The following is a 72,089-nucleotide window of genomic DNA, read 5'->3' as shown; positions in this document are numbered from 1 at the left end:
CTAGCGGCGCCGCTTGGTACTATCGTATCTCGGTTAACAGAATCCTGACTCGTGGTCGAAATTTATTTTTATTTATTTAGTTTTTATCGAGTTGAGGCTTATTTTTTAATATGTTTACATACAAATTTTATGGGGGTTTTGTTCTTTTAAACCCCCCAAATCTTTGTGTACATTCCAATTAGAATATTTCTGCGGTACCACTAGTTAAACACAATGTTTTTAAAATTTTTTGCCTCTTTGTATTTTTTCGAGAAGGCACCTTTTATCGAGATATGGCTTCTTTTTTAATACGGTTCAAAATATAACTAAAAATGTATTTACATTTAAAAAATGATTTAAATCATACATAAATTTTCATATTATTATCAAGTCTCCATAATCGTACTTAACCGTATACAAATATATGGTGGATTTGTCAAATATCCAAAATATCTCGATAAAAACTGACTTTTCGAAAAAGTACTACAAGGCCAAAAAAGTTTTAAAAATATTGTGTTTAAGTAATGGTACTACAATAATAATTTAATTGGAACGTACACACAAGTTTGGGGGGGTTTAAAGAACTAAACCCCCATAATATTTTTATAGGGCGTCCAAATTTCACTATAATTTTTTCTTAAGATGCTACTGTTACAAGAATGCCATATGTCCATTTTCAATAAAAAATCTTTAGTAGTTTTCGATATATTGGAAAAAATCGATTTTCATTTTGTAACTTCAAAGGGTTGTAACTTTTTTTATATGCACATTTGTACTATGGTAAGTTAGGTTCAATCAAACTATTTTTGGTCCCAGAATATGTGATTAAATTTATGACCTGTATTTTCGTTACACCCTGTATAAAATAGCTATAATGTTCTTCTTTCATTTCCAATTAGTAAAATTTAATTTTATAGATTAGTTACAAAATTATAATACATTAACTCAAACGCGCGTTGCGTCGAACGCTACTATACAGTGCGCCAACGTTGGTGAGAGGGGTGACTTGAGCGTTATAAATAAAACATTACAGAAGCTGTAGATTTAACTTTAGAAAACTCTTTATATAAGGTTTTTTGTGTAAAATTTTCTGACGTATTTATTGGTCAAGCCAGTTTTTTTCTTTATGGTTTAAGTTTTATATTTTGGTTAGTATTAAAAAAAAAACAACTAATTTCGCAGTTCATTTTCTTAATAAAAAGTTAAGCACCCACTTTTGGAGTAGAACTTTTTTATAATATCGCCGATCCGGAATAAGAATGACGTAACTTAAAAAGTCAAATTTCTCAGGAGAGCAAACAAACTATTTTTAAATATTTAAAATAGGGATTAAATGAGGAGTGAACGTCCAGGAGCATTGGTATGGCATTTATTCTTACAATGATGACTTTTATTTTTATCCCTGTTAATTCGAATTTCATTACCTTAATTTAGCCCCCTCTTTTTAACCCGCCGTTACATGCGTCTTCTATTGTGACGTGGTTGCACGCGTATGAGCGTCGCCCTCACCTACATAAATTCGACTTATTTCGAGAAAGAATGAATGTCAACATGTATAAATATAAAATGGGTTGTACTCACATATTATAGAAAGACTCGTAAATAATTTTTTTTTACTAATTTAACAAAACAAAAGTAAAAATAATATAGATCAAAAGCAAGTTTTCTTAATTTTCAATTTCAGCAAGCCACTGAAGAAATTAACGTTCTTTACGCGAATTCATTTTACTAAAAATGCAAATTAAAATTAACAACTGTTCTGAAGCTATTTCTTTGTGGCATTTATGTAATTAACTATTAATATTTTGTATTTTGATAACGACGTCCGAGGTGGAATTCGAGACGTCGATAAAATTAATTTTTCAAGTTAAATTGTGGCTTATTTCCCAATTAGAATAGGTAAATTTAAAATGGGTTTTTAACCAGTGGCGCACCTAGAATTTTCCTCTGGTGGGAGGGGGGTTTGCTTGGGCACCGAAAGTTTTTTGTATTATTTGTGAAAGACAAGTTACATTTTCCTACCTTCTTTTATATATATTTCTATATGCTCTGGGTGGGATTTTAACCCCCAAACCCCCCTCGGTGTGCCACTGTTCCTAACCTAATCCAAACAATAATATTTTAATTAAAACTACCTAAATATTAAATAAACACCTAAAAGTTTCTTTGAGATAACAGAAACGTGATTTCACCGTGATTGCACGCGCAGTGAGGAATTCCCTCACTTGAAGAGGGATGTCTCTTCTTTCAACTATCACACAGCACACTGACCGCCTGAAATATTCTATAATTTTTTCATACCCTCTCATGAACCATGCTAAAGGCATTCCTGGGTGCTTAAGGTTATCGTATTAGTTTACACAATTTCATTGCTTATAAACAAATATGGTGAGGGATTCCCTCATAGCGCGTGTAATGGCGGGTTAAGCGTTTTTTACAGTTGCGTTGTTCTTCCTCTAAAAATTTTTAAATAGTTAAAATAGTGATTGAACAAAGAGTAACCGTCCGGAGCATCGCTATGGCGTTTATTCTTACAATGATGACTTTTAGTTTCATCCCTATTGGATCGAATTTCATTATCTTAATTATTGAATCCCCCCATTTTCAACCTTATCTATAGTTGCGTCATTCTTGATCTGAAGATTTTTCTGTACAACAATTTTTAAATATTTAGTATGCCGTTTATTCTTACAGAAATGGCTTTTATTTTCGTCCCTATTGGTCCGAATTTCAATATCTTAATTTCGACACCCCCATCGAACAAGGTTGTAACTCATTTTTAGCGATTTTACAGGAGAGTCAAAAAACGAAAACGTGAATTTTTAAAAATTTGTAGCGAGATGATTAGACTCTTTTACACTAATGTGATATGATATTTATAACATAAGAAGGGATTACTGTGAGATGTGTGCTTTGTAATTTTATTAGCTATTGAAAATCTTGAGTTTGATTGAGATACAACCTTGAGGTCGAACATGAGTATCCGTAGAAAAAGGTTGTAAGTCGCCTAACAACCATTTTACACTCTCCGTGTTAATTATTTTTCCCGTTTAACTATTAAAAGGATGTGTGTTTTGAATTATTTGCAATATAGCTAGGAGAAAATTAGTTTTTATGGTATATTTAAACAAAATGTCAACTCACAGTTTACACAATTGTAATTGGAAATTATAAATTTTACAATAATATTAATATTCTATCACTATGAAATAAAATGGTATAAAATATCTTACATTTTGCGCATTCTTATTGCGGATCTGTAAATATTTACTTTTAAACCATTTTACTTTATTACTTTACTCTTTTACTATTAATATCTACTTCAAAATTAACATGTGTGTTCTTAAATAAGTTAAAATTTAGAATCTGCTTCTGATTTATTTCAGTTACGAATTTAGGCTTGGCTGATGCTTTGGCATATCGTATCATGATAATCCATAGGTGTGGAGCATATACGACTTAATATTTTTCGGTTTTTCTATAATGCATACATTGAATCACCCTCGTTTTGTGAATGTGCTATTTTAAAAAAATACATGTCTAATATTAACATTAAACTTTTTTAATACATAGAAGTGCGTAGCAAACATTATTCTATACTTATTTTGTCTACCGCAACTATCAAAAAGGAAAAAAAAGTCCGTAGATCCTTTTTGACTTTTATTTCGATAAATTGACTTATGAAATCCACCATATGTTTGAATATTTTATAAATTAAACATACGTGCAACAAAGTTGTAACTCATTTAAAAACCTTGTTAATCGTCAACTACAAAGAAAGTAAATATTTAACACAGGGAGTATTCAGTGTTACTGCCTTTTTCACGCTAGAATAGCACACGTAAGTTAAAATACAACTTTCTTCAATGGAGTATTAGCCAAACTATTGAGAATTAAACTATGTCGTTTATATTGACGTGTGCGCCATTTTTTGCTGAATTCGCCTGTGTTGAAATCTGAAAAAAGATGTAACTTGAGTTACAACCTTGTTCGATGGGAGTGTCGATTTAGTCCCCCTATTTTCCAACCCTATTTAAAGTTGCGTCATTATTCGCCTGAAACAAGGTCTTAAATGGTGCGCATTTCAATAACGACGCAACTACCCTGTAGTGGCTCAGCACATAGTTACAGTTCTGTCGCTTTTGTATCATCTGTACACAGTATTTTAAAAGTTAATTACGCAATAAACAGAAATTGACAAAATCTGCAGCTACGTCATTCCTATTCTGGACCGGCTAATATGTTGTTTATTAAACATTTCTAATGAGATTCAGGGTAGCTTTATCCATTAGGCAATATAGGCAGTTGCCTAGGGCGGCACATTATGAGAGGGCGGCAAAAATACTGTACAAAAAATATTTGTATATAAAAATTATGGATCTGGGTTATGTCATTAAACAGTATGAAGCTCTTTCAAATTACTTTACCGCAAGGAAGCCAAAAAATTGTACCCAAATAAAACATATAAAGAAATAAGAAAGAGAAAAAGAAAAATTCAATTTGACGAGGGGGCCGATGATGAACTAAACTTTTCAGGTAGTGATGAGATGAAAATCCACACATTCTATATTATAATCGACACTCTGATAAGAGACCTGAATAGACGTCTGGAATCTTATCGGCTTATTTATCAACGTTTTCGTGTTATTAACAGATTTGGCAAAATTAAGCAATGAAGAAATTATTAAAGAAGCTGAAAATCTGATACAAAATAAATACGATCAAGATACATCATTCATATATGAATGCATTCACTTAAAGGGTCATTTGGATACCACAATAAAATCACCAATTATTATCATACGTATCTTAATATTTAAAGAAGAATTAATGCAGTCACTGAAGGTGGATATGAGCTATTAAAATTCTAAGCAAATTTGTTACATAAAATTTTTAGATTTTTCATAAATAACTCAAAAACTATAAGATTTTACAAAAAAAAGTTATTACCAAAATTGAAGCTAATAAAAAATGAAATAAACTCCTTACTAAAAAAACCTTTTAATGTTAACTAAAAGTGAGTTATAGGTAATTGAATGTATATTTTTTTCGGCGACTACCCAAATCGAAGTATTCAAGCTTAAATAACGGGAAAATTATGCAACTTATAACATAACCATATTAAACATTTGTCAAAGTACTTAGAAATATCTATCAAATGAGCCCCCGAACAAGTTGATAGCATTAAAATTTAAGCACCTAATATTTTTCAAAATGTACCTTTTAAAAATTTTTCCAAAAGAGTTATTGTTTTTTTTAATACGATATCAGGTTTGCCTAAAAACCATTTGAAAGTTAATTTTAATGGCTGTTAAAGCACGTTGAATTTAATATTTTAAACCCCTTACTTTTTTAAAAATAAAAGGTTAAATGGCCCCGGTTACATGTTTCTCGCAGCAAAATTTAAGCTTTAAACGTTTCTATCTCGGATATTTTTTACCCTACAGAAATAGTAAAAAGGTAAAATATTTGATACAGAAAAAACTAAAATTTGGTTATACATATTGGAGTTATTATCAAAAGGAAACGAAAATTACAATAATTTTAGAAATTCTGATTTTTATAAATTATATCTTTTTTCAATAATATGCATTCTTAACCGGTCAAAATTGTTGAAATAATTACTTATGCTAATATAAAGAAATTCTTCTAAGGATTATCTACTCTTTTAATTTTTGTGGAATAGGCGTATGTTTTATTTTTAACTTTTTTTAAAAAGTTCTAAAGGGTTCTTTTATTTTCATCATAACTTGCTTAATTGTGATGCTATTGACTTCTACTGGAGCTCACTTGATAGGTTCTCCGAAGTACTTTGACAAGTGCTAAATAGGTATATTTTATAAAATGCATCGTTTTCCCGTTATTTAAGCTTGAAAACTTAGATTTGAGTACTCGTCCAAAAAAATATACATTCAATTACCCATAACTCACTTTGAATTAACATCAGTTTAGGTCTTTAAGTGAGGAGTGTATTCAGATTTTTATTACCTTCAATTTTGGTAATAATAACTTTTTTGTAAAACCTTAAAGTTTTTGAGTTACACCTTTGTTCCTTGAGGTATCCTCTAACTCTAACTATTCACCAATTTTCATGAAAATCGATGAAGGAAGGTTCAACGAATTCGGACGTAAAAACCTTCAGTGACTGCACTAAGTGGACTGAAAGATATTTTCCCTAATTTTGACATTGCTTTACACATTTATTTGTGCATCCCATTTGCCAACGTGTCCACTGAAAGGTCATTTTCGAAAATGTCAAAAATTAAAAATAATTTCCCATCAAGTATGACCCAAGAACGTGTTAATAATTTGTCAATTTTGTCAAGAAATTTTTTTTTTTTGAAAAGTAGTATCTTATGTGGTCGAACTGGAATGACAATTTTTTCTGTTATAAGTATATGTATAAAAAGCATAGTTTAAATCCATTTTTAGTGTATTCTTATTTAAAGAAAAATTTCTGCAATTTTTTTTTTGTCAAAAATGGTACATGTTTGAAGGGCGGCTACTATAAAATTGCCTAGGGCGTCAATTGACCTAAACGCGGCCCTGATGAGATTACACAAAGTTCTATATTGTTTGATTTTTTGAGTAAGAAAACACTCCGTTGACTCCCCTATATATGTATATGCTAATCATTATGTTATCGAGCTACATAACTCTAAATAAAAACATGATTGTTCGATAGAACTGCTTCTCCTAATTATTGTGAGATATTATAGGTTCCAAATTACATTTCCGCTATTACCATAGGTTGTGATTATAATTTGATACAACTATTACGAATGCATAACATCGTTTCTCATTACTGTATATCATACAACTTAATTATACATATACGTCGCAATCCATTCCACTGTTCTAAAAGGTGTTACGGATGAAATTATGCAGTCGTCATCAACTTAGATAATATAGAGCTACGTTTGAGAAACTTCATTGTTGACAGCGACACGATTTCACCTTCGCTGTATTTAATTGCAAGCTTATTAGCGAAATTGTTTTTTGACTACTACGAGCGTTTACAAGTCGAGATGCATACGTTAGTTTGTAACTATTTAATTGGGAATTATTAGCTCATATTAGTAAATATAATTCCTTTCCTAAACAAGATACTTATCTTCATTTTTTTTTTGGAAATATGTTTAGTTTATAATTCTTCTTCTTCTTCTTCTTCTTCTTCTTCTTCTTCTTCTTCTTCTTCTTCTTCTTCTTCTTCTTCTTCTTCTTCTTCTTCTTCTTCTTCTCCTTATGTAGATATTATAGCCAAAGCCCGAATTTCAGGCACTCCTAGGATTGACTAGGCAATCCTCAGGTCTGACTGACGGTCTTAGTCAAAGCCCGAAATAAATTACAGTTTCGGCCTTTGACAAGTCAAGCCTAGGAGAGACTAGTTAGTCATGCAAAGGTCGAAATTTAATTTTATGAAATCGGGCTTTGACTAGTCAAACCCCGATTAGCTATTAAAATGTCGTAATTTGTTGGATTAGGTTTAATAAAACGTCATTTTTTAATTTTAATGTTTCATTTTTATATTGTCGTAATTAAAATAAAAAAATTAGTGTTTATTCTCACATGTTGAGGCGTAATGGCATTTACAGTTGCAGAATACGTTAGACCTTTTACACTTACATAATTTTGAAGAGCATTTAATATTGCAGTGGGATTTTATAAAGCATTGTCCTTCAAATTTAGAATATTTTGTACTAATTTCTATTAGAGACAGCTTAACGGCTGGAACATCTTCGAAATTAAGAAAATTCTCTTAACATTCTCTTATTTGATTTCTTGAAAAATTGGTATTGTTACAGTTTTTCCGATTCACTGTTTCATAGCATTAGCCTGGGCATGAAGACCGTCAATCGCCTTTTCTTTGTTTATTTTAATCTTTTCTGTCTGTGCACAACGCATGCATGTAACTTTTCTTTCAAAACTTTCATAGTATGCACCAAGTGTGCTGTCAGCGCACACAACATGTACCACCTGATTACAAAAATTATGCACATATGTGCGTGAGAGCTTTGTTTTGGGGAAATACAACAAACTACATCTAAAGAAGTAACCTGAATTGTTTGACAATTTTCTTCCTCTCCTAGTGACGACCGTCCAGGGGCTTGGTTAGTATTATGATGATCTTTAGTGTTTTTCTCCGATTGCAATATCTTCTGTCAGAGTTGACGATGACATTTCCATTCAATCTGTTTGTGCTAAAATAAAATTCATATACTTATTCAAACCAAATTACGTGTTAATAATAATCAAACTCCGTTTGCTAAACTCAGACGCATTTTGACAGATTTAGAGTAGGAAACGTACTACACAAAATTTCCTACGTCAAAATAATAACAGCTCAAATAAAGTTTCATTAAAAAAAGAAGAATTACTGGAAATCTTGGGAGTGTATACTAAACTCATACAATTCTGTGGAATCTATTTCCTCAAAATATATTTTATTTTGTGCAAAAATGGTCGTCAGTTTGACTTAAACTCGCGAACATAGTCGGTTCGCTAAACTCGGAGTTTGATTATTATTTACACGTAATTTGGTTGGACTAAGTATATGAATTTTATTTTAGCACAAACAGATCGAATGGGGATGTAATCGTGAACTGTGAAAGAAGATATTGTAATCGGAGAAAAACACTAAGGATCACCATAATATTAACAAAGCCCCTGGAACGACGTCACTAGCAGAGGAAGAAAATTGTCAAACAATTCAGAAAACATCTTCAGATTTGGTTTGTTGTATTTGCCAAAAAAAGAAGCTCTCACGCACATGCGTGCATAATTTGTAATCAGGTGGTACATGTTGTGTGCGCTGACAGCACACTTGGTGCATACTATGAAAGTTTTGAAAGAAAAGTTACATGCATGCGTTGTGAACAGTCAGAAAAGATTAAAATAAATAAAGAAAAGGTGCATGCGGTCTTCATGCATAAGCTAATGCTATGCAACAATTACCTAAGGGAAAAAATTTCCTCCAATTTAGATCGGAAAAACTGTAACAATACCTCTCCCCAGCTTTGATAGAGCGAAATAAGATGCTCGAAATATTTTGGGTATCATACAAGATAAAACAATTGACGCTTTATATAGAGTTGGTACGAATTACGAAACAATAAACACACTTTTTTCAAGAAATCAAATAAGAGAATGCAAAGAGAATTTTCAATTTCGAAGAAGTTCCAGACGTTAAGCTGTCTCTAAGAGAAATTAGTAAAAAAAGATTCTAAATTTGGAAGACAAGGCTTTATAATATGCTACTGCAATAAGAAATGCTCTTCAAAATTATGTAAGTGTAAAAGGTCTAACGTATTGTGCAACTCTAAATGCCATAATGCCTCAAAATGTAAGAAGAAACACTAATTTTTTTATTAAATTACGACAGTATAAAAATAATAAACATTAAAACTAAAAAATGACGTTTTATTAAACCTTATAACAAATTACGGCATTTTAATGGCTGATCGGGGTTTGACTAGTCAAACCCCAATTTCATAAAATTAAATTTCGACCTTTGCCTGACCAACTTGGCCTCTCCTGAGCGTCAGTCAGACCTGAGGATTGCCTAGTCAAACCTAGGAGAGTCTGAAATTCGGGATTTGACTATAATATAGACATAACTCTGTCTTTTTTTTTTCAATGTGACTCTAGTAAATGATGAATTCCACTTACCTGATAAACCGATAAGATTGATTAAGGCTACAAGGCGTAAAGTTATTTGCAAAGTCGAAATACAGGGCGAACAATCACAGGTGTTTGAAACGCATGTTGGAATGCGACAGGGAGCTGCGCTGGCGTGTCTGCTTTTCAACATAGCTCTAAAAAAGGCGGTCAGAGATGCCCGAATAGACAGCAGAGGAAATATTTTTTAAAAATCGTCACAAATTTTGGAATATTCAGATGATGTGGACCTATTAGTTGCCCGCAAAACACGCAAGTTACAACATCACAGAACTAGTTTTCGATCAGATGACCTATCATCATCAGTGCTTACCTAAAATGCTTATAACCTGATAAGATAATGCAAAGTTTTTAAAATTTTGACTACGGTTTTAAAAAGTTATAGGTTATACTCTCATGATTCTAACATGCCAACCACCAATATACAAAAAATATGTGGATAAAAACCCTTTACGATTGATCCGTCATGGAAACATAGATAAAATATGTGAACTTAAACATGGATGTCTAAAATATCCAATGTTTTATGCTCCAGGTACCATTTGAGCTCAAAATTGACTTGTTCACATGTTGACTATATGGTGGCAAGTGGCAATGATAGCAGAAATCCCGAACGATGACATCACAGAAACGACAGTTCCACAGGAATTTGAAAATTATACCTGTTAGTTAAGTAGAATCAAGTATAAAGCTTGTTAAATTGAGAACAGTAACTGCAATCACTCCACTGCGATAAATAATCAATTAAAATGAAATTAAACTTGATGTTATAGTTAAAAAATGTAGTCAAGTAAGTTGTCAATAAAGGTGGTAGGCAAGCCACATTACACATAAAATCGAAACAGTGAAATCGATAATAAACCCGATTGTGATTAGACCTGGGGTTTAGAAAAGCATTTTATGTTGATTCCAATTATCGATTTTATTTAGATAGTTGGTAGTTGTCTCAAAATGTCTCAAAAATCTAGGGGGTTTATATAAAACAAGCTCAGACTTAGGTGACTAATTCTCAAGGACCCCGCAGGCTACCCGGAACCCTAAGGGCTGTGTCATGAATGGGACCCGGAAAGAAAAGAAGAGACTTTTTGATTCGGTTTTAGTATGAATTAGTATTATCCATTGGTATGTTATGGTGATGGCAGATTGAATAGATGGGGTGAAAATAGTCGTAGATAATAAAATATGTAGATGAAAATTTAGATATGGAGATATATGTGGATGATCATATCAGATGATAATTTATATGTATGTCACTGGATAGATGATAGTGGTTTGATGGATGAAGATAAAAAGAAGATCATTGTGGATTGTACCAAATCAATTATAAGTGTGACGGTAAGAATATAAAGTAAGCAATAAAAGGGGTGGAAAGTCATATTGTAATTGTGTTAAGAAAAAAGTTGTCTGCGGAGTGGTTGGAAGTCCCGGTTAAACGAAACATGGCGGTTGACACAGCCGTTAGGGTTCCGGATCCTTTGGAATTAGTCGCCTAAGTCTGAGCTTGATTTATATATCCCCTCTAGATTATTGAGACATTTTTACAATTCTGTCACCCCTACTGTGATCTTTTCTTGAAATTGTACAAACATCAGCACTTACAAATAATCTAAATTAAATCGATAACTTGAATTCAACATAAAATGCTTTTCTAAACCCCAGGTCTAATCACGAGGGGGTTTCTTATTGATTTCACAGTTTCGATTTTATGTGTAATGTAGTTTGCCTACTACCTTCATTGACAACTTACTTGACTACATTTTCCAAGTTTAACTTTATTTTAATTGATTATTTATCTCAGTGGAGTTATTGCCGTTACTATTCTCAATTTAACAAGCTTTACACTTGATTTTACATAAATAACGGGTAAATTTTTCAACTTTTTGTGGAACTGTCATTTATGTCATGTCATCGTTCGGGATTTCCGCTATCATTGCCACTTGCCACCATAATAGTTAACATATGAACAAGTTAATTTTGAGCTCAAATGGTACCTAGCGCATAATACATTGGATATATTAGGCATCCATGTTTAAGTTCATATTTTATCAATGTTTCCATGATAGATCAATTGTAAAGGGTTTTTACCCACATATTTTTTTATCCTGGTGGTTAGCATTAGCATGTTAGAATCACGTGAGTATAAATTATTATAACTTTATCAAACCGTATTTAAAATTTTAAAAACTTTGCATTATCGTATCAGGTTATACGCATTTTAGGTAAACACTGATGATGATCGGTCATCCGATCGAAAACTAGTTCTGTGATGTAGCCCTTTTTAGGGATTTTAACAAATATAGCTCTTATAAAGGATTTTATTCGTTTTCGATTTACAAAATTATCAGTTCATTAAGTTAATTTATTTTTTAAACTTCGCTACCAAATCGGCCTTAAAGATAATCGAAAGCAAGTTACCTTTTGCTTGCGATTTCGATTCAATCCCAAGCGTTACTCTAGAATTTTTCCGATTTGCACTAAATTTTTAGTTGAAATTTTCTTTTACTGTCAACCATATCTAGTATGTAAGAATTTCCTGACTATTCCTTTTTTTAAACATCTACGTATGTCACTCGGTGGTGACAAGATCTGTTTCACATTGGAGAAAATTGAATTTTCTCTTCCTCGAAAAGAGACTTGCGTAATATCATCAGATTTGATAGTGTCTGATGTCATGTTTATTAAATCTAGCACCATTGATCTGATATTATTTTTCTACTCTGATTATTTCGTTTTACCATATTTTGAGTTTAAACGTTAAGTTTGATTATTTTGTCAACGTTATCAGTGCCGGTTTAACCTAACTTCGGGCCCTGGGCGCTGAATATTTAGAGGCCCCCTTAATTGCTTTTCGTTGTCAGTTTTTTAACAAGAAAACACATTTATTGTAAAATCCATACTTTTTTTAAAGCAAACAAGTAGAATAGCAAACTTAAAAAATATTCCAAAAAATACATTTAAAAATATAAAAAAAAACAGAAATTTACACAAAACAACACATGACGTACAAAAAATATATTCTAAAAAATACATACTTATAACAAAATATAGATCACTTTTTTTCTTGACTAGGCATTAGCAGCCTGTCATACTATCACAATTCAGTTGCTCCAGGTCTTCCTTTTCTATAATACAGTAGTGATATGCGTCTAGATTTTCTTGACCCTAATTTAGAACGCAGACGCAAACTTGCAGTAAAGGTAAAATATTGGGAATTGTTGCCTTTACAATCTTTACGTTCTGGATGACACTAAATTTTATAAATGTTTATTTAACTTTTGGCATAATCTTATAGAATGAGTAATTTCATTATGCAAGTTCTCTTTGGTTTCATCAACATCTTTTTTATATTTCACATATAATATAAAGTATTAATTGACGTCTTGACTGCTTCTTTACCTAGCACAGAAAAACATATAACAACTGATGTAACATCTTTGTAGCATCTTTGTAGTTATTTTTAAAAGATCTTGAGTAATATTGTGACCTATAACATTAAATACTTCAATTTCAAATCTTTCTTGCCCCTTTAATTGTTTCACTTTCAACTGCTTCATCAAAAAATGTTTTTCCTTCTTTGTTCTTTGAAGGTCAGTTGTATAGAATATGTTTGAGATATCGTCGTCTTCGTAAAAAATATTTTTGCCTTCTATTCAATTTCGCTTAACATATTTCTTACGTCTCCAACAAATCTCAAAATAGGTGTCATTAATTCTACTCCTATTGACACAAGTCCAGAGTTTCATCACGTTCACGTTTTGTTTGTTGCATTAACTCGTTCCAAAGTTTTTGTCCAAATCACTGTGAATGGAGCTGTCTCAAAGGTATCTATTTTATTCTGCAATGTCTTGGCTTCATTTTTAATTGCTAATTTTTCGTCTCCGTTATTGCTTAACTGGAGAAAATAGGTTTGATGGATCCCTAGTTTTTAATTAAAGCATTTACAGCGTCAAAAGTTTCTACAAGTTTTGATTTTATTACTTTCAAGAACTGATTGCAAAGGTGAGACAAATAGCTAACTGAATCCTTTCATTTATTCACATTCCGTTTTAAATGCTCAGCTAAGAAATAGTCAAATTTAGCCTAGTATACAATTTCCTTTATGACGACTCATTAAATCATCATTGGACCAACGGAAAGCTAGTCCTTGAGAAGCAAGTAATTTAGCAGCGACAACAACTCTTCTTAGGACGTTTATCCTATAGTCAGCTTCGCGTTCTACTTGCTCTTTTAAGGCAGGGTCTATAACTCAAATTATTGATGATGATCTTGTTATTAATGTAACCATAGAGTTCAGATGAAATTTACTTTCTTCGTGAGATTTGAACAAACTATTCAAATGTTTCCAGTGGGTCCATCCAAAATCAGTTAAACTATTATTTTTTCAATTGAAAATAATTTGCACGCATAAAAATAAACAGCTTTAGCACTTGCGTGGTATATTAGCCAATCTCTCTTTTATTTGCTTCCATTGAGTTTTCCTCTATAAAAGTTGATTTCATTTAATCTTGTATAATACATTTTTTTACAATTTTCTAAGAAATCACTCTTTGGTTTAAAAGTTCATAGTTTTTATAAAGTCATCAGTCTTAAAATCAGACCATTTCGAAATCGCAGGTATTTTGTCGTCGTTTTTTCTATTTTGGAAAATATGTAGATTATTTAGTGGACTTTACATTTTTATTTATAAAAGGAACGGGTCCCTACGGGCCCCTCTGGGGCCCGGGCCCCTGGGCGCCCGCCCCAAGCGCCCAGTGCATAAACCGGCACTGAACGTTATCATTTTTTTTATAAATGATCTACAACAGTAGTTTCTGAAAATTGTTAATAATAGTCAAAAATATTAGGTGGTGTATAGCTTTTGAAACTATTTATATTTTAAACACTTCAAACTTTTAGATAATCATGTCAGAGATTTCTTCAACATCGCCGTTATTATAAATCATACAAACTTTTTGCTTGTGCTCTTAAATTAATTTATTATTAATTGAACAATTCTCAAGTGATTTTAGTAGCGTGAAAAATTACCCTTCGATAACCTCCCTTATCCCTATTCATCATAAAGTAACCCACAGTATTTCTAAATGGCGCTTAGCAACTTGAGATTAAACTGTTAAAATTAATTATTTCAATGTAAAATTTCTGATCGCCGATCTTGCACCCCCATTTCGCGCCAAGAAAAGCTTCTATCATTTTCGGATTTCACAAGCAACGTGTAATTAAATTTTCCACCGTCTTTGCATAATTTCATTTTCTCGAACTCGGTCATATCAATATTGACTTCATAACATTACCAAAGAATGTAGTGGAAGGTTCAAGGAGCAAGCTGTGAAGCTGCTGTTTATTATTTCGGTACAATGCCGACTAGATTGCTTTTTATATTAAATTCTACTTTAAAATGTGTCTACTAGATTTTTGTATCTCCAAAACAAATATGTAATACGGCATGTATGTAGGTTAATATTATATTAAAATAAGAATTACATTTGTGTTTTTGTGGATTTCATTAAAGGTTTTAAAACAATGCTACAGGCAATATTTTTTATGTTAATCCTGTTTTATTTATAATCACAAACTTCAAGCAGAGAAGACAACATAACGATGGTGCAGAATGGAAACCTCCTATGTCATTTCAGCAATACTTTGATGCCAAACCGTCTATACCAAATTAAGAGCAAACAGTAGCGATCAACAGGTAGCAACAAACGCGTTCCAAGATTGCGGCTCTAATTTTGAATATTTTGCCGAGATATTTGGCACACATATTATTCGTAATATAATAAAGGATGGCGGTACAGAGCTCAATTTCACAAATATGTTAGTATGTGGAAATTAATATATAACTTAATAAAATATTGAAAAAAGGAGCCTGTACCGCTATTAACCTTCGGATGACCAAGCGGGGGAAATTGTGAACCAAGTGTACGTTTTTCTTTAATAAATTCAAAAGTATTTTCAATTTTTAACCCAATATTTTTTTATTTGACTTTAATATCATTCTAGATATCCTCATATTTTGAAATAAAAAAAATTCCCTATATTTTACGAATAAAAAATATATTCTGAAGTTGATGTTTAGTAAAATATCGTCTATAATGTGTAATTCCAAGTAGTTTTACGCTAATGACGTCGACTTTGCAAAGTAACAAGACACTTACTCAACATACACACTACACATGACACTAATACTCATGTTGTGACTGGCTGAATGACATAAAGTGCATGCCATTAAAAAAAACTTAATTTTTTTGTTAATTGTCATATTTGACATTTTTGACCTGGGGTCATTTTCTCCCCCTTGGTCATCCGTGTAACGAAAAAAAGTTGGTCATTGGAAGGTTAAGAAAGACAAAGAAATACACTTTCTTCAAATAAACTTTTTTATCCCGTGCCTAGATTTTGTGTCACATTGGAACTACTAAAAATCGATTTTTTTATAACAAGAAATCGAACGTCACTGACTTGGCAAGATTTCGCGCCTATGTGTATAAAAATTATTGTTTTTGATAGTATAAAAGTCACTGTCAGTGTCGAATAACCGACGCACTGTTGCCTACTTTTAAAAGTTCGCAGAACTTTCGCAATCTTGGACCGCGTTTGTTGCTACCTGTTGATCGCTACTGTGTGCTTTTAAGTACTCTAAAGTTAACGAAAAGCTTTTACAAAGTTTGCTTTAGTTGTAATGTACATTTCTAATTGTATTAAGAAATCAATTGCGGTGAAAGAATTGGCTCAGAAGCTATTTTAGAGAGTTATTTCTTTCTCCTGAAAAACTGAGGTTTTTGACATAAAAGGTCTCCATTCTGTACCATCGTAAACGTTTCCATTTTGCACCAAAGTAACGTGGCTGATACCTGGTACAGCAGATGGCGACAAATATATCACACACTACTATCCAAAAAATGTAAAACCATAGTGCTTGACGCCACATCATATAGAGGAGCAGACGCGTACATCGTACATAGACCATTTTATTGCAAAAGGGGTAAAATGAAGGTAATTATAACAGAGAGAACAAGACAAAACAAAAGACGATGGAACTTGGAAAAGTTAAGAGTAAAGGTGAACAATATGAGAAAACGCTAAAGAAAAACCTTACAGAACAAAATAACACAGATGAGATATAGGAAAACATAAAAGAAGCCGGTAGAATAGATGGAGAATTCTACTTGTATAATTTGACATCGATGTGGGAATAAGACAGGGAGACGCGCCATCAAGCATGCTGCAAAACCAATTTCTTGAGGCGGCAATCAGAAAAACCCGGTCATATAAATACCAAATCAGTACAGATTAGAGCTTCACGATACGATACAATATCAATACTTTTTAAGTATTGTGTATTGTATTGGTTATGCCAATGAACTATCGTATCGAGTATCGATATCGGCAATATTTTCTTATAAAAATATCGTATTGATATTGATTTCGATACGATATCGATTAAATACTCGATAAAATATCGACAAAAAAAGGATTAATACATCTGAGCTGTGTAGGCTCTTTATACCACTTTATACCCTCTTTTGCACGCTTAGCAAATGGACATTTTTCTAAAAATATTACGAATATTTCTTATAACTTATAGATTTTTATAAAATTTGAATATGACTGAATGATTTTTTGAAATGTTTGAAAGTCGACTAATATACCGCATTTACGCTCAGTCCTGTTGGACGGGGAATTGGGCAGGGAAGTGGGCAGCGTGAATGCTACTGCCATTGCACGGCGCTCCCTCACAAGTCCGGTTTTCGAGATGGAAGTCAAAGGACTGGCAACGCGAGCGCGAGTAAGCATTCACATTCAACTACTCTCTCTCTCTCACTTGCCGCCGGCAAAGCGACAAGTGAGTAAGGGAGCAAGACGATGCTGTCGTCACATTTCATTCTGAGAGTCGTTCGATAAATGAGTTGTGAGGACATTGGCGAAGAACTGATGTGAACACCTCACTCGCGTCGATATCGTATTTCGGGCAATATTTCCGGCAACGGCAACAGCAGTGGCAATTGCTGAGTATAAATCCGGCATACTTACTAATGCTGTATTGTTTAAAAACTACTTTTAAAAAGATAGGGAAATCCCCGGAGATTCGGAATAAATCGCAATTCAGTATTTGTTGAAAATTATTTTTGCGTCATCATCACTCACTTCCATAATATTGCCACAAATGCCACATGATATTTGCCACTCTCAAGAGTTTCAAGTTCAGGCATTCAATTGTAAAATTAACAGCTGATGCTTGGGTTGCAGATCACTTATACTTTTATGTAAATACCTATTCCACAAAATATAATCAAACAACTGTTTTATTTTTTATTTTTCTCGATATCGATATTTTCAATAATATCGAGGCAAGCGTATCGACAATACAAGAATATTGTATTGATTTCAGATAATGAGTATCGTATCGATATTAATATTTCTAAGGTTAGTATTGTATCGATATCTTATTGGTTTTCGATACGATATCAATACAATATCGATATTTTTACCGAATATCGTGAAACTCTAGTACAGATCACTATTACTGCATGTAGAGTTATGTCCGAGAATCTTTACCCGTGCGTCATCATTTAAAGCATACGAATTAAGTCGATGATAAGTCGGAAATTGAAATTTAATAAACGCAACAGCAAGTGACAAGTGACTTGCTGTTGAGTTTAGTAAATTTCAATTTCCGATTTATCATCGACTTATTTCGTATGCTTTAAATGATGACGCATGGGTAAAGATTCCCGGACTCAACTGAACAGATGATGTAGCTCTCAGTACCTACTAGGAGAAAGCAACGACTAATGGAAGTGATCAAGGCAATTGATCCTGAGGCACGTAAAAACGGCTTAAAATAAGAAAAATATCAATAAAAGACTAAGTTTTCAATCTAATAGCACATAAAATAATACTAAAAATATTACTCTACACCCCACCAGATTGAACACAATGGGAACCTTCTCTGGTTACATCTCCGAGGCTTCTAAAATTTTCAAGCCATACGGATGCTGAGACTAAAGAAGAGGGGGAAATTTAACAATTTATAATTCACGTCCCATCTGCTCAGCGCGGTAAATTTCCAACGAGAATGGTTCCCTTCGTACTCCAATCATAGTGAACATGTAAATAAAAAATGAATAACCATTTTCGATTTCGTTGCAACACGAAACTACAGCAGCATTTAATTTTAGTTCAATCAGAGAGTGCAGCAATCACCTCTATTGGTTTCGAAACTTACTAGTCTCTCATCAGGAGGCACATGTGCTGCTCTCTCTGACTTAACCAGGAAAAACCACGGCGTGTAAATAAATTATATGATCAAATAAATCAAAATAATTCCGTAAATAATATTAATTAGACCCGTAGTAACTTATTGTTGTGAGACCTGGTTAATGACAGAAAAATATGAAGCGCAACTCAAGATATTCTAAACAAAGGTAATTAGCAATTAATTTATACGGACCGGTGCAAGAGGAAGACAGCACATGGAGAACCACTAGAAACGACGAGGTTAATGAATTGAATGGAGGACACTACAGTATAAGATTTGTTAAAAGTCAGGGACTGTCATGGCTGGGATATGGCTAGAGACAAGAAAATACAAAATTAAAAAAGAAAATATTACAGCCGAAACCGATATGAAGACGAAAAACTTTAAACCAAAAACTATATGGTTAGATGAAGTGGAAGACGACCTGAAAATTACGAATGGATGATAATTGAGGAAGGAGGTCTGAATTGGATAATACAGCCAGACAAACATGGATCCATCCAGAATAATGATTCCGAAAATAAGAAGAAGAGCAAAAAACTGAAATAGAGTCGAACAAGGTAGTGAAACTAATAAATGTTTAAAGGACACCTACCTTCGGCCGCAGATAGAAATGGCTGCATGATAATGATCTTTTTTACATTAACTCTATACTAAGCCTAATTGTTGTATTAAATACAAGGATACCAAATAACAATTAATTAATTTAATTGTACATAATATATAATATATTATACTGGTGTTGGTGGCTAAATAACCTCTAATTGAAAATAACTTATTTGGTTGGTATTAACCTTCGGATGACCAAGGGGGTCAATTTGGACCCCAATGCATGTTTTTATTTAATACATTCAGAAATATTTTCAATTTTTTTTTTTTTATTAATGGCTTTGACAGAGTCAATTAGCCAGACTATTTGTGTTTTTTTGTATGGTATTACAATAACAATTTTAAGTTAATATCTAAGCCTATTTATTATCTAAATTTACAGAGTGTTATATTATCTTAATGGATACATTTTTCAATTTTGTGTGATATTTTTACAATTTTATAATTTTATTATCTCAGCCTATTTAAAATTTAAATTTGCAGGACGTTACATATTCGTAAAGACATTGTAACGTCTGCTTATTTTTTGGAAAAAGAATTTCGTTTAAATTGACAGGTAAAGGACAATTTAGATCAATTAACTTTTCATACAATACTTTAATATTTTGTCTGTACAGTCCACACTCCAATATGAGGTGCTGTAGATCTCCCATTCCACCACAGGCGCAATATGGGTTATCACTGATACCTATGCTGTGTTTGTATGCTGGGGTTAGTGCGTGATTTGACCTCATTATGTTTATTGTTTTTATAAATAGCCTATTTGATTCTTGTTTAAACCATCTCTCATTGGGAATTAGTTTTAAAATTTTCAATTTTAAACTCATTAATTTTATATTTGACTTTAATATCATTTTAGATACCCTCATATTTGGTAATAAAAAAAATTCACTATATTTTACGAAAAAAAAGATATTTTCTGAATTTGGGGTCAAAGACGAACTTCCTTGGCCTTCCATATTCCAATTTTATATTAAGTAAATACCGTCTATTATGTGGAATTGTATGTAAGAAACATTTCAATATTGAAAAAAAATTGTTTGTTAAACCTGTGGCGACGTAATTAGTGTATATTTGAAAATTTCTTTAGTTCTGGAGTTCAGAATGATGATTAATATTTTTGTTCAGTTGTAATTAAAAATATGTTTTACTAATATTTATTTATATTTTATTGATACAATAGAAACATTAAAATAACGAATACATTATTACATTTCGTAAAACAACTTCATTTTTTTGTCAATTGTCATTTTTGACTTGGGGTCATTTTTTACCCCCGTTGTTCATCCGTGTAACAAAAAAAGGTTGGTCATCGGAAGATTAAGAGGAAAGGCGCAAAATGTCACCTGTCAAAATTTTCAATGTGCTTTAAATATATTCATTTTTTTCGAATCCTGAAAAACTAATAAGCATTTTTGAAAAATTTAAACGCAGAATGAAAGAACACATTATTGCCGAGGGCCTAAAGTCCCTTAGAATAAATAGGAAGTTTCTTTTAAATGAAATATTTGCAATTAAAACTCACACAAATTTTCTTTTTTTTTTTTTCACCACTGCAACTTATTAAAATAAACAATATAGAAATTTTCAGGGAATTTCGGTCCTCGGTAATGACGTAACTTTTCATTCTGGGTTTAGATTTTTCAAAAATACTTATTATTTTTTAAGGATTCAAAAAAAATGAAAACATTTAAAACACGTTGAAAATTTTGACAGGCGACATTTTGCGGCTTTCCCCTTTAACCATTCGACAACTTAGTATGCATTTCCAACGAAAATGTTCTGAGGAGAAAAGGTGCAGATAGGGAACTGCCAAAAATCATTAAAGTCAGAAAAGTTAGATACCTGGGACATATAATGAGAAACTAAAAGTACCGCCTCGCGCAACTGATCATCCTGGGTGAGATTGAAGGAAAACGGGGTCCCGATAGGCGCCAGATTTCATGGCTTAGAAATATCAGAAACTGGACCGGCTTTGATTCAACATCTTTGTTTAGAGCAGCATTGGTTAGATACATATTTTACAGTGTAGTCGTAAACCTCCACTAAAGGGGAAAGCACCACAAGAAGAAGAAGGCATAGTACAAGTTTTGCTTCGTCGGAAAACATATCTTGTTAATGAAGTTTCCATCAGTTACAATTTTATTTACCATTACCTCGCTACACTGTAATCTACGGTCGTAGTCATCTTCATTTTAATCCTTGCAATAACTGGCTTTTGTAACGCTTACACGAATTCTTATGTAATACACGCAAGACTGAAGAATGACCTACATAGTATATTATTGGGGCTGTGCGTGAGGATTAATGTGGATTTTCAACGAAAGAGGCAACATTGCAAGCAACAGATCTGATATCTCCATACTGGATAATAGGCGTATCTCGGTTTTGTACAATTCGGACCATACGTTTTGGTCCACTCGGTACATGAGTTTAATTATTATTTGTAATTCTTATTGATTTGCAAGAACAATTGTTTTGCCATCGATTAATTTGTCCTTATAAATGAAAATTGTGTGGAAACGTGTTAACTCCATAAATTTGAATCAACGAGACAAAAAAAGCCGTAAACAATAACCGGAACTATTAGACCATCCACCTACCGCAATAAACCTCTTGGGATGGTGGAGCTGTCTCCAGCGCTGGATGGCAAATAGATCCGCAAAGGGGAGGCGCGAAAGGCAAGATATATGTAGTAATATTCGTATGGATGGCCGCAAGTGATCGATGCGACAATTAAGGGAGAATGGCCAGGTCGTTCGGCAGTGATTGAGTCCAAAGATGGACGACCTCTGACGCGCGACGTTCGAGCTCGCCTATTGCAGGAACATCCATTTAGATCTCATTTTGAAGGAGGATGATAAACGGCACTCGTTGCACTCTATTTACCGTTCGGTGGCCGCACTTTTGTTTGATGGACCCACTAAAGGATCCGCTACTTCGTCCACTATAAGCTTTTTTAATAAATCTCGCCACATAAATAATCCAGGAGGCAGTCGTTGTACAAGGCGTTCAACGCAAAGTGGACTGAAGTTTAAAATTAAATATGATTACGCTGGAAAAATTGGCTATTAAACACGAATGTCGCTATTATAACCTTTAAAATCAAAAGCAAAAAAAAATACAACAAATATCAGGAAAAATGTAATTATGTGATTGTCTGATATGTAATCTTCTTTGTCGACTAGGGCACTACGATCTCAAAATAAAAACAGTAGATCTAGAAAGTCTAACCTGTTTGAGGCATACGTGTCAAATTTTATTGCAATACGGCTTTTAGTAAAATTTTGGCAGCTGCAGTATAAAATTGACGTGTTTGAAAAACGTGAGCAAATATTATGGGACTAAAGCTTCTTCAAAATACGCTGTGATGGACAAGCTTTAGCTAATGCACAACGGTCTGGATGAAGGCGTGGATCACTTTTATGCAGAGTGATGCTATACTTAAGTACTTGAGAAGTTTGACCAATGTACGGCTTATTACATAGTTTTTTGTAGCGAATTTTGTAGATAATATTACTAAAATCATCTATTTTTATTTTATTCTTATTTTTTAAAGTTGATAATTGTAAAAGCTGGTCTAAGTATTGAGAAATATCTATTTAAAGTCTGAGTATTGGAGACCCTGTCATTGCCTGAGCTATCAGGATCAACACTGTTAGTCGCAGGGGAAGGTGTTCTGTCATCATTATAGAATGCGTTTAACCCGCCGTTACACGCGTCTTCTATTGTGACGTGGTTGCACGCGTATGAGCGTCGCCCTCACCTCATGTATAAATATAAAATGGGTTGTACTCACATATTATAGAAAGTCTCGTAAAACAATTTTTTTTATTAATTTAACAAAACAAAAGTAAAAATAATATAGATCAAAAGCAAGTTTTCTTAATTTTCAATTTCAGCAAGCCACTGAAGAAATTAACGTTCTTTACGCGAATTAATTTTACTAAACATACAAATCAAATTAAAATTAACAACTGTTCTGAAGCTATTTCTTTGTGGCATTTTTGTAATTAACTATTAATATTTTGTATTTTGATAACGACGTCCGAGGTGGAATTCGAAACGTCAATAAAATAAATTTTTCAAGTTAAATTTTGGCTTATTTCCCAATTAGAATAGGTAAATTTAAAAATGGGTTCTTAACCAGTGGCGCACCTAGAATTTTCCTCTGGGGGGAGGGGGGTTTGCTTGGGCACCGAAAGTTTTTTGTATTATTTGTGAAAGACAAGTTACATTTTCCTACCTTCTTTTATATATATTTCTATATGCTCTGGGTGGGATTTTAACCTCCAAACCCCCCCTCGCTGTGCCACTGTTCCTAACCTAATCCAAACAATAATATTTTAATTAAACCTACCTAAATATTAAATAAAAACCTAAAAGTTTCTTTGAGATAACAGAAACGTGATTTCACCGTGTTTGCACGCGCAGTGAGGAATTCCCTCACTTGAAGAGGGATGTCTCTTCTTTCAACTATCACACAGCACACTGACCGCCTGAAATATTCTATAACTTTTTCATACCCTCTCATGAACCATGCTAAAGGCATTCCTGGGTACTTAAGGTTATCGTACTAGTTTACACAATTTCATTGGTTATAAACAAATATGGTGAGGGATTCCCTCATAGCGCGTGTAATGGCGGGTTAACAAGATTTTATATAATTAAGGCATTTATGTAATAATTGGAGATAAATAATTTGTTTAGTAGTTCAAGTATATTATTATGGAATAATGGATCTGATAATTTGATGATTCTGCTTTTCATTTGTTTCAAAAAGTTTACTTTAAGAGGATGGGTACGTATTCTCGGCTGCAATGATATTCAAATTGGGATTCATTTTTTTTTCAAATCCTGAGAAAACTAATAAGTATTTTTGAAAAATTTAAATCCAGAATGAAATATTACGTTATTAGCGAGGCCCGAAAGTCCCTGAGAACTTCTATAATGTTTATTTTAATAAGTTACATGGCTGATAAACTAAGAGAAAATTTACTGTGATTTTTAATTTCAAATATCTGATTCAAAATAAACCTTTTATTTATTCTAAGGGACTTTCGGCCGTCAGTAATAATTTTGTCTTTCATTCTGCGTTTAAATTTTTTAAAAATATTTATTGGTTTGTTCAGGACTCGAAAAAAATGAACACAATGTCCGTGGTAATATTTTCCAAATCTATCTGTGTCTTACATCGCACTCAGTCGAATAGAATATTGTCAGCATATTGTCAGACACTGACAATCAGTGACAATTTTAAATATTTGCCATGGCATCGGGAATATTTTGAGTTGTTGATTAAATAATATTGATATATAGTGTATTTGATAATTATTTAAGACGTGAACTTAATTAAAAGTTATTGTGTATTATTTGTGGAAGATCCATCAGGATAATATATTCTGTAATCCAAGTATTTTGTAGTTAAAGATGTTCAAAATTGTAAGCGTTCCATAGTAACAATATATTATTAAAAAATTACTTTAACACTTTTCCTCTTTCCTCGATTGAGTATTAGTTTTTGTTGTACATATAAATTATTACAATCACTGAATAGATAGTTAGTGAAAAAATTATCACATTTATTATCTGAATTAATAATTTACAATTATACAAATAACAGTTATCCAATTACCTTCAAAAGCCATCTCTTTAAGTTAATCAAGACATTTTAAAGTAGAATGACATTCTAATAGTAATGTTTACATATCCATACTAGTGTGAATTTTACTACAAGTAATTTGTCGTGTAAAGACAGAAAAAGCAGGGATAGCTGTAAAATATTTGCGAATTATGTACCCATGGCCTTAATAGAAAGTATGAGATATGAATGTTATTTTCAATACCTGCCTAAATAAGTAGGATTCTGATACCAATAAATTTTAATAATATTTTTTGCATCCCCTATCATTCTTATGTCTAGAAAAGGTACTGAAAAAATAGAATCCTCTTTCTCTATAGTAAATTCGATATCTGGGATGAAGATGTTTAGTAATTTATGAGTTTTATTAAATGGCATAGCCAAGATGATGTCATGAACGTATTTTTTGAGCAGTAAATGTTAAAGGATAAGGTACACTAGAATGACACATGATCCATAACGCAAGCAGTAATAATAGTAGAGATCTTTGCTCCCATTGGGGGAAACCTAAAATTTGTTGACAGAATTTATTAATAAAGGAGACACAAATGTTATTAGAAAGTGTTGGACGATGTTAATAAAGTTATCAAAAGAAGTGTAACAACAACCTCTAATACGGTCCCAATTAGCTTCTGTAACAATTAAGCTTATTCTTAAGTAGTCGTTACTAAGTAAGGATACAACGTGTCATCACACTCAGATGTATGACGTCACTAGTTTATCATATGTGTAAAAAAATCATAATTTAAAAATAAAAACCGATAGATTCTAGATCTATCTCGGGATTTTTCTCCAAAGTGGCCTATTCTCAAAAAAATGAATTTATTCTATAATTTTTCCCCTCACTATTTAGTTTTTATAAATAGTTTTCATGAATTTGAGGTAAAATATTAGTAATATAATTTTTGATTTAAATAAACTATACATTTTGCAGTATTCTAATCCAGTGAATTATTTTTAACTACTGGTCTAAAAGAAACGACGTTAGGTTTTTTAATAAAAACAGCTTAACCAAAAGATATATTGTTGCATTGTCGCTAAGAATCTGCAACAATATAGTTTAAATTATCATATAGGTTAAGCGGAGTGTATTTAAAAGGTATAATTTGTTACTATTGTCATTAAAATGGGCAGCACTAGTGCGTACACAGGAACAATGTCTTTTAGCGCCTTTTTCAGTTGCCCAAAGATGTGGAAATCACATAGTGATAAATCGGCACTATATGGTGGTGTGGTATTATAATATCACCCTGTACAAAAGATGTTTGATTGAAAGTAAAGCATATCATAAATTGTCCGCCCTTGACCAAGGCCGACGCGTGAGGTTGCAAAGTTCATTCTAATATATAAGTAAACGCCCGATGATATCATAATCATTATTATTATTGTTGTAGTAGGTCGTTACTGTTAAATGTAAACACATTGTTATGGTTAGGCCGATGGAGGTGATTGTAAATATAATGTATTTGAACCAAACAATAGAGTTTTAATTAATTGGGACCTAGAAGGCAGTAATCACACACATATTTACGACAGTGGATGTTCTAATATACACTAGGAACTATGGCAATATGAGGCCAAGCATTGTCGTGCAGAGTAATGACAGCATAGATCCTATCTTGACGTTTTCGTCTTAGTGCTTGAGGGCAAGAAAATATAACAATAATGACACTGACCTACAGAAACTTTGCTGTAACTCAGTTTATACACGAAACTATTGATAGATCCTAAGCTCATACCAATATAATCTGAAACTGGAAAAAAGCTTATCAGGGGACTCTTTTGGTCATAGATTTTTGATGACAGTTTTGACCAAATATTGCGGAAGTTACCAGATCCAGATTTATATCTAAAAGGAAAATTGGGCAATATCTAATAAACTGTTAGCAAAATGCTCAGTCAACACAAGATATTTCCACAACAGATAACGGCAAACTAGCTTGAATTACGAGCGTACTGTATAGGATTGGGGGGAGGAATACTTAGCACCGCTACTCTTCTTTTATGAGAACAATAAAATTATTTTAAGAATTTCGGGAACTGCGGCACGTTGCCGCGTGTGGGTGTAATGACGTAATGACGAAAATTTTCAAATCGTCTGATATAGGCAGAGTCGGCTATTCGTGAGCACCTAAGGCAAATTCAGGATATTGCAAAAACTTTTCAGTTTCCAACTTTTTTGGAGATATACTTTAAGGGCCTAGGTATATTGGTACAGACCGCATTCAATGAATGGTTGAACAGTTGAAATTTCGCGAGAGGCAAAATTTCTAATTAGTGTACTGCGCACAATTGCCCGATTTATTCGGCTAATGGTGCGGATATGACGGGTAACCATGCTCAATAATTAAAGACTGGATTATATGCAAAATGCATATGCATATATATGCTGCATATTTCTCATGTTTTTCATAAATGCATATGCCTTGCATATTTGGAGATTTAAGAGCATATAAATGCATATTTTGATGGGAATTTACTCTACCCCATTTAAAAATAAGGTATATATTAGTAACATCAACATCCATTAAAATAAAATGTGAAAGTAAATATTTTGCTGTTAAGCTCCTTTGTTGTTGTACCCATAAACATAATGGGCGTTATTTATAGCTGCAGGTATCATTATCCGGATATTTAAGATTTATAGACTTCTCAGAATTTACAAATTACCTAAGTAAATACCGATTATATTTTGAATAACATTACAAATATTACCTGTACTTTCTGCTGGTGTCGGCCAACTATGAATTATTCTGGGAAAACCAACCAAAACGAAATTTTAAGCATTTTAAGGGTAGGATAGATTATTTTATTTTATGAATGGTTAGTCTTAAATCAATCGCCGATTATTCAACTTTTGTGATTGCAAGTTATTGACTATACTGTGTAAAAAAATCATTTTATTATTATTGTGAAAATGCCTAAAGTAGCAAGGGAAAAATCAAGTCTTCTCAGAAGTTGGATTGGAAGTAACAATCATCTAAAAGTTATCGACAGTGAAAGTATGTTTTGCACCATTTGTGATAAAAAGGTAAGTTCTCCACTTCAATAGATTTTTAAACTTATCAAACTTCTTTGCACATCTATGTGTCTGTCTATTCTAAAATGACAAACCGTCCCATTTCTTCAAAAACTGTTTTTTAAAGTTCGCAACGGTTTGGCTTATACAGAGCGAGGTGTTGAGAGTGGCCCACCCTGTATACTACGGTACACTGACTGTACTTTATTGTTTGACGATTTCAATTTCACTTTGAGAAATAAAAAAAAATTGGGGGAGGTTTAAAAAGTTTGATCATTTTAATGTAGGTATCTATTTACGAAAACATCTAAAACATCATTATCATTATATTCCAGATTCCATGTCAAAAGAAATTCCAAGTAGTTCAACACATAAAAACTTCACTTCACCAAACTAAGCTATCAAAAAATGATAATAAACCTCGCCAGCAGATTCTACAGAACAGTTTGCAGATTCAGAATACGTCAGTTGGGCAAGAAACCTTTGCAAAGGATTTATGCCATTTTTTTTTGAACTGCAATATCCCTCTGCACAAGTTAGAACATAAATCGTGTCAAAACTTTTTAAAAACTTATTGCAAGATTAAAGATAAACCAGCTCAAATACCAAGTTCTTCAACTCTTCGGAAAAAATATGTCAGTGCATGTTACAAAGATGTGATGACGAGTATTAAAAATCAGTTAAAAGCCGAATATCTTTGGATTTCCGTCGACGAAACAACGGATACAAAGGGTCGACAAATTGCGAATCTAATTGTTGGAGTTCTTAACGACTCTGGCGATTTTAAAAACTCATACTTAATTAGTGTAAAATGTTTGGAAAAAACAAACTATGCTACAATAGCTAGATTTGTTAACGAATCCCTAACAAATTTTTTTTTACCTGATCAAGTACCATTTGAAAAAATATTATTAATGCTTAGTGATGCCGCCTCATATATGATGAAAGCTGCATCCAATCTTAAAATCTTTTTCCCTAATTTAATTCACTGTACATGTTTGGCGCACGGCCTAAACAGAGTTGCAGAGAAAGTTAGAATTGAATTTCCCAATGTAAACACCTTAATAAATAATGTAAAAAAAGTATTTCTGAAAGCACCACTACGTGTACAGGTATATAGGGAGATGCTTCCCGATATTCCTTTACCACCAGAACCAGTATTAACCAGATGGGGAACTTGGCTTAAAAGTGCTATATTTTTATCTGAACACTACGACGACATCAAAAGCGTTATTTCAAGTTTTGATCCGACTTGTACCGCTATTGATAACTGTCAAAATATTTTTAAAGAAAAGTCTATTAAAAATCAATTGTTGTATATAAAATCGAATTTCGATATCATTGAAAGTTCAATTACAAAATTAGAGGCTCAAAATTTATGTCTTCACAATAGTATGTCTATTGTTGATTCGGTTAAACAGAAAATAACAAATCTGAATGGGGAAATTGGAGTAAAAATTAAAGATAAACTTGATGACGTTTTAAACAAAAATGAGGGTTTCACTTTATTGCGTTCAATAAATAATATAATCAATTTTGGAAACTTCGATGAAAATATTAATATGGATCCGTCTCTAATAGCAAAGTTTAAATATGCCCCAATTACATCTTGTGACGTTGAGAGATCTTTTTCTGCCTATAAACAAATATTAACAGATAGAAGACATAATATTAGTTTAGAAAATATGAATCAATATATGATTATTTATTGTAACAATAAAAATATGTAAATTTGTTTTATTGTACTCTTTTTATAATATTAGTTTAGAAAATATGAATCAATATTGTAACAATAAAAATATGTACATTTATTTTATTGTACTCTTATTTATCTTGTGGTCAAAATAAAATATTTTGCCGTTTTATTTGTCACAAAACCTGAAGTTAAAAAAATATATTAAGAAATAATAATACAATTTGGTTTAAATTCAAACCTATTTATTTATTTTTATTATTTTTTATTTATTTATGTATTTAACGTAAACCATAAAATTATTCATATAAAAATAAGTGCATATATAAATGCATATTTGCATGTTAATTGTGCATATTCAGCTTGTTTTAAAATGCATATTGCATGCATATTTTAGACATTTTTTAGTGCATATTTTCCAGTCTCTATCAATAATACAACTCAAAAATAACCTTCGAAAATGTACTTTATTGAACATAAATATTAGACAATATTAGACATAAAAGAGACAAGAAAATATACGGAAAAATAAGACACCATGTTACGGTTATATAAAAAAGATTCTTTGCATTGCAGAAAATACAAGTACGTTCTTCTGGAATATCCTTTGCTGTACGCAAGACATGAGCCCGTTGACTATATATCGAACACGTTCCATATATCGTTTTTTTAGTACCATCACCAATCACCACATAATACCCAGAAGTCAGTTACATCTGACACGGGATCGTCCAACTGATCTTCATCGCTCAGTTCACTTTCTTAAATGCCTTTGGAGCTGCTGCCTTCAAAAATCTTGTACCTTTTTCCTATTTCGTGGTTTTCGCTTTGCCCCTTTGTCCATTTTGAAGCTGGTTTAAACGATATTGCCTTTCTTTTCCTTTTTAAATGTTCATCCCAAGTTGTTCTCTGTTAAGCGTTTCTGATAATGTCTGAGATTTTTGTTTCTTATTTTCGGCAATTCTTTTTTGTTAGGTGTGGTTTGAGAAGCGGACTTGGATTTTCCAAAATGCTGCTGCTGGATATACTTGGAACTGCAACATCAATATTTCTTGTATTATTATACCTCGTCGGTTAATGGTGCGCAATGCACATCATTGGACAGTCTTACACTTCACCACATGACACAAAATTGGATAAATACAAGAAAGAATCGGGCAAATATGACAATACAAGTTTCTAAAATCGTCAATACATAACGCGTACATGTACTTTTTAAACAACATTTCTACGAAGAAAAAAAACTTACCGCTTGTTTTCTCAGACACTCAAACAATAACAAACCACACGAATGTCAACGATAACTGCCAACCGGTAAAGTATCTCCCGACGTTCATTTGTGTAGGATAGATCTGGCAGTTGCTAAGAGATGACGCGACAATATAGTTTTTGCAATTTTATTAAATATGAGATTAGAAACACTGATGCGCACAATTACCCAACGCGCACCATTAGTCAACCCTCCCCTATGGTTTTGTTTATCTAACCAAACTATAAATTTTACAATATTATAATACATCAAAGTATTTTTAACTACTGGACTAATACAAACGTTACGTTTTTTAATATAAAAATGGCTTAACCGAAAGAGATATCGTTGCATTACCGCTGAGAGTCCGCATAAATGGAGTAAAAACCGTCAAACGTTAAGCGGCGCGGGCGTGTATTTAAAAAGTATAATTTGCTACCTACTATCTTCAGTAAAATGGGCAGCATTACTGTGTACACAGGACAAATATCTTTTAGTGCCTTTCTTAGTGGCACAAGGATGTGGAAATTACGTGGAGATAAATCCGGACTACAGTGTGGATATTCTAATAACCTCCATCTCTTTCGTTGTATATATAGTGTGTTTCGCTACTATGGCAATATGAGGCCGAGCATTGTCGTGCAGAATAATGGCACCATTGAGCTTATCTGGACGTTTTGAACTTAGTGCTTGGGGAGAAGAAAATATAATATTGATGACACTGAGTTACAGAAACTTTGCTTTAGCACAGTTTGTATACGAAACTATGGATAGATGGTACGATAACACCAATATTTCCGGAGATTGAAAAAAAAAATCTTACCAGGGACTGTTTTCACTAACGGCTGAGACGCTAAGTTAACCAGCATATACCGTAGTAGCACTAAACAAAATAAAGTTTGCCATCTTAGTTCCTCTTAGCTTTATGATGTCAGTTTTGACCAAATATTGCTGAAGTTACCAGATACCAATTTATGTCTAAAAGAAAAATTAGCTGTTTACTAATAAACTGTTAGCAAAATGTTCAAAAAACACGAGATACTTCCCACAACACATGACGGCTGACTAGTTTGACCTACGAGCGTACTGTATAGGATTGGGGGGAGAAATAGTCAGCACCGCTACTCTTCTTTTATGCAATCAATAAAATTATTTTAGGAATTTCGGGATTTGCGAAAAGTTTACGCGTGTGGGTGTAATGACGTCATCATCAGCCCATAGCCGCCCACTGCTGAACATAGGCTTCCTGGAAAAACTTCCATTCAGGTCTATATGGCGCTGCTGCAATTCAGTTTGTTCAAATCCTCTTTATGTCGTAAGTCCATCTTGTAGGTGGTCTTCCCGGATTTCGTCTATCCGCTCTCGGTCTCTACTCCCAGATTTTTTTGGTCCACCTATCCACTTCCATTTAATTTTGGCTATGTGTTTATCATGTTTTCTACACCACTTCTACGAATTTCGTCGTTTCTTACCCTATCTCTCAATGTTATGTTTAACAATGATCTTTCTACTCTACGTTGCGTCACTTGTACTTTTCGTGCAGATAATGACACCAAGACACCATATGACGCGACAATATAATTTTTACAATTCTAGTAGATATGAGATTAAAAACAATGATGAGCACTATTACCCGACGCGCACCATTAGCCGACTCTCCCCTATGCTTTTGTTTATCTAACTAAACTATAAATTTTACAATATTCTAATCCATCAAAGTATTTTTAACTACTGGACTAATACAAACGTTACGTTTTTTAATATAAAAACAGCTTAACCGAAAGAGATATCGTTGCATTACCGCTAAGAGTTCGCAACAATGGAGTAAAAATCGTCAAAGGTTAAGCGGCGTGTATTTAAAAAGTATAATTTGTTACTGTCGTCAGTAAAATGGGCAGCATTAGTGTGTACACAGGAAAAATGTCATCGCATTTCATATAAACTGTCTTGAATGGAGTGTATTTGGAGAGACCCTCCACTCGTCGAGATGTTTTCATAACTTTTCTTTCATTGAATTTCATCTACCAAGGGAGAGTACGCTGCTCTTCGTGTTTGCCAACTCGCAAATGGGGTTCTGGAGCAATTTGAATGAGCTTTAAAGTTTACACAAGCATTTATGTTTATCGTTAGAAACATTTCGAGGGCATTCGAACCATATCTTAATTATGTCAAATTTTTATTATTGAAGGAGTGCAGCGGTTCCTATTTCTGTTCCAAACCGGTAACATATTTGTTGATATTTTAGCATTTTTTACTAAAAAAAAATCTGTCTACTTGTAACGATTCGATTATATTCAAACGGCAGTTTCTTAAAAATTCCTATATAGTCCTGTCGCCAGGGGGGTACAACGGCCTCCTTAATTCAGATGGACCTACCCAAGTTTTTTTATGTATTTTGACCCGTAGAACACGAATTTTTTGGGTAATAGTTGATCCGGATGTCGATAGGATTGTTATAAACAAAGAACTTGAGGAATCACATAACAGCGATTTTTCGCAAAACAAAACATTTTTTGGTATTTTTTGGGTCATTCTAGTAAAAACTGTTTTTACAAGTTTTTTCGTAGGATACATAGTTTTCGACATAAACGCGGTTGAACTTTAAAAAAATCGAAAAAGTGCAATTTGTGAATCCAAATAACTTTTGATTAAAAAATAAAATAGCAAATCTGCTTATTGCATTTGAAAATTCAAGCCCAAATCTATCGGTTTTGATTATTTGCATTGCTAAAAATTAAGTTTTTATTTGTTAAACAAAGCCATACACACATAGTGTTTCCCGTGCCCAACGCATGCGTTTTAATGTACGTAATCTACGTAGAAATTGTCTGTATGCGCGTCTACTCGTTCGATTTCAAATGAGAAATGCATTGAAAACATCATTCAATCACTATGTGTTTATAGCTTTGTTTAACAATAAAAAAATAATTCTTAGCAATGAAAGTAATCAAAACCGATAGAATTTGAATTGAACTTTCAAATGCGGTAAGCAGAATTGCTATTTTATTTTTCAATCAAAAGTTATTCGGGTTCAAAAATTGCAATTTTTCGATTTTTTGAAAGTTCAACCGCGTTTATGTCGAAAACTATGCATCCTACGAAAAAACTTGTGAAAACATTTTTTGCTTAGAATGACATAAAAATTACAAAAAAATGTTTTGTTTTGCGAAAAATCGCTGTTATGTGATTCCTCAAGTTCTTTGTTTATAACAGTCTTATCGACATCCGGATCGACTGTTACAAAAGGAGTTACAAAAGGAGGCCGTTGTACCCCCACTGGCGACAGGACTAATACTAATACCTTCAAACGAAAATTGTTTTAATTTGCATCTGAGTTTTATTTATTCCAAAACACTTGCAAACTTTGATTAATACAAGCAAACACCAGTCTTTTGTGTATAAGGCTTTTCATCGATTGTCATTTGTTTCGAGCTTCTGTCGTATGTTGTATATTCTGTGTATAATATTAATATATAGTATTTTTACTACAAAAACGTTATTACGTAGGTCAAAATTTTTGACGTAAGAGAACTGTCAAAACATTAGATTGTGACTTTTCATTATTGCCATATTTATAATAAACATGGCAGTAATGGAAAGTCACATTCTAATGTTTTGACAGTTCTCTTACGTCAAAAATTTTGACCTACGTAATAACGTTTTTGTAGTAAAAATACTATACACGGATTATACGACATATGACAGAAGCTCGAAACAAATGACTGTGAATGAGAAGCCCTATTGGTCTCTAATGGACTTAAATGATTGAATTGTTTATGTAAGTTTTTAATTAAGAACGAGTAATTAATTTGTTGTATTCTTGTCCTGATTGGTTGAAAAGATCATGGAAAATATGCGATTACCAGGGAGAGTTGTTCCATAGCAAGATGTGAATTCATTGCCGGTTTGGCTATATAAGAAGCTGATAGTCTTTGGCAATTTTTGCCACATTAATTTTTAGTTTTCCTTATTTGAAAATATCTTTATCTTTAAAAATCTAATGTTCCTGTGGCAGCCATTAGTAATCGTTTGGATAGTAAAGCAGTCAATGCTTAAGTTGTTCTACAAGATATATATTCCAGTATGCCGATTAAATAATGTTTTTGAATTTTATGGGATTTTGTTAAAAACAAGATAGATATTATTAGTTTTTATTTTCGCTTGTTTATGAATCCTGCAACAACAACTGAATCGAGTTGCTAACAGGATTAACAGATGATAGGAATATGGAAAGAGGTGATTCTGACTACCGAATAAGTAACTTAGATAAATATATTTTTATAAATGGATGGACATTAGAGCTGTTTATTTTTCATCGAATTTTCACGGAAATAAAACTACGACAGTAAAGCGTACGACACAGTACAGATTATTCCATAGGTATAAGGCGATTAAAAATAAAGATTTATCGAGAAAAAATTAATTGAACGACTGGAACTAAGTGGAAAATTTATTGATTCTTGTACCACCATTAGAAATGATGAGGTTAAAATAATGGAAATAACTCTGATGAGGTTAAGGGTAAGGCCACACGGGCGATAATTTACGGCGCCGTAAGAGCAATAAACCCATTGGTTGACTAACTTCTCCACCAATTGTAGATGAAATAGGAGTTAGTCAACCAATGCCTCGTCAGGTTTGCTGCTCTTACGGCGCCGTAAATTATCGCTCGTGTGGCCTTAGCCTTACTCCTATTTCATCTAAAATTTGTGGAGGAGTTAGTCGACCAATGGGTTTACTGTCCTTACGGCGCCGTAAATTATCGCCTCTGTGACCTTTCACTAAGACCAGACAGGCGATAATTTACGGCGCCGTAAGAGGCGTAACATGAAACGCGAAAATGGGTCCCACGGTGAGAGTAGTGGATGGCCAGACTGAGCTGTAAAATATCGCGCAGCAACATCGAACGGACCCATCTTTGGCGTCGTGTCGAAAACGAATGGAACTGGTCCAAATTTGTAGCTCATCTCGCCACAACATCTACCAAAACGTTCTATTTACAACTCGCGACACGCGCCGTAATTTACATCTCCGTCTGGCCATGTTTTTACAGCACTTACCGCCGCTTAATTATTTTACAGCGTATACTGCTCTTACGGCGCCGTAAATTATCGCGTGTCTGGCCTTAGCGAACGGCCACGCTGGCGATAATTTACGGCGCCGTAACAGCAGTAAACCTGACGAGGCGATGGTTGACTAACTATTTCATCTTCTTCTTCTTCTTCTACGGCACTACAGCCCAAATTGAGCTTTAGCCTCCTTTATTTCTTGCCTCCACCCTTGCTTGTCTGTGGCTGCTCTTCTCCATATACGGACTCCTAAAAGGGCTTATGCGTCGCTGTTTACTGTGTCTTCCCAGCGTTTTCTTGGCTTTTCAACTGGTCTCTTTTCCTGCATTCTAGCATTCAGTGCTCTTTTTGGTAGCCTATCCTCTCCCATTCTTATCACATGTCCGGCCCATTACAATCTTTGTATTCTAATGAAGTCTGACAGGGGTGCTCCCTTATAAAGTGGATAAAGTTCGTTGTTGTATCGACTTCTGAAGATTCCGTTTTCCCTCACAGGGCTTAGTATTCTCCTCAGTACTTTTCTTTCGAACGGGTCGAGTTTGTTTTTGGATGTTTCTTTCAGGACCCAGGCTTCACTGTCATAGCATGTTATTGGTCGAATTAAAGTTTTATAGATTCTCATATTTTTATTTCGGTGGACAGTTTTAGACCGAAATATATGGGAGAGGGCAAAATAAGCTCTCTTTGCCTGCGTTATTCTCTTCCGTATTTCTCCGTCTTCTGATCTGTCGGCATATATTTTTACACCCAGGTATGTAAACTTTCCAACCGTTTCAATGTCATCGTAATGTATAATGTTTTGTGGGACTATATTTCTTCTTTATTTTTGTTCATTATTTTTTATTATTTTTGTCATTATATTTGTCATTATTTTTGTTTTTTCCGTGTTAATTTCCTATTTCATCTACAATTGGTTAGTCAACCAATGCCTCGTCAGGTTTACTGCTCTTACGGCGCCTTAAATTATTGCTTGTGTGACCTAAACTAGGTATTTGATATCATTTATCATTTGATTTTGCTCTGAATCTCAATAATTTCACCTTTGGTTTTCGTAAAGTCCTATTCATCCTATATGTTTCGTAAGTTCTTTTATGTAATGTTATAAATTCTTATTTATTCATAAATTTTCTTAAAAATGTAAATAAAATCTTTTATTTTCAATGTTCTATATATATTTTTTCCGTTTCATTAATATAAATCAGATTAAACTGTATCTACTTTTTATTTTAAAGCAACATTCTGAGAATTCAAGAAAACAACCCTACCGATAAATCACTAAACAAAAATTATACAGGGCGATGTAGTAGTATCCAAAACAACTTGTATCTTTTAAAAGTCTGAAAAATAGCTAACAAAATTAATTTTTGCAAGAAAAGTTACATTTTTTTGAATCTAAGATTCACTTCACAAAAATTTTCTTTCAGTCATTGTTTTTTCTTAATAAAAATTAATCAAAAACCTATACTGGAGCAACTACAACCTTGTGTTGAAGTAACATATCGAAACCGCGTGGATCAATTTTACGCTCTAAGATTTATTTCAGTTTTAGTGGAGAGGAATATCTCAGGACACTGTAAACAATGCAAATAGTATTCGTATAATAAGACGTTCCAATCACGTATTGGATTCAGACGTCAAACTTTATATTACCCATTTTGAATACTCTACACCGGTGCTGCCATTTCGCAAAACTGATTAGTAAAACTTGTACGCAAACAGATTTTGATCGATTCATTGTTAGTATGTATGGTTATGTATATTATCTAGTAGATTTAGTTAAGTTGTGTACTTGACAAATTAGTAAAAATATTATATCCATTGAACAAGAGAAAATGGAAAGGTGGAAGAAATACATTAAAGATTAGTTTGATGGCAAAAGAACAGAAATTAAAATGGAAAATATAATATAACGACTGGACCAAACAGAACCTTCGATGAAATGGAAAGAGTTATTAAGAGGCTACAGTAGCGAGCAACAGGTAGCAACAAACGCGTTCCAAGATTGCGGCTCTAATTTTGAATATTTTGTCGAGATATTTGGCACACATATTCGTAATATAATAAAGAATGCCGGTACAGAGCCCAATTTCAGAAATAAGTTACGTGGAAATTACTCTATAACTAAATAAAATATTGAAAAAAGGAGACTGTACCGCCACTAAGAAGAAAAAAATAATAAATTTTCTTCAAATAAACTTTTTTATCCCATGCCTAGATTTTGTGTAATCTTGGAACTACTAAAATTTTTTATTTCTAACAAGAAATCGAACATATTATAACTAAATAACTAATTAGGCAACATAGAGAAATTATCACTCTCTTTTTGACAAACCTGCGTCAGATTTTCTCTAATTGGTTCTGTCATCTTTATCGATATCTGTTCAGTGCAGGAGTGTGTTAATTTAAGAATTCGTTATAGTTGTTTCATAGGAAAATAGTGTTTATTGATAGTCAATTTATTATATTTTTGTTGTTGTTGGCCTCTTTGAAATAATAGATTGTTGTTAATTGTGTTTTAGTTCTGTGTAGGTAGGTAAGTATATTTTACGTAAAAATATTTCGAATTCTAATGCGAGTATAAAGTTTTAGGAGGATTTTTTTATTTTTAACATATCAATAGTTTAACGAAATGGGAAAAGTTAATCAAACGAAAAATAAAGCGAATCATTCCAAGAAAAAGTCCATTAAAAGCCGTGCCAAAATTATGAGAACACCGAAATTGGAGCCACCACAAATTTTAATAATGGAAGTACCTATGAGAAGTAATCTACTGTTGTCATAAATAAAAAAAGTGTGAAAAGTTGTTTCCCATGAAAATGAAATTTGTAATAAATCTATGTTTAGGTACAGAAATCCTGACTACAGTACAAATGCCAATTTTTTTTAGATAGGTATTCATAGTCCTGTCGTTAGGGGGGTACAACGGCCTCCTTTATTCAGACCTTTATTCTTTATTCAGATCTTTATTCTTTGGCGCTCTATGAACTAAATAAAATAAGACGGCTCTCGTTTCGCTTCACAACGAAATTATTATTTATTATTATTATTTCGTGCAAATACCTATGTTAACATAAAATTTTCACCCATTTTGGTTTATTTTTATAAATATTAATTTACTAATAACAAAATTGTTTTCGGTTACTTCCATTTAGCGCGCCTATGAGTTAAGTTGTCAATAATATTAATCTTAGATAATGTCAAAGATTACCACTGTTGCCAAAGTTTATGATACTATCTCCCGAAGTTATATTTTATTGCTACCTGTTGATCGCTACTGTTTACTCTTAAACCTTAAACGCCCAACGTTATGTAGGTTCCATGTGTGCCCAAGGGTGGGTAACATGTCCACCTCGAACATAGGGAATATATTTATTGAGAGTTGTTACAAATGTTAGAAGTCGATCAAATTTAAGAATCTTATGCTTAGGAAACACAACTTCTTTTAAAATATTAATATACACGATGTACAAACCTTACGACAAAATTACTATGTATATCAAAATTAAATTACTAGTAAAAGCCAGTAATTCGGATTTGTCGATTTCCTCCACATTTTTCCTTTACGTCCTCATTGGTGTGGCGGATAATTATGTCGATTATGTAATTATAAGTCGATAATCAGTATCAAGTTATACCAATAACTTTAGTATCAAGTTTTACTCACCAATTGTGGAATTTTGTGCCCATCCATATTTATCTCAGGATACTTATTATTTTTATTTTTCACAATATGGGTAAAATCAAATTAACATTCGGTACAGGATTGTCTTTTTAACAATAAATAATTTTTGAAAAATTTGGAAACGTAATAAATATGTTACAAGGGAATACGCATTAGGTGGATATTTTTTATCTACCCTTGGGCGTTTAAGGATTAAACTACAAAATCAACAAGGAAAAAGGTTTTCTAATAGCTGGCTGTATACCATGTATTACAAAAAAACCAGTAAAATCCTTTATAAAAGGTATATTTATTAAAATTCCCTAAAAAGGGCTACATCACAAGCAGAACTAGTTTTCAATCTGATAACAGGTCATCATCAGTGCTCACCTAAAATAAGCATAACCTAATAAGTTAAAGCCAAATTTTTGAAATGTTGACTACGGCTAAAAAAATATATAGTGGGTTATACTCACAAGATACTGACATGCTAACCACCAAAATGGAAATATTAAAGGAAAAGAAAATGTAGTATGTCAAAGTGTGTAAATAATTTATATCTTTAGCTGAGCGCTTTCGACATAAACGTCATCATCGGAGCTAATGCTAAAATAAAAAAAGAGATCTTTTAAAAAAAGAAGTACAAAACTCAAAACTCTATTTTTACTTACGTCAAATAGTAAAAAGTACCGCTACAATTGAGGTGTAATCATGTGCATCTTATGAATATAAATGTGATTTTCGATTGCAAATGTTAACTTCTTTGTCCTCCGTACAACACCAAACAGTAAAAACCAGAAAAAACGGCCACATACACGTTGCACAAAAACATAAAAACTTTTTTCATGGTATGGGTGTGGGCATCACCCATCCATTCTTGGCCTAGTAGAGACAGCTGACTGACAAAGTCGGATATTCAAATCTGCTTTTATCTGTTTTGCGTTGACGTTTGACAGCTGACATTAAAATATGAATATTTTTAACATATTGAAAGGAAAATTGAAATTTTTTACACTAAAATTGATAAGAAAATGTACCTTAGATGTTGGTACTAATCACCTACTTAATAAATTAATTAATAATATAATTGATTTTAAGATTAAGAAGCTAACATTTGCAATCAAAAATCACATTTATATTCATAAGATGCACATGATTACACCTCAATTGTGGTGGTACTTTTTACTATTTGACGCAAGTAAAAAGTTTTGTACTTCTTTTTCTTACAAGATCCCTTTTTTATTTTAGCATTACCTCCGATGATGACGGTTATGTCGAAAGCCCTCAGCTAAAGAAATAAATTATTTACATACTTTGACATACTATATTTTCTTTTCCTTTATTCATTCAAGTGTGTACAAACTTATCAGTCTTTCATCTATTTTTGAAAATATTAGGGTAAAAACCTTTTAACCCGGGAGCAGTCGCGCTCACTTCAGTTACGTCGTTAGTCGCGCGTAGAGAAAAAATCTCACAATACAAATTTAAATACGAATTTAAAACAAATAAAGATAATATTTTCATTTATTTATTATGTTAATAATATCTGACAAGTTCACATAGAGCTCATTGGTACCTCGGGCGAAAAACATTGGATATCTTAATCATCCATGTTATAATTCACATCTTTGTCATATGTTCTTATGACGGATCAATTGTAAAGGGTTTTTACCCTGTTATTTTTACTTTGGTGGCTTGCATGTAGATTCTAAGTGAGTATAACCTACAACTTTTTATACCCTTAGTCAACATTTTAAATACTTTGAATCATTTTATCTGATTGTACACATTTTAGGATTGCACTGATGATGATCGGTCAACCGATCGAAAACTAGTTTTGTCTTTGATGTAGCCCTGTATAGGGATTTTAACAAATATACCTTTTATAAAGGATTTTATGTTTTTGTAATGGTATACAGCCAACTACAGGAAATTTTTCCTCGTGGATCAAATAAAATATAACTACGACATAAATATCATGAGTATATATCCTGAAGGCTTAGAAATATTTATTGGTTTATATCTTGACAAAAGGTTCGTCCTCGGTTCAATTGTAAATTCCACGAAAAGATATATCTAAAATTCCAGAACCACATAAGAACGTTATAACTTATACCCGAGTCTACAATGGAAAAATTACCAGATTAAGATTACTAGTTCCGAAAACGAAAGGCTGTACGTACAGGCCTCCGTTAAAACCCCCCGCACCAGATACAAGGTTCTTCCAAGTGGTGCCAAACTGCGCCAGTAACTTAAGTCATAATTAGAAGAAAACTTTTATATATTGTCACTTATTCGCTCACTCCTTTAATGAGTTAAATAGAACTGAGAAGTCGAAAACTTTATTAATACAAATAAAGAAAAACTTGCATGGTAAGTGTTATCTAGGTAAATTAAAGCAGGTACTGAGGAACTAGCCAATTTCATATTTACGTATTTTCTTTATTAAAAGATACGCGACGAATAAATTACTCAATCTGTAGAAGTAATGCATTTTGCACTCATTTTGTCCCTTTCGCAAATAAACTCAGTGTACAATCCGGTAACCGAAGCTTAAGCGTGCACAAAACCAACAAATACAAGAGATCTCTTTCAAAATAAGGCTCGTATGGTGGAGCACCTAATTCCACACAGCGCTTAATTCCTCATCTAGTGCACGTATTAGCTTAAGTAATTAATTCAACTGTGTATGTATCTTTATGAATACTGCAAATACTGCAAATGTGCATCTAAAAAGTTTTATCCAAATAGAGTCGGTTCATAACTGGATTAGTAATCATCGAAACATTCACTCTAGGCCAGTTCTAAATTCAATTTTAATGAACAAAATATAAACAGGCTAACTACAAAGAAAGGCTCTGTCTAAATAAACTCATTATATGCATATAAAATTTTCCTTTATTGTTTTTACAGTGCTACAGCTATTTTCAATTAGCATTTTTAACAGACACCGAACGGGTAGTGCATTGTATGGTAGAATATACGTTATGTTACGTGCGTTGAGTTAATATAAAATTTCCAATTTTCATTACTTCTTCTTCTTTAAGTGACGTCTCCTAATCGGAGGCTGGATATTATCATCATCACTATCTTTACTCTATCTACAGCTGCTCTGAAAATTTCTAAAAAACTGCATTTAAACCAGTCCCATAAATTCTTCAACCATGGCACTCTCCTTCTTCCTATAATCCTTCCGCCTCTTATCTTTCTCTGTATTATCAGTTTTAGCATTTCATATCGCTGTCCCCTCATTCCGTGTCCCTTATTTTTATTGTGTTTATTATTTTGCGTTCTTTGCCCATTTTTTGCAATACTTCCGTGTTCATTTTCTTCTAGTTCCATGATATTCTAAGCATCCTTATATAACATCACATTTCAAATGACTGTAGTTTATTTATGTGTTCTTGCTATAATGTCCAGCTTTCAAGTCCATATTGCAGTAACGGGAACACGTAGCATCTCACAGCTCTTACTCGCAGAGAATTGTTTTCATTTTTTAAAAACGCATTTCTTGCTATTTCTATCCTCGTCCTTATTTCTGTCATTTGATAATTTTTCTCTGAAATCCAGGTTCCTAGGTATTTGTATTAATCAACCTTTTCTATCGACACCTTTGCCAAAAATTATGCTTGTTTGTATGTTTGTTTTCTTTGTTATTTTTATATATTTGGTGTTTTTTATGTTCATTTTCAGTCCATATTTTTAACAGAAACTGTTTGTCTTGTTTAGTAGTACTTAATTAAATTTCTTCAGCAGAGCTTGTCATAATCACGGTGTTATCTGCTTATCTTATGTTGTTAATAGATCTTCTTTTCATTACTACATATATTTAAAGGGAATATGGTAATATAACATTAAATTCTATAAACAAATTAACAATGTTCGTTCAGTAGAGAAAACTACTAGTTATTTTAAACCAATATATGTGAAGATTCGCCAAGTTATCACTAAAGTGGATAGCATAACTGTCGTTAATATATACCACCACAAAATCATGGCCACCAACTGCATTGGATAGATATTCTCATTCAACAATTTACGCTGAGAAATCAAGTACAAAAAGCAAATAGACTGGCAAGATGCCTTAATAACACTATATGGAGAAACCGACATATTAACACTGAGATGAAGTCAAGAATTTATAAAGCCAGTGTAAGACCAATAATGACATATGCATCAGAAACATGACCCGATACAGTTACAACACAAAGACTACTGGAAACGGCAGAGATGAGATTACTGAGAAGAATTACAGGAAATACTCTGACAGATCGGAAGAGGAGCGAAGATATTAGAAGACAATGTAACGTACAGTGTATAAACGAATGGACACTAAATAGAAAAAAAAAAAGAATGGAGCAACCACATAACCAGAATGAGGGAGACACGTGTGGTCAAAATAGCACGAGATAAATCACCAATCGGTAGAAGAAGTATCGGCCGACAGCGCAAAAGATGGAGTGACAACTTTCCATAGAGGTATCAATCCTCCAGTGAACAAGCAGAATTGCTTATAAAGAGAAAGAAGAAGAGGAACAATTTACGCATGCGATTTTTGTTACACGTAGAAATTATTAATTTAGTTACATTTTCATTTGGTGGTTGCGCTTGTGAATCAACGAACCGTACCTGATGTCGACCCTAAAAGTCGTATATCCAGTTTACCTTTGTATTATAAGACTGCAACGAAATAGTTTTGTTCTTTTCTGTATAGTTCCTATTATTGTTCTTACAAATATCTTTTGTTCTTGCATAGTTCCTATTCCAATTACAAGCTGTGGTTTACACCAAATTTGAATCGTGGAGGATGCTGTGTAGCGATTCAAAAAACTTTCATCTTTTTATAATTTGATCTTAAGTAGAAAGCAGTCCCACCCGTATATTTTTTTCCAATTTATTTATTGCGACTTAAATGTTCGTTTTAAAAAAATCCTTTCCCATACCGAACGCAAGTTGAGTGTTTATTTATCTATTTATCTGTGGCAGCCAGTAGTTTAGTTTTTGTGACGAAGCAGTTTATTTTTAAGTTATGTTCCATTTGTCTACGAATGTTATGTTCCAGTATGCAGAATAAATAGTGTTAATGCAGTTTTGTAAGAAAACAAGACAATGCAAGTTTTACTTTCTTTTTTTTTGAATAATAGAGATGATTTTTCATATGGAGGTCAAAAAAAGGAAAATGAATTATTGTAAACGTCCTTTTTCTACTTTTTTTATTCAAATATAACCACTTAAGTGCAGTGTTTTTAGTGCTACTTTTTGGTGTATCCCCGTAAATTAATTAAACTTCGCCGTTGTTTCATTTGCATAACATTAAGGGTACTTGATAATGCTTTATTTGTCTGTAATATTTGGACATATCCGTTATAGGAGAGAAATGTTATAGGAGAATAGAGTCAAACAACTAATTTGTTTATGTGTTTGTACAATTTATTAAACATTTATCCATAAACCACCATTGAAAATAAAAAAAAATTTATATCCAATATTTTCACTTTTATTAATTTGCCAAAAAACTCCAATCCAAACGACTGGACCTCCCTAAACACACACTTTTAAATTAAATGCTAAACCCACTCCTAATTAACTCATTTTTAAAAATCCACGGGGACAGACTGGCCTAACCCTTGCCTGTATAATGATTCCGCAAATATAAACCAAATTCCATCCGTTTCATCTCCCTCATCAACTTAATCATGAGCAAACACTTCTGCAAATGATGCTGTTTTTATTACACGTACATATCGCCAGATGCTTTTTAATTTAGTTACATTTTCATTCAGGTCAAGCCAAATTGAAACTAAATCGGATTTTGCTGCATTCAGCATCAAATTGCGGACTCATTGTGTCTTGGTTTGGTTGGGAACTTTTCAAATGAGAAAATTAGAGGCAGATATAAATTACGAAAAATGTTTATTAAAAGGTTTTAAACAAATTTAAATGTTCTATATTTTGATATGAGAGTTCTATATATTATTTTATAGGGCGATATGTTCTATATCTACATAGGCGTAACCAGGGGGAGTTTGGGGTTATAACCTCCCATTGGGATGTACTTTGAGCTCTAAACGCTTAACACCATACCCCCAGGGAGCTTTCAGTAGTTGTAACCCCCCTTAGGGTCATCCTGGTTACGCCAATGTATATACATCACTTACGGCGCCGAAACATTATCTTTAACCAAGGCCACAGCTACCAAACTTAGAGTGGCCAAAGAAGAATGGAACGGTCACTACTTGGACTGACTCTCAGAGACAGGGTTAGAAACGAGGAAATCAGAAGAAGGACAGGCGTCACAGATGTTATAGAGCAAGTAGTATGACTGAAGTGGAATTGGGCAGGCTATGTAACCATAATGAAGGACGGGAGGTGGACCCAAACAAATACAGTGTGGAGATCACGAGCAGACAGAAGAAGTAGAGGTTGACCACCTACACGATGGACAGACGAAGTCAAAAGGATTGCTGGGAATTAGTTACAGGAAGCCCAAGATCGACAAAACGAAGAAATTAGGCTAGGCCTATGTTCAACTATGGATGCAGAAGGCTGGATAATAATATTTTGATATATTCACAAAATATATTTATTTTAAAATAAATTATTTTATGTCATTGGTTGTAAGGGTTAAGTAAAAATGGACAATAACCAACCGGTTAAAAAAACTGGCTTCCGCAAAGGATGCAGATGTGTCTTAACAAAAACATTCAAATACCTTTTTTCTTCTTCTTCGTCTAGCCATTCACGTCCACATCTGAACATAAGCCTGTTCAAGTCTTCCTTTCCATTGTTTTTTTTATTGTACGCTACTTGTAGCAAATTTTTCCCGGCAGTTCGTTTCAGATCATCTGTCCATCTCATAGGAGGTCTGCATCTGGGTCTTTTGTATTTATATGGTCTCCAGGTTAGAATTGTTCTGTGCCATTTGTTTAGATCACTCCTAGCTACATATCCGGCGTATTCCCATTTCAATTTTAATGATTTTTGTACCACATCGGTGATTTTGGTTTTCTGTCTTATCCATGTGTTTGTTTTCCTGTCCTTAAGTGATTGAGTTATTGAGTGACTCTGAGTATGTTCATATTTTTTTTTGTGATTGTCCATGTTTGTGCCACATTTGTTAATATCGGAATAATGCATGAATCAAAAACTTTAGATCTAAGAATGAATTGTAGTGAATTGCTCTGTAGTTGAATTTGCTTATTTCTGAGTATATAGTTCAGTTTTCCGAAGGCTGTCCATGCTAACTTTCTTCTTCTTTTTATTTCCTCCGTTTGAATTTTCCTATTTAGTATTATTTTTTGTCCAAAGTATATATATTCTTCAACTTTTTCTATAACTTTGTCGTTTATTAGTGTCACAGTTTCTTTGGAGTGCCTGACTTTTGTTTTGTTTAAATTCATTTTCAGTCCTATTTTTTCTGTGCGCAGTTCTGAAAACATGGTTTGCAGTTCTTATAGGTCAGTAGCAATCAGGATTATGTCATCCGCAAATCGTAGATTACTGAGGGAGCGGCCATTGATGTTTATTCCCTTATATTTCCAATTTAGACTTTTAAACACGTCCTACAAAACTAAGGTGAACAGTTTGGGTGATAGAGTGTCTCCCTGTTTGACTCCCCTTTTTAATGGTACAGGGTTCGTGTATTCATTTTCATTGAGGTAGTATGTAGCTGTAGCTTCGTTCATAGTTTAAACTTGGTGCAAACTATGAACCAAGCTCAAATACCTAATACCTAATAGTCATAAAAATATAGTTCACAATACCTATCTAAAGATTTATAAAACTCAGTGTCAGAGCAAATGCCAAACGTAATGAGTTAATAACGCTGACTATAAACTATAAGGATATGACGTCACAACTAATGAGGGTACGTTTTGGGCTGGCTGCTATAATTTGAACTGTCTCTCGATTTTAGACCAAACTTAAGACAAAAACAACTTTTTTCCTTTGATATATATTTTGAATATCATATTCTGTTGTGATTTGTAGCATTTTTTTCCAATTTCAAATTTTATGCAAGTTCTCTGACCGAAATATCGCTCTTCTGTGACCTGTATTTTCAAATACTGCGGTCTGACTTTTTCATAATAATAACGATTAAAATAAAAATGTATACCATTTTTATTCAGTTGCAATGCGAGGCCAAAAATGTGTTAATTTTTACTTAGATTAGAGAGCGCAACCAGCACTCTTATCGATGATTTCACCTCTTTTTAGAGGCTCTTCAGAGAATGCATAGGTTGCTTTTCTCTCAGAAAAAGAGAAAAATCAGAGAAAAGCAACCTATGCATTCTCTGAAGAGCCTCTAACAAGAGGTGAAATCATCGATAAGAGTGCTGGTTGTGCTCTCAAATCTAAGTAAAAATTAACACATTTTTGGCCTCGCAATGCAACTGAATAAAAATGGTATATATTTTTATTTTATAGTAGTATTACTCCGTGGAATAACTAGGTGCATTTTCCGTTGGAACTTTACCAAGCTGCAGACGGGGGTTGTGAATTGCATAGTGTAGAATTCCTTCCCTTTTGTCTTCACAGCAGCATCCAATTGGCTTGCAAATTGTAGAATCCTTGTAGGTGTCACCAGGGAAATGTACCAATAACTTTTCAATTTAAAAATCTTTTAGTAATATTTTTAATATTTTTCAATATTATTAATGTTGCTATTAGGATTGAAAAAGTTTATCTATCTCTAATAACGATTAGTTAAGTCAGAATCACAAAATAAAAAACTTCTATGGGTTCCTTCACACATTGGCCTTCAAGGAAATGGAGAAGCGGATCGTACAGCCCAACAAGCAAGGAACAGTAAAACCGCGAGTGTAGTGAGAGATGTAGTTCTTAACGATTTAAAATCATTTATTAAAGTGAAAGTCGAAAATCTGTGGCAAAACCAGTGGGATAGTTCAACTTCAAAATTTCGCGAAGTGAAAACGTTTGTAAAACCGTGGAAATCTCAAATTCACAACAGAACTCACCAAGTCATTGTTACTCGTCTTCGTCTAGGACATACTTGACTTACCCACGGACATATAATTGGTCACACTAATCCCACTTTAAGTGACAACTGTAATATTCCACTAAGTTTTAAGTATGTATTGTAGAGTGTCCAAGATACCAGTTGCAGAGACAGATCAACTACATACATCATCGGATCAACCAGTGAAATCTTAGGAGAAAATTGTAAAATCGAACATTTGGTAAAATTTCTTAAAAATATTAATATATTTAACAAAATCTAACATTTGTAACAAAGTTTTGAGGCGAAATACGAATAACATCGGTAACAAAAATATGTACAAAATCAGAAACAAAGATGGCAACATTGCCACGGATAAAGCCGAAATCCTCAAGGTTGTCGAATCGTTTTATCGCGAAATGTATGAGAGCACCAACGAAAGGCAAGATCCGCCCCTGCCCAAAATCACAAACCAGGGATCAGAATTAATGCCAGAAGTAACACCACATGAATTTAAAAAGGCACTTTCAGAAACCGAGGCAATCAAACAAGGTGGAAATAAAATTATCCAGGCTTTGGCCAAACTTTTCACCGAATGCATTTACCAAGGAAAAACCCCTTTTCAATGGAACAATGCAGTCATTGGTTTATTACACAAGAAGGGTGACATAAAAGATCTAAAAAACTACCGTCCTATCAGTTTGCTATCACACATATATAAACTTTTCACAAAAATTATCAAAAAAAGGCTGGAGGCTAAGTTAGACTTCTATCAGCCTAGAGAACAAGCTAGATTTAGATCTTGATATAGCACTAACGACCACTTACTGGTAATAAAAAACCTAATAGAGAAGTCTGCTGAATATATCAAACCATTGGCACTGATATTCGTGGACTACGAGAAAGCATTCGATACCATAAGCCAGCAGAAAATGTTAAAAGCATTGACAGAATGCCGAATAGACCATCGCTATATTAACATTATCAAATATATCTACCAAAAGGCAGCGACTAGCATAAGACTGTCTGAACAACAAACAAATACATTCTGTATACAGCGAGGAGTACGGCAGGGAGACACCATCTCACCAAAGCTTTCACAACCCTTTTAGAACACACATAAGAAGGCAGATCTAAACGAATATGGTATCCAATATAAATGGAGAGAAGCTCAGTCATTTGAGATTCGCAGATGGCATCGTCCTTATAGCCGATCTTATGGATGATGCAATAATAATGTATAACAAATAATATTACGCTTCCTTAGAGGTCGGACTAAAAATTAACATCAACAAGACGCAAATAATGACTAATCTGGTGCTAAATCGTAATATTGTTGTTGACGGAATGGATATTGCGCAGACTGCATCTTATAAGTACTTGGGACATGAAATTCGGTTGGGACGAGATAACCAGACGTGCGAACTCCCACGTCGCATAGGATTAGCCTGGGCAGCGTTTGGTAAACTGAATTATGTATTTATATCGGACTTGCCGATATGCCTCAAAAGGAAAATCTTTGACCAGTGTGTGTTGCCTGTACTCATTTATGGAGCCGAAACATTAACACTAACAAAAAAGGTAGTGAACAAGACAGAGGGCTATGGAGCGCCAGATGTTGGGTGTCTCCCTGAGAGACCGAATCCCAAACGAAGAAATACGCCGTAGAACAAAAACAACAGACTCTGCCTGTCGAAAAAATCGCGTCGCTTAAGTGGAATTGGGCAGGACACGTCGCCAGATTGCCAGACAACCGATGGACAAAACGTATTGTCGAGTGGAGGCCGCGAGAAGAAGCACTACGGAGCAGAAGACGCCCACTAACCAGATGGGCCGATGGTTTGAAGCATGTTATCGGTAACTGGATGCAAGCCGCACAAAATAGAGATAAATGGAAAGAGCTGAGGGAGACCTATGTCCAGCAGTGGACGCGTACGGGTTGATGATGATGATGATGAACATTTGTAAGTAAACTATCTCATTTATGTGTCTATATATCGCTAATAACCTCAGAGGTTGATGCGACTTTTTTGTAAAATAAAAAAAACTAAAACATTTTTATTTTTTTCTTCTTTCAGACTTTTTAATGTTTCTACTTTACGCTCTAAAAACTCAGTTATACACGCCTTGATTACAAATGCTGACTAAATGTTTCATTTACATTTTACCGCTTCTCTTGTATTCAAGGATAGTGTGTCTAATTAATTTTATGGCCACAAAGACAACAAAAGAATAGATTTTAACTTTTCCTATAAAATTTTTCTATTACTTGGATAATAAAAAAATAGTATTACAACGGGTTGTTATAGCTATTTAGTATTAAAGTGTATAGTTTCAAATAAATAAGAACTAAAACATAGAGATGTTAAAATGAGAAGATATCAATATTTATAATATAATTAAAAAAAAGCTGTAGTCCAGTAAAAATTAAGTCTTTATTTATTTACTCTATGACACTTGACACATACGGTGTAACCGTTTGGGCTGGAAATCTTAAAATATCTCCGTTAGGTAGGTACTTCATCTTTAAGTGGCGTCTCAAAATCGGAGGCTAGATATCATCCTCACTAACTTTACTCTATCTACCGCTGCTCTGAATAGTTCTATAGGACTGCATTTAAACCAATTCTTTAAATCCTCCAACCATGACACCCTCCTTCTTCCTATACTCCTTCCGCCTCTTATCTTTCCCTGCATTATCAGTCTTAGCGATTCATATCGCTGTCCCCTCATTACGTCTCCCAGATATTGTAACTTTCTTATTTTTATTGCGTTTATTATTTCGTATTCTTTGCCCATCTCTCGCAATACTTCCATGTTCATTTTCATCTGTGTCTATGCTATTCTAAGTATTCTTCTGTAACACCACATTTCAAATGACTAGTTTATGTGAGTTCTTGCTTTATTGTCCAGCTTTCAAGTACATATCGTAGTATCGAAAACACGTAGCATCTCAAATCTCTTACTCTCAGTTCTAATCTAAGTTCTTTCTGTTTATTTTTAAAGATAGCGCAAAAGGTGGATAGTTGTAACGTTTTAAACGTCACATCGTTGTTTTTTTATATAGGTACTTTTAAACACTTTCAGTTATTTTCGGCCCATGGTATTTAATTTTCGTTTACAATAATTTCCTCTCTTAATTTTCACTTTTATTCCTCCGTTTCTGTAATTTCCTAGTTCTATCTCCTATAAATGCTCTGACTAGTTTCTAAAGTCCCCTCGTATTCTTCTCAGTGACTATATCTGTTTCGGCGCTGGTACATGGCGTTGAAAGCCATACCAAAAAGAGAGGCTTCTTCTAGGATGATTATTCGATAAAAATTCTTTTCCAATTCTTTCTCCATAGAGAAAATACATATTATACTAAGTTAGAATTATTTCGTGGCCAGGTCCTCTTGCCAACCTGGGTAAGTAGTAGAGAATATTAATTTCTACTTTTTCTTTATACCAATAGTTGTTAACATGAGCACCGTGACAATATTATTTGTTTAATAAACTTTATTTCAGTCAGTTGGTAAAAACCACATTGAGTTTTTTGTTAACTTTTTCTTCTTTAATAATTTATAATAATTCTTGCTGTAATAATTTTTAATTAATGGTGTTAACATGAATCGTTCAGATGTAGATTAATTTTGTAAATATATTTTCACATAATATCAAGTATTGAACGATTCCAGTCTTACGAAACGATTACTTTTTATGAACTGATAACACCAGAGGTTATTGTCGGTTCGTTTTTGGTTGCATTTTGTGCTTTGTTTATTAGTTGCAAAAGCAACATTTTAAGTTTTGAAGACATCAGAGGATTTTGGATCGGTGTGCAGATCCTTAGGGAAAAGGGGACTTTCCACTTGCCGGGATTCCTCTGTTTTCGTACAAAACGTGTACCATAATATTAAGTCTACAGCGGCCTGTTTTTGTTCTAGCCATTTGGGACCACTTAGAACTGGAAAGGCAAATGGACCCGATGAGGTTACTACTGAATTACTAAAGCTCTTGAATGATGAATCAATAGGTATAATATTGCACTTATTTAACACAGTATACAATACTGGTATTATACCTCAAGAGTGGCTGCTGTCTACATTCGTTACACTGCCAAAGAAATCCAATGCAAAAGAATGTTCAGAACATCGAACAATATCTTTAATGAGCCATCTACTAAAGATATATCTAAAAATCATCCACAACCGAGTTTATCAAAAGTTGGAGTCAGATCTTAGTAATACACAGATGGGGTTCAGAAAAGGACTAGGTACTCGAGAAGCTGTCTTCGGTTTGAATGTTCTTACATAAAGATGCCTAGACGTTAATCAAGAAGTACATGCATGTTTTATCGTTTTTGAAAAAGCGTTTGACAGAGTACGCCACGATAGGTTAAGAGACATTCTTGAAAGAAAAGACATATATAATAAAGATCTGCGAATAATTCTCAACTTATATTGGAATCAGAAAGCTAACATCAAAATAGAAAATGAGATATCAAAAGCAATAAAGATACGTAGAGGAGTAAGGCAGGGATGCATTTTGTCACCACTGCTATTGAATGTATATAGTGAAAGCATCTGTCAGGAAGCCCTTTTGCAAGCAAATGAAGGAATCGTAATCAATGGAGAGGTTGTAAATAATATTCGATACGCAGACGACACTGTCCTAGTTGCAAGAACAGTAGAAGAGTTACAACGATTACTTACAAACATAAATATTGCTTGCAACAATTGTGGCATACACATTAATATCAAAAAAACCAAGTATATGGTCGTCAGTAAAATCATTACACAACCAGCACATATTAGTGTAAACGGCATTCAAATTGAAAAAGTATCAAGTTACAATACTTGGGAACTTTAATAAACTAAACTGGAGACCAAAACAATGAAATATGTAAAAAGACGTATCGAAATTGCCAGGTCCACCTTAATAAAGATGAGAAAATTCTTCTCATCTAAGATCTTAATCCGTCTACGAATCTTAATTCTACGATTAAGAATGCTAAGAGGCTACGTATTTAACACGCTATTATACGGTGTAGAGGCCTTGACTCTCAAACAGAACAACATAAAAAATATTGAAAGTTTCGAGATGTGGTGCTACCGTCGAATGCTGAAGATAAGTTGGGTTGAAAGAATCACAAATCTTGAAGTAATACGAAGGATAGGAAGAGACCCAGAAATTTTGTTAACGATAAAACGAAGAAAACTCGAGTATTTGGGTCACCTGATGAGAGGTCATAAATACGTATTACTTCAAAATATAATGCAAGGAAAAATAGAAGGTAAACGGAATCCAGGCCGTAGAAGAATGTCATGGATGCGGAATTTGAGAGAGTGGTTTGGCTGCACCACTAATGAACTTTTTAAGTCAGCTGTAAACAAAGTCAGGGTAGCCTTGATGATTTTCAATCTCCGATAGGAGTGGCACAAGAAAAAGAAGAAGAACCGTTTCCAATCAACTTTATGACAACCTCTGAAGTTAAGGCTTAACACCAGCCGAAGACCACCCTAGGGTGCTGCAGCAGTCAAATCAGCAAAGGAAAGCCCAAAAAGGAAAAGGGCCGAACGTCAAGAACATCACCTGAGAAAACTTACTCACACCAAAGAAGCAGGAGAAGTCGGCCGAACACCCGTCGACTAGAGTCCACAACAACGGGAACTCCTGGGAAAGTTCAGTTAAGTCCACAGTTTCTTTCTTGGCTTGAGCATCGATCCCTGATTCGCTGATTTTAATTTTCAAGTTGTCAATTATTAATTTGGTTACATGATAAATATAAGCAATAAGATGTAATTGAGTATCTAATAGTTAAATAAAGGATATGTGTTGAAAACTTTTTGTTCCGTCAATAATTCCTAATTTCTTCATATTAATTAGTTTATGCCGAACAACACCACCTGAGGGGTTTCAACTTGAAGAAGGGTGAGCTAGCCGCTTCATAGTAACCATTGTTTTGGCATGTTTCCTGTTTTGTCAACTCTGTTAAACAAATCTACAATAATGTCTAAGGTTTCATCATGCATGCATTTTAAACGTTTATGACTTGTGAATATTATTTTTTACAAGAGTTTTCTTAGATTTGATTATATTCCGCAAATCCTTCAGGAATTTTCAGGTACACTGCATCCTTGGGAAGGCCGCATACTATAGTAGCACCCAAAAAACTCAGGTAGGAAGTAATTAATAGTCCGGGAGGTAGCGTCAAATTTGACCGGAGCATTTTGGCATGGCTGTTTTTTTTTATATAGTCAGTTGTTCCAAAGCTTATTAACAAATGATGTGCCAGCTGGCCCCAAACCGGGATATAAAATGAATAAAGACCAGGAAAAAAAAGCAAAATGTCAATTTTAAAAACAAAAAGAATTGCCGACGCCGGGAATCGAACCCAACCCGCCTGGGTGAAAGCCAGTTATTCTAACCACTAGACTGACTAGACACGAAGATAAACATTTGATATATAAGTGGTAGGGTTTTTTCCATTTACTTTCATGTAATTTTTTCTTGTCTAAAAGCTCCGAAGTCGCGCCAGCTGACTGACATTTTCGTTATCAAACAAGTACTATGTATCAAAATAAGTACAAAGAATCCGTGCCAAAATCACCGTAAAAATTTGTCACTACCTCTCAGACTATAATAATTATCTATACGTAATATGTAACAAATTTTACGACTGAAGTTATCGTCTAGTAAACGCTAAAATCTTTTTTAAACTTTTAGTGATTAAAAATTGCCTCATTTGCCTATCCAGTTCCGCTTTTTCTTAAAGTATTTATTACCTCTTTAACTTTGTGACTTGATCCTATGCGACTGCAGAACATGTCATAAAACTGTGGTATAATGTTGGCCGCACTGCAACTTCACTAGTATCTCATGGAAGCGACAGCCCGTGAAATGGCCTACTAGAGCCCCGGCTCTGCTCATATACAGGGTCATGACTTTAGATTATAGCAATGTGTATTTTGTTCAGCTATGTTAAACTAAAGTTGGTTCTATTTTGGAATAATATGGACCTATAATAAGCAAGATTTTTCTTTGTTTATGGTTTTAGTCTCTCCTGCAGTAAGAAAATATTAGATTCTCTCTTTCAAATATTTCAGTTTTCATTCATTTCGTAAGTGAAAACCAAAGTCATAAAACAAAAATTTTACAGGATTAAATATAAAAATGGAGAATTAGTATTTAATAATAGTCACAAAACAAATGATTAAAAGATGGAAATAACACTTAGACGAACTAATAACCAATATAAACCAAGACGACATTAATGAATAACAAAATAATGTATTGGAAAATATCACAGGAAACTCAATAGAAGAAGAAAAACTAGGTGAGGTCCTGAACATGGCAACACAAACTGTGTTTACATTTCAGTCCCAAAAAATCATCTTTTTCATAGTAATTTATATCCAAATATACTTGAAAATAAGCAAAAAGTAATAGTATATAGCACAGATACCCTATGGAATAAAACAGTGAGTTAATATTATTTTATTTATTCAAAACATTACAAAGCATACCGTTTGTAAGGTTAAGTGACGGCCGAAAGGCCAGTTATCAGAACCAGTTTTGGTTCTACAACTGGTTCATAATTACTAATGAATTTAACAAAGAATACCAGATCCAACCTAACAAATTTGTCAACAATCATGACTGATTATCAACAACCTCAAAACAAAACAACATGTTCCGCTGTGCTTAACAGTACTTCAATTCAGTTCCCTTCAAAGCACCAATCAATTTTATCTAATGCGCTGCCTGATACTAACATAGAAGAGTACTTAATAGCACTTGGCGAAGTTGTTCATCCACGGACTATTTTATTTTCATCAAGACTGTCAAATAACAAAATATGTATTTACCTCTCCAGCAATTCCATGGTGGAAAAATTTATGCCCGTTCCAGCAGAAATAACAATTATATATCAATCGGTTTTAAAACGTCTTGTGACGTTGTCTGATGCCTAATTTCCATGAAATTAGGCATCGGAAATAACAATTAAAGGCAAAAATCTAAAAGCACGAAAATTGATAACTCCGAACGAAAGACTGTTATTATCGGGCGTTTGCCCATCTATTCCACATATTCTAATAGAGAATGAATTAACCAAATTAGGTATTAAATTAATGTCACCTTTAACCTTCCTTAGAATCGGCAGTCAACTTCCAGAATTTCAACACGTCCTCAGTTTTAGAAGACAAACTTATATTCAAATAGTTGTAGATATAGGCCTTCCTTCTTCTTTCTTAATTACATATGAACAAACTTCGTATCGCATATTTTAAGTTTAGATAAACCTTCGTATTTTATCTGTAAGAAAACAGATCACATTGCAGCAAATTGTCCAAATCATAACCAACAAAATGATTCCTCTCATATCGAACACCAACCACAAGAACCAATACAACAACAACCGCAAGAATCCCCCCAGTCTAATCCATCACCCTTAGAAGTGGAAAAAGATCATCCAGTCAGTAATTCTAATACCGAACCTTCACTTAACCAACAAACCGATACTAATTTAATACCTCCCGTATTATTTATTATGAAATCTAATTGTATATCTAAGGATCAGTCAACGACCAATAAGAGAACAATTTCGGAAGTTAATACTACTCCATTTCCCACTGAAGAATTAAATAAAGAATTTAAAATACCAACACAAACCAAAAAGAAACGAAAAAAAAAGCAAACTGAAGCTACAACATCAATTCAAGAAATTATAATGCCAACAAAAACAATCTTTCACGATGTCAAATAATTTTAACTTAACATATGAACAGACTGTTGACTTTTTTGAAAATTGTACTAACTCGTCGGATCCCTTTAGTTTACTACAAACATACACAAAGGATATAGGCAACTTTACTGGCATGATAACAACAATTAAGCCATATCTTACAGAAAAAAGCATGAAAACCAAATGCATTAAATTATTAAACAAAATCCACAAAATGCTAGACGATGCCGATAATCAAGAAAGTGATGTTACAACAAATTCAACTCAAGAAATAAACTAAAATCTTCGATCCGATTCTTCAATGGAATGTTAACGGTTTCCAACTCCCTTTTGGAAGATATCTCTCTCTCTCCTTAATATTTAATTCACACAATTTTTTGATAAGACAAACACAGTTACTTCTCCGTGGACCTTTCGTCCTACAATATGTGATCTAACTCTTACTGAATACAATAAGCTTGATACCACCCATGCAACAATTATTCAATCGTTTCTCAACATACTTGCTTCTTTCCCAGATCATTGTCGTATTTATACAGAATCATCCAAAACTATTGATGGTGTGAGATCAGCCGTTATAGATTCGAACACTATATTACAATCTAAATTGTCTTCCACTTGCAGTATTTACTCTGGAGAACTATATTCAATTATGCAAGCCCTCATTCATATTCTTACTCAAACATTTCCAAAATCTGTCATAATTACCGATTTTCTCAGGGCATTACATACGATAGAACAGTTATATACAAGTATTCCTGTAGGCATTAATAAAAGAACAATTACATTTCCTAAAGAACACGAGGCAGCAAATAGGCTTTATATAGGTTCCATCATACATTGGACTTCAAGGAAACGAAAAAGCAGTCTTTCATACCAGAGAAGCAATACGCAGTGCATTTTCAGTGTTAGTGAACTTAGTGTCCGTTTCCGACAATAAATCGTTCAAAAGAAAAGTGATAAACAAATAAGAACACTCTCAATACCTAACAGTATAAAAGCAGTCTTAAGACCACACTGTAAGCTTTCAAATTATTTGAAAAACATTCGTAATTTAAACAAACTGTAACCATGGTTAACATTTTGTAGATCCCATTTCTAACTTGTAAATTATGATATTGTTACTTAACTGTGAAGATAATATATATGTAATAATCAAAAATACTATGTATTAGGTTTAAGTAACCATATATTATTAATTACAGTACAGCTAATAACCCAAAGTGGTTGATGCTGTTCAATAAAAATAAAAAAAAAGAAAAACTAGAAGAAGAAATAAATAAAGACGTTGAAGTATGAAAAAGCTCCTAGAGTGTATATAATTATAAAGAGATTATAAAAAATATGGAAAAAATGGAGAACAAGTATGGATTACTAAAAATAATGAATAAAATATGGATAAATAAAATATCATGGAAGATTGGAAAGTGACACTAAATAGTAACCATATAAAAAACGGAGTTAAGATAGAATGTAAAAACCACCGAGAATTGACGCTGCTATGTACATGTATACTACATGTACATGTCTACTCTTACTAGACACTAGACGAAGCACCAAGTGGATTTAGAAGAGGTAGAAGTCTAAATACAGCATCATAATATATAGTTGCCTGCCACCTCTTATAATATAATGACCTAGTTACCTTTTGACCCACTTACCACGTGTGGGAGTCATATGTTGCCCTAGGGCCGTATCCTTAGGAATTTTATCCATCCTTTGGATTTTTCGATGTGTTCAATTATATAAGACTTTTGTCTGTTTTTGAAAGGCTTTGACCTTTGTATTTTTTGGTTGGCTCACCATGTTCTTGTAACACTGATGATGCTCTTGTTACAGAGCGAACACGTTTTGTTTATATGTTTGTAGCCCTTTAGGCCTTTTTAAACTAATATACCTTTTAACAAGAGGAAAATTTTTTATTAAATTTCACTTTAAAGTATTATACATTTTTGTTATCAGTATTTAAAAAGCTTTTAAATGAGGTGTTACATGATGGACTTTCCTATTTAAAAAAATCAAATTTATGCCTGTCACCTGAAGAGGAATCGCGTAAAGTTCGAAATATTGATGCTATAATATACTATGATTATTTTAAAAATCAACCTATCCGAGCGTTTTGCTTATGCGCTAAAATTAAATAAGTTAATAAGGGGGGCAACACTTATTCCAGCGCACTGTATTTACTTTAAAACAGATAACACAAAAAGCGATGCAAGAGAAAAAGAAAATATACGTCGCATTTCGTGACCTATGGAAATTACCTTTTGAAACTAGGGCAATACTAAAAACAAAAGAGAGTAGATAAAAAACTACAAAAAAATATACAAAAAAATATACAATAAGAAAAACAATACCATAATTATAATAATAATTATTATAATTATGGTATTATTAATAATTGAACATCATATAAGTGAACAATAAATGGAGGTTTAAGACAGGGAGGAGTACTTATTCCAACACGATTTCTAACATCTACGGACGAAATTGTTAAGAAATGCACAATAAGGAGTATTAAACTCAGTTTAGGATATAGAAATATACACAGTGGAAAACTCAGAACGAGCAATTTACAACAAACTTAAGAGGATTCAACTTTTTTACAAGAAAATATCAGTGTCCATAACTATACATAAATTAGCAACTCTTCCAAATACCTCGGCACACATCTAGACTCTAAAACTTACTTCAAAAGAGCAAATAACAAAAAAGAGAAATCAAATAGACATGAAAGTGAAAGAACTCTACTGGTTAATAGGTAGAAAATTAAAACTAAGATTGGAAAATAAACTGCTGATATACAACACCATAATCAAACCAATATGGATGTATGGTATCGAAGTCTGGGGATGTGCAAGCAAATCTAATATTGCTATCATCCAAATTAGCCAATCAAAAATACTACGCATGATCACAAATTCACCTTGGTTTGTGTCGAATTTAACAATACATGAAGATCTGAAGGTCCCATTAATCACAGATGTCATTAAAGATAGGTACAAGAAACACCACGAGAAAATGGAAACACACCCCAACGCAGTATTACAGCCGCTAGTACAACCACCAATTGCCCTAAGGTTAAAGAGTCTATGATCAGCTGACATGAAGACAACCTAGGACTCCTTCACTGGAAGGAATCCCTTCACTCCAATGAGAAACCCAGCTCCCAAGTCAACACTTTAACATATAGAATGTATAATTTTCTGATTGTTAAATAAAGTATGATAAAAAAAAACTTGATTATTTATAGATTTAATTTTTCTTCACTAATTTTTAGGCTAACATGTATTTTGTACAACTATGTATACTCTAATAGCAGCTCTAATATTATAACAACATAAAATATACCTTTTTGATCTCGTGTCTGTAAGTGCTTCTTATGATGTTCAATTAAGTGAAACTACCTTTTATTAACGTTATTGCTTTTGACGGTGCAAGCGTAAAGTGTAATATGGAAAGTTCCTTTAGGAAACGAAACTATCGATAATAAAATGAATTATTTTAGGTGCGGCTTAGAAATAGATGCATATTTTACCAGCAGGAACATTATCCTTTGTATCAAGGAGATACTTAGAAAATATGCAGAATGTGCAAAATATAGTTTAAGTATGCCTACATAATTTGGTCATATTAAATAAATATATATTATATTATGAGTTAGTTTATTGCTAAAGGTTTTGCCATTTTGTAAAATTGCATTAAGTACCATGAATATAACAAACCTGCATATATTTCCTTCGTAGACCTAACGAAAGCATTTAACAGAGTCAGACATAGTGATATAATAAAGAAAATTAAGCAAAAAAGAATGTGTGTGTACTTTGTACGCACGTAAGAAGTTATACTTCTATTATATGATTATATGATTATAAACGAAATTAATATACTTTTTATTTATATTTTATTTAAATATTAAATTAATTTATACTTACTACTTCTCAAACATTTTTATTAAAACAGTGCCAAAAAACACATTAAAAATGCCACAAATGATTTCTGAACATTAATTGTCGGAAAAATTTTTAACTAAATACGTATTTTCTGAAAATAAAATTATATAATAAATATACTTACAATCATAAAATGTATAAAAAAAAATAAAAAAATAAAAGTTTCTATTGGGATTCGAACCAACTTACCACGCGGCTGGTATTTGCGTTGTATTGGGATTCACCCGCATTAAAACTTCGCCACAGAGACAGCTTGTCATTATGTGCGAAGATCGTCTAACTAAACAGATTAACCTTTTGACATTTTTAACTTATGTAAATCAAATTATTTTGATTTTGAATTGAAATGATTTAGAATTGAAAAAATACAACAAAACATAGAGTAAGAAGACAATATATTAGGTAAATAAAAGTATTACATACTACTTATGTATTTTGGTAGGTTCAAGGTAGGTATCGGAGCCCGTATAACGACTAATAAATTTCGCAATCACTTGCGTCGTGCAAAGTGGCTATGTTCAAATATCATAACAAAATTTGATCAACTATTTATAAAACACTTACCAGTGAAAGATTCTTTAGCTTTGAATAAGCGAGATCTGCGGCACTCATACTAGGCACAGTTTGATGAGCTTTCACATTGGCATGCAACAATCATCTCTTCTATGTAAATAAGTCCAAAAATATAATATGAAAACTATTTAAAAAGGCAGTATAACCATTAACTAACTTTTTGTTTGTTGTTTCTCTTCCTACAAATTTTAAAACGCAACAAGCATACATTATAACCAAACACAGTCCCACAGCTGTGCCACAGCTGCCATATTGGATAATTTTTGTCATGTCATTTGAACATCCAATCAGAACAAAATTATAATGCGCATGCGCCCGGTCGCTAGGTTTTCCCATATAAAATTTCACCGTCATTACGCCCGTAAAGAAGTATAACTTCAAAAAGGATACCGGCAAACATTGTCATAAAACAAATGAACAATAATTACTTCTTCTTCTTCTTTCTCATAATCCTTAGTGCCATTCAGGGCGTCAGATGGAACAATAATAACACGACAAAATTACCACAAACGACACCACTACGGCCAACATACCAACACCAAGAGGAATCAGTCAGGGAAACAGCCTCAGTCCATTTCTATTCAATATGCTAATGGATGAAATAATAGAAGATGTGGAATCGCTACAATTAGGATACAGCCTTGACCACAGTAGAATCAGTATAGTGTGCTATGCGGATGATGCAGCCCTGATTGCAGAGGATGATGATGACCTACAAAGACAACTTTATCGATTCTATCAAGCATGTCGACGACTTAACATGAACATATCCACGCAGAAAACAAAATGCATTACCATTGCGAAAGACCCAATTAGATCCAAGCTCGTGGTAGAAGGGAAACCCATAGAACAGCTGAACCAGTTCAAATATCTAGGTGTATAGTTATCAAGTTATCATGATCCAGTCAGAGACCTAAGAGGACAAATTAACAAAGCCGCTGTCTTGTCCGGATATTTGAGAGATGTGGTCTGGAATAACCCATATATGAGAATGGACAGCAAAGTTAGAATTTATAAAACTTGCATCAGATCTGTTATGACCTATGGTATTGAATCAAGAAAAGACACCAATAAAACCAAACAGCTACTAAGAGCAATAGCAGGGAAGACAAGAAGAGATAGAATACGAAACGACATCATCAGGGACCAATGTGGCGTGCAAGATGTAGTCAGATGGGGCAGGCAAAGACGAAGAGAATGGTTGTTATGTAAAAAGAATGGAGGAGCATAGACTACCAAGAATTGCGCTAGAAGGAAAACCAGCAGGCAAGCGTCCACCTGGGAGACCACCAAAAATATAGAGAGATAGCTGGCAGTCTACCTCTCAAGAAATACTTCAACGTCGGAATTAAGAGATCGACAGATCTATAACAAGTATACGAAGAAGAAAAAGCATTAAATACCACAAGAAAATAGCTTCAGAACAATGTTACCCAGGGTGCACCACGTTGCATTGAACAACATTAGAATATAAGGTTAAATCTTGCAATAGGGCTTAGTCTTCATTTATTCATAGTTATTTGCAATCTCTATCTTTCATGAATTTACAATTTTTTCTTTTTTTTTTATCAATGTAACATGGAATTTTACTTTTTCGAGCAGTTGAACTGTAATTTAAAATACATAGAGTCGGAAAAATGAAAGAATACCCATGAACGAACATACAAAACACGCTGTATTTTCCTGTCACCGTGTCACAAAGAAAATTGCCAAGCGCAAGTACATGTAATACTAATTATTACATGTACTTGCGCTGGCCAATTTTTTGTGTGGCACGGTGACAGAAAAATACAGCGTGTTTTATATGTTCGTTCATGGGTATTCTTTCATTTTTCCGACTGTAGCTCAAACTGTTACATAATGAATAGAATTTAAAATTCTTCGAATTCGGTTATAAGGGAAAAAATAAAAATTTTAAATAAACATCGTGAAAAAAATTTTTGTGTGAATTCATGAAAAAAATTATTTAATTTTTCTCATGGATTTTGTTTATTTGAAAAAAAAAAGTAAATTCAAAAGTTGTATATAAATATATCTTTACTATCTACAACAAATCTACAACTAAAAGCGTCAACAAAAGAAGAAGATACAGAATGGGAAACAAAGAGGTAAAAATACTCTGTTACGCAGACAACGTAACATTGATAGCCCAAGATGAAGATAGTCTGCAAAAATTAGTTCATAGATTTAAAATAAAATCAAAAGAATTCAATATCACAATTTAATTTTAGAAACCAAAACAACAGTAATCAGTAAAGAACCAATTAGATGTAAAATAGAAATAGGATGGTATCAGTATTGAACAAGTAATTCAAATAAAATATTATATTGTCAAGCTACGGAGACCTGGACAAAGAAGTGATAAATCAAGTACAAAAAGCAAATAGACTGAGAGGATGTCTTAACCTTCCGATGACCAACCTTTTTTTGTTACACGGATGACCAAGGGGGGGGGGGGGGAAATGACCCCAGGGTCAAAAATGTCAAACATGACAATTAACAAAAAAGTGAAGTTTTTTTTTTAATTTTTTAATTTTTTTTTTGCATAGACTTCATGTCAATCAGCCAGTCACAACATGAGTATAGTGTCATGTGTAGTGTTTGTGTTGAGTAAGTGTCTTGTTGCTTTGCAAAGTCGACGTCATTAGCGTAAAACTACTTGGAATTACACATAATAGACGGTATTTTACTAAAAATCAACTTCAGAATATATTTTTTTTTTCGTAAAATATAGGGAATTTTCTTTATTTCAAAATATGAGGATATCTAGAATGACATTAAAGTCAAATAAAAAAAATAGTGAGTTAAAAATTGAAAATACTCTTTAATTTATTAAAGAAAAACATACGCTGGGGTCACAATTTCCCGCGCTTGGTCATCCGAAGGTTAATCAAACTATATGGCGAAAGCGACATATTAACACTGAGATGAATTCAAGGAAGTAAAAAAGCCATAAATATTTTAAGAATTTTATAATTCCGTTAGTGATGAATACGGCCTGAGCCTTAACTTTAAGAAGACAGAAGTAGCTGACAGAGACGCTAACGAAAAAACTAGAAGCATTCGAAATGTGGCTGTACCGACGCATTCTTCGTATATCCTGAACATGTCACTAACATAGAGGTAATCCACAGAATCGTAAAAGAGAAAGAAATCGTGAGCACAATTAAACAAAAAAAACTTGAATATCTAGGACACATATTGAGGCACGATAAGTACTGTCTACTGCAATTGATTTTTTAGGGAAAAATAGACAGTGAGCGAGGGCCAGGTAGGAGAAGACACTCGTGGCTGCAAAATCTGCGGAAGTGGTTCGGGCTCATATCAGACGAACTATTCAGAAATGCCGTAAGCAAGATCAGAATTGGCATGTTAATAGCCAACGTTCGCAACGTACAGTGCATTTGAAGAAGAAGATAAAGCCAGTGTCCGCCCAATAATGACATATATCGATCAGAACAAGATCCGATACAGTCACAGCACAAAGACTACTGGAAGCAGTAGAGATGAGAGTACTGAGAAGGATTACAGGATATACGCTGAGAGATCGAAAGTGGAGTGAAAACATTAGAATACAATGTAAAGTACAGTGTGTTCAATTTTCACATGCAAAAAATATTCTTATATTTTTTACTGCATTAAATCTGCAATTACAACCCGTAACTTTAAATAATTACAAAGCCAACCCTGTTCAATAGTACCACTTCATTCCCTCCTAATTTTACCCTTACCCCTACAGACAGACAATTATACTTGGATTCACGACAGAAGAAATCATTTTTTTCTCTTTCTCATCAGCCGGTCGAATGGTCAACATGTACCACACGCCACGATGGTGCAACCTTTTTTTCTCTACGACCTTTCGAAGGGTCCACTCGGGTACCGCTCATCTCTTGACGGGACAGCCTTTCTTTTGGGCTGAAACGAACAATCAAAAGTCGTGCACGAACAGTTAATCCGCGAGTGACGGCATACATAATTTCGCAGCAGACAAAGCGCGAGGCACGTGGAACGGGAACAGTCAACTCGTGTGTGACCGGCTCTAGTGTTCAACAAGGCTTCATAGCTTGGTAAGACTCTTTATCTACATATCAATATTGTCTGTAAAAAACCTTTATACTCCCACTTGAACCAGTAAACTAGCAATCCTAACTACAGTCCACAATCATATCCTCTGAGAGTATATCGATACTATCACATAATGTACAAGTAATCGTACACAGTGCATAAAGGAATTGACACTAAATAAAACAACATAATGAAATAACCAAATAAGCAATATGGGGGAGGCACGTGTGTTCAAAATAGCAAGAGATAAATCACCAATCGACAGAAGAAATATCGGCCGACCGCGCAAAAGGTTAAGTGACAACCTTCCATAAAGGTATCAATCCGCCAATGATCAAGAAGGATTGCTTATAGAGGGGAAGAAAAACCTTTCCATTTAAATTTTCCACTGGACTTGTAGTACTGCTGGAAATGGCGATAAACCTTTTTAAATCCTTAAAAACTCATCCACTTTTACTTCCCGACCTCAGTTCACACGAAAATTAGTTTCCCTTATTTTTTCACTGAGTTTTTCAAAGCTTTCGGCCCTGGTCCATTAGACAGTATTAAATAATATTTGTTAAAATACAGGGTGTTCCCGAAAATAGTGCGTTCCTTTAAGGTATGGATATAATACACAATTTAGAATAAAAAATCCTATAACATTTTTTTTAAGTTAACCGTATCCAAGAAAAAAATTACATTGTTCTCCATATAAGTGAATTTTTGTTTTCATAAATTTGAATGACATGGCCACGTAGCCTAGAAGAACTTGCTGTGACTGTGGAAATTTAACCTAATAACCCCTTGTTTATTTACTTTGAGGTGTGATTTTTGGGGTTGTTGACATCGTAGATACCTACCTGGAAAATAATGGATATGGGTTTGGTTGATATTTGCATTATTTTACCTACCAGATGCCACTGACCTACAAACCTACTTTTTTAGTCTTTAGATTTTTGAGTTGCTCGTTGTTGCCACGCTTAAATTTGCATATCAAAATGTATTTTCGTTTTTTGGTCAAACGGATCAATTTAGAAAAAATGTTTTAAGAATTTTTTGCTCTACATTGTGCCTTTTACTTATACCTTTAAGAAACGCACTATTTTTGGGGACACCTTGTATATAAATAAAAGAAATAAAAGTAAAACTAATATCAAACTATTTGTTAATTAGCCGTAAGTTCCTCTGGTATGTATTCAGTTTCAACACTAGACCACAATCATTGTGTAACTTCTGTTCGAATTACATCAAACCTGAAAACTCAGCTTCGTTCCAATATTCAGGTGGTATAACGCCAGTACGAGACAGCATTATCAGGTCTGTTTATCTGCGGTACAGTGCCACATCCAGTTAACATTATAATGAGAGGCAGGGGGGGCGTTCGATTTGATTTCCCTCTGGGGCTAATTCTCAATCAACGAATCTTCCACGCTGACGGTATCGACCTAGAAATGTTGCAATTTCAAATTTTCTTCGTGTTATTCGCCTCTTAACGACAGCTGGATATAGTGAGGGGATAGTAGTTTTTAAAGTTGAAATCTAAAATCACTGCATACGGTGAAATTATGTGAACAGTTTTAACAATATCCGGGACAGGATGAAAAAATCTAACAAGTTACCTCACAAACAAATCCTTTTTTAATTGTATTTTAATAGTACCTATTAGTAGGTATTTTTTTATTCACCTTAATGCCCCGACAACTAATGGCCACTGGCATGGTACAGTTGATTTAAGAATTAGATATCTGATGTAGTGTGTATGTGTTGAGTAAATGTCTTATTACTTTGAAAAGTAGACTTCATTGTCTTTACAAAGAGACGCTAATTGTACCTGCGGACGTCTGCGGTACCGATCCCTGTAATTTGTTATATTGGATTTAATATCGTTTTTATTGTCGATTGGTTTTTATATTGTCCTAATTAAAATAAAAATTAGTATTTAGTCTCACATGGTGAAACATTATGAAATTTAGGATTTCTCAATACCTTAGACCATAGATCTGTTATATTTACATAGTTTTGAAGAGCATTTTTTATTGCAGTAGCATTTTATACAGACTTGTCCCCCTTTAGAATCAATTGCAATAATTTCTCTTAGAGACAGCGGAACTTCGGGCACATCTCCCTAATTAAGAAAATTATTTTAGCATTGTTTTATTTGATTCGTAAAAAAGTGTGTTTATGGTTCGGTGTTCCATTCCTGCTCAACCGTCAACAGTTTTATACTGTATGATACCCAAACCATTTCGAGCTCTTCCTTTTAGCTTTATCAAGAAAAACAAAAATCAGAATTTATAAGACTGTTATCAGACCTACAAAAGTAACATACGCGTGCGAAACATGGGTACGGAAAAAGTCAGAAATAGACCTTTTAGAAAGATCGGAGAGAAAAATGCAAAAGGTGGAGGTATGAAAATAGAAGGTCAGTGGAGAAGAAAAACCAATAAAGAATTGTAAGAATTATATAAACAGCCGACCATCACGACCACGCACTGTCAAAGCAAAGAGAATACGATTTTTGGAGCACATCGAGAGAATGAGAAATAAATGAATGCCAAAAATGGTACTCTTACGAAGACCAATACAAAACGGAAGGAAAGGCAGGGCAACAAAAAAATGGAAGGACAATGTGTACGAAGACCTGAAGAAAAGTAACATTGAGAGATAGAAAGAACTAGCAGTGGACAAAACGAGATGGAGGGAGGTGGTGAAGGAGTGTATAAAAAGACTGAAGTGTAAGGTACCTAGCGGCATGTGTAGTGTGTGTGTTAAGTAAGTGTCTTGTTACTTTGAAAAGTCGACGTCATTGTATTTGCAAAGAGACGCTTATTGTATCCGAACGTCTGTGGTCCCTACGGTGAGTACCGGTCCCACAAGGACAGAAACTATTTTCATTTATTAATTTATAATAAACGAAAAATCTCTGACCCTGGTGAGATTCGAACTCACGACCATTCGGAACTTTCGATCCAAAGGTAGGCGCTCTTACCACTGAGCCACAGAGGGGGTGTCATTCTTTTATTTGATTAGTAGAAAAAAGTGTATTTATGTACCCAAACCATTGTATGATACCCAAACCATTTCGAGCCCCTCCGTTAGCTTTATCAAAGCTGGGAATAGGTATGGTTAAAGTTTTTCCGATCGTAATTGGCCGAAAACATTTTGTTCAGTTAATTGTTTCATAAGATGATCCTGACCATAAAGACTTTCAATCGCCTTGTCTTTATTTATTTTTATATTTTCTTTCTGTGCACAATGCATGCATGTATTGGCTTACTTTCGAAGCCTTCATAGCAGGTCTGCACGAAGTGTGCTGTAAGCTCACACAATATGCAAAACCTGATTACCAATTTTTGCACGTATGTGTGACAGAGCTCTCTTTCTGTCAAACACAATAAACCATATCTGAAAAAGTAATCTTAATTATTGAACAATATTCTTCCTCTCTTAATAATGACGGTCCATGGGATTTGCCAGTATGATGACCATAATGTTATGCAATAATAGATATTATTGCGTACCATTAGTATACCAGAATACAATTATTAACCCTTAAACGCCCAAGGGTGGTAAAATATGTACGCCTAATGCGTATTCCCTTGTAACATATTTATTACGTGTTTAAAAATCTTTCAAAAATTATTTATTGTTAAAAATACAGCCCTTTATCGAATGTTAATTTGGTTTCACCGATATTTTTGAAAATAAAAGTAATATCTTGAGTTAAATATGGATGGGCATGAAAAGTACACCCTTGGTAAAACTTGTTACTAAAGGTTTCTCTATAATTTTTCGTTGGAAGGAACATAATTACATTATAATTACAGTATAATTACATTATCGACATAATTATCCGCCAATGAGGAGGCTGAAAGGAAGAATGTGGAGAAAATCGACAAATCTGAATTAATGGCTTTTACTGGTATGTTAATTTGGATGTACATTGTAATTTTGTTGTAAGGTTTGCAAATTGTTTATATTAATATTTTAAAAGATGCTGTGTTTATAAAGCATAAGATTCTTAAGTTTAATCCATTTCCAACAACTCTCAATAAATATAGTAGCTATTTTCGAGGTGGACATTTTTTACCCACCCTTGGGCGTACATGGAACCTATAAAAGGTTGGGCGTTTAAGGGTTAATAAACACAATAAAATAGAATTCGTGGTAAAAAACACAACTATACAATGTAGTAAGAAGTATCTAAGCAACGGAGAAAAATTATTATCGGTAAAACTGTATAAATCTCGACATAGTATGAAATATTTAGGCATAACAATATAAATTCGCAACGAAATGTATATAACGATATTATACAAGTAACGGTAGTTGATAAACCACAGCAATAATATAAGTTTATGCAAACCTTGATTCTCTCGGGGAATATGAAAGGTAGGGACTACTACCACGCAGCAAAGACACCACCGTTTTCTCAGCAGGCCTGGAACAAAGTAATTTTGTATATTGTGTCTGCGGTTAGTTAACGAAATGGTTTTTAATGTATGCCAGGATGCTTGGGTGTATAACCCAAGCGATCTGTAATTTCATTCAGCAAAACATTAATTTTTTTTTTGTATTAGTTGTTCACACAACCTTGTATCAAACAGTCTATTGTTCGATAGTTAGATGGTTTTGGGTTTTATCTTCTCGGGTTATTACTTCGTATCACATTTTCTAAGATCCCTCACTTTTACTTCCTCACGTTACGCCTCTGATTATTAAAAAATAAAACGGTCAGCAATGGTGACCGTTTTTCATTATAAGCTGAAATTAATTTGTATTAGTCCCGGCGTCAACCCCTGTTCGGTTATTTATATCCATGGTGTCGTATAAATTCGTCACCCAGAATTTTCCAGAAGTTTGTATGCTTGGTGAGTCTGAATATTGTTCCTCTTATGTTAATGTCCTAATATATAGGGTTCGCTGTATATTTCATAGTGTAGGAGAGATAACACATCCTCGACACACTTCGGGTTTTAGTTTGATCTGAGTATGTGTTGTTGTCATATAGTTGTTTTAGTAGAAATATAAGACGTTTGTATTTAATCTAGAAGTCGTTGGTTTCTTCCCTTCAACATACAAGTAGCGGTAGTTGATACATCACAGCAATAATGTAAGTTTATACAAACCTTGACTCCCTCGTGGGATGTGGAGGTTGCTACCATTCAGCAACGATACCACCGTCTTCTCGGCATGCTCGGAACATAGTAATTTTATATTGTGTCTGCGGTTTTTAAAGAAATGGTTTTTTGTGTATGACATGACGCTTTGGTATATAACTACCCCCGCGATCCATTCAGCAAGTCATTCATTTTTTATTGTTCATCGTTCACACAACACTGTAGTAACAAACAGCCTTTGGTTCGATAGTTAGAAGGTTTTGTGTTATCTCTCCTCGGGTTATTACGTCGAATCAATTTTTTAGCATCCCTCACATTCTCACGTTACGCCTCTGATTATTAAAAAAATAAAAACTACTTTTCCCGATTACTTTCGACTTATATTAATCTCCAGATTGTTCTATATTATAAGCAAGCTGATAGAACTGGCAGAATATTTCCAATGCTGACCGTTTGTCATTATTTCATCCTAAGCTAAAATTAGTTTGTATTAGTCCCAGCTTCAACCCCTGTTCGGTTATTTATATCCTTGGTGTCGTATAAATTCGTCACCTATAATTTTCCAGAAGGTTGTACGCTTGGTGAGTCTGAATATTGTTCGTCTTGCTGGTTGGTATAGTAGTGTCCTACTGTCATTTCGCTGTTACGGTATGCAAGTCACATTCGTTATGTGATAGCGCCGTGAATTTGGAGCGTCGCGGCGAAGGGCGTCTGGTTACACGGTTTGATCGATAAATAAAATGAGCGTAATGTTGACAAAGCTTTTTAGAGGACACATATATATTAGCTACTTCATTTGCATTTTAGCCGAGATAAATGCTGTAGATTATTCAAAAAAAATGTTAGGAT

Source organism: Diabrotica virgifera, chromosome 8 (genome assembly GCF_917563875.1).
Source record: "Diabrotica virgifera virgifera chromosome 8, PGI_DIABVI_V3a".
NCBI lineage: Eukaryota > Metazoa > Arthropoda > Insecta > Coleoptera > Chrysomelidae > Diabrotica > Diabrotica virgifera.
Note: the sequence above shows the minus strand (reverse complement) of the source record.